General features: G+C 45.6%; 1 protein-coding gene across 3 annotated transcripts; it reads left to right on the top strand.

Annotated features, from left to right (window-relative positions):
* The first annotated feature begins 19639 nt into the window (after positions 1-19639).
* Positions 19640-51724, top strand: UPB1 (beta-ureidopropionase 1). 3 transcript variants are annotated; one of them, XM_075996738.1, is made up of 10 exons: positions 19640-19865; positions 26846-27017; positions 29492-29579; positions 38906-39000; positions 40670-40831; positions 42536-42705; positions 48197-48239; positions 49709-49863; positions 51401-51418; positions 51571-51724. In XM_075996738.1, exons 1-8 carry the CDS (start codon positions 19762-19764, stop codon positions 49841-49843), a joined length of 969 nt encoding a protein of 322 aa, XP_075852853.1. In that variant the 5' UTR covers positions 19640-19761; the 3' UTR covers positions 49844-49863; positions 51401-51418; positions 51571-51724. The 3 variants fall into 3 exon arrangements, with proteins under 3 accessions (XP_075852853.1, XP_075852852.1, XP_012604741.1); XM_012749287.3 differs by adding an exon at positions 47216-47297 and having other exon boundaries at positions 19641-19865; positions 51401-51724; XM_075996737.1 differs by having other exon boundaries at positions 51401-51724.
* The last annotated feature ends 464 nt before the right edge of the window (positions 51725-52188 follow it).

The following is a 52188-nucleotide window of genomic DNA, read 5'->3' as shown; positions in this document are numbered from 1 at the left end:
ATAAAATATTCACATAGATTTTCTATGATTTCCCAATCCCCCCTTTTTAATATACTTTTTTTTAGAGCATTTTAGGTTCATAGCAATATTGAATGGAAAGTACAGACATATCCCCTGGCGCCACACACACAAAGCCTCCCCTCATATCAACATCCCACACCAGAGGGGTGTATTCTTACAGTCGACGAGCCAGCACTGACGTATCATTATCACCCAAAGTCCATGGTTTACACTAGGGATGACATGTATCCATCGTTATAGTATCATATGGAATAGCTTCACTGCCCTAAAAATCCCACATACTCCACCTATTCATCCCTTCCTCCCCCAAAACCCCTGGCAAAAGGTGTGTCATGACCATCCTCTTTGTGTTATGATGATCTTCTTACTGTCTCCATAGTTTTGGCTTTTACAGAACGTCATTAGTTGGAATCATACAATCTGAAGCCTTTTCAGATTCTTTCACTTAATAACATGCATTTAAGTTTCTTTCATGTCTTTTCAAGGGTTGATAGTTCATTTCTTTTTAGCACTGAATAATATTCCATGGTATGGATGTGTCACAGTTTATTTACTCATTTACCTGTGGAAGGGCATCTTGATTGCTTCCACATTTTGGCAATTATGAATGAATAAAGTCACCATAAACATCCAGGTGCAGGTTTCTGTGTGGTCATAAGTTTTCAACTCCTTTGGGTGAATACCAAGGACCATGATTGCTGGATCATATGACAAGAATAGGTTTAATTTTATAAAAAACTGTGAAACATTCTCCCAAAGCAGCTGTACTGCTTTGCATTCCCACCAGCAATGAAGGGGAGTTCCTGTTGCTCCACACCCTCTTCAGCATTTGGTATTGTCAGTGTTTTGGATTTTAACCATTCTTTTTTATTTATTTATTTATTTATTTATTGGGACAGAGTCTCACTCTGTTGCCCTGATTAGAGTGCTGTGGCACCAGCCTAGCTCACAGCAACCTCAAACTCCTGGGCTCAAGTGATACTACTGCCTCAGCCTCCCAAGTAGCTGAGACTACAGGCATATGCCACCATGCCCGGCTAATTTCTCTATATATTTTTAGTTGGCTAATTAATTTCTTTCTATTTTTTTAGTAGAGACGGGGTCTTGTTCTTGCTCAGGCTGGTCTTGAACTCCTGAGCTCAAACAATCTACCTGCCTTGGCCTCCCAGAGTGCTAGGATTACAGGCGTGAGCCACAACGCCTGGCTGATTTTAGCCATTCTAATAGGCATGTAGTGGTATCTCAATGTTTCACTTTGCTATTCCCTGATGATATATAATATTGAACATTTTTTTCATATACCTATTTGCTATCTGTATATCTTCTTTGGTGAGAGATCTTCTTTTGTTCAGATCTTTTGCCCATTTTTTAATTGGGTTGTTCTCCACTCCTTTTCAGGGTCTTTTTTTTCTTAACTTGGCTCCTTCTTACCACTACATCCTTTTGTTTTTATAAGAAAGCTAAAGCAATTTCAGGTAGGATTTAAAAAATCATTTTAACCAATTTTACTAAAGTCTTTTTATTTTATTTATTTATTTTTACTAAAGTCTTTTTATTTTATTTATTTATTTTTACTAAAGTCTTTTTATTTTATTTATTTATTTTTTAGATACAAGGTCTCACTCTGTTACCCAGGCTGGAGTACAGGGCACAATCATAGCTCACTGTAGCCTTGAACTCCTGGCTCCAGCAATCCTCCAACTTCAACCTCCCAAGTAGGTGGGACGATAGGCACACACACCACCAAGCCCAGCTAATTATTAAGATTTTTGGAGATTATTAAGATTCTTGCTAGGTTGCCCAGGCTGGTCTTGAACTTCTGGCCTCAAGCAATCCTCCTATCTCAGTCTCCCAAAGTGCTGGGATTTACAGACATGAGCCACCATGCTGGGCCACCAAAGTCTCTCAAACATTGCTATTCAACCATGATTTCTAATAGTCAATCATCAAATAAATGTTTCCTGATCTCCTTCTGATACTCTTCTCCACCCATCCCTCTTAGGAGATGATCGGCTAAGGTTCCAGTGTGACCTCTCAGCTCCCAAGTTTCCATCTCCAAGCCTTACTGTGTGTAGTAGATTCTTCCCTATCTTCTACCTCCTGTCATGGGACAGTGTCCCTATTCCTTCCCAGTAGTCTGTTGACAGTGACCTTGACCCCACTAACCTTACCAACCACTCTATATATGGAACCACAAATTATCCCCTTTGTGATGGATTAGAAATAGGCAAAAGTTGGCTGGGCACAGTGGCTCACGCCTGTAATCCTAGCACTCTGGGAGGCTGAGGCGGGTGGATCGCTCAAGGTCAGGAGTTCGAAACTAGCCTGAGCAAGAGTGAGACCCCGTCTCTACTAAAAATAGAAGGAAATTAATTGGCCAACTAAAAGTATATAGGGGGCCAGGCGAGGTGGCTCACACCTGTAATCCTAGCACTCTGGGAGGCCGAGGTGGGCGGATTGCTCCAGGTCAGGAGTTCAAAACCAGCCTGAGCAAGAGCGAGACCCCGTCTCTACTATAAATAGAAATAAATTAATCGGCTAACTAATATATATAGAAAAAATTAGCCGGGCATGGTGGCCCATGCCTGTAGTCCCAGCTATTTGAGAGGCTGAGGCAGTAGGATTGCTTGAGCCCAGGAGTTTGAGGTTTCTGTGAGGTAGGCTGATGCCACAGAACTCACTCTAGCCTGGACAACAAAGTGAGACTCTGTCTCAAAAAAAAAAAAAAAAAAAAATATATATATATATATATATACAATTAGCTGAGCATGGTGGCGCATACTTGTAGTCCCAGCTACTCGAGAGGCTGAAGCAGAAGGATTATTTTAGCCCAGGAGTGTGAGGTTGCTGTGAGCTAGGCTGATGCCAAGGCACTCTAGCCCAGGCAACAGAGTGAGACTCTGTCTCAAAAAAAAAGAAAAGAAATAGGTAAAAGCCTGGAAACAGCCACATGTGGTAGAAAGAGTTTGGTCTTTGTAGTCAAATCTTGTCTCTGGCAAGTTAACTAACTTGCCTCACATCCAATAGATAACAGACCCCTGCTTACAAGGTGACTATGAAAATTAAATGTAAAATCCATAAAGGAGTTAGTTCATATCCTAGTACACAATAGACACTGCTTTCTCTCTCCTTTCTGGAGGCCCCCCCCCTTCCTTCTTTCCTTTTCCTTCCTCCCTCCCCCCTCTCTATTTATTTCTTTTTTTTTAACACAGGGTTGCCCGGCTGGTCTTGAATTCCTGGGCTCAAGTGATCCTCCTGCCTCAGCCTCCCAAGTAGCTGAGACTACAGGTGTGTGCAACCACACCTGGCTTTTCTTCCCTCCTCTTTTCACAAAAATATTCAAAGGAGCTTCATTTTTAAAAAGCCCTATCTCATCTTCAAACAATGAACTGTTCTTTCCCCTTCCTGTCATTCCAAGCTTATTGAAAGTTTATCCTTACTGTTGACCCTTCCTTGCCCCCAATTCGATTAATTTTGACCACTATTTATTGAGCTCCTACTAGGGACCACCATATCCCATTTGAATACCCTCTAACACTGAATTCAATACATAATTGCAAATTAGTCTCACTGCAGCATTTTAACTATGACCTGGGCCTCTGACCTTGGTTGCCTGCTTATTCCTGCATCTCATCTAACTTCTCTAAACATTTCTGTCCCAGGCACTGTCTACCTCTCTCATTTTTCCACATCCCGTCGCTGGGTGATCTCTTCTATTCTCACATATTTGACAACTACTATCTTCTAAAATTTCCAGATTTATTTCTCTCTAGTGCAAATTCTAATCCTTAGGCCCCAGAACTGGTTTCCACCTGTTCACAGGTATCTCTCTTTGGATGTCCGAGAGGCATATTAATATCCAAACATGATTTTTTTCCTCATGGCTCCTGTTTCCTAAATGGCCTCATTATTAAGTCAATACTCAAGCAAAAAGCCCAAATCCTTTTTTTTTTTTTTTTTTATATATGGTTACGCTCTGTTGCCTAGGCTGGAGTGCAGTGGCATCACCACAGCTCACTGCAACTTCAAACTCCAGGGCTCAAGTGCTCTTCCTGCCTCAGCCTCCTGAGTAGCTGGGACTACAGGTGCACACCACCACGCCCAGCTAATTTTTCTATGTTTTTGTAGAGACAGGGTCTTGCTGTGTTCCTCAGGCTGGTCTGTTATTGCCCAAGTGATCCACCCACTTTGGCCTCTCAAAAGTGCTAGGATTACAGGTGTGAGCCACTGCACCTGGCCCTGAGTCACTGAATGTCCTTTTCTTCTATATGCCATATTCTGTATTGGAGTAGTCACAACTCCTTTGATTTTTATTTCCACAGTGGCTCCTGAATCTATCCTCTCCATTTCTAGGGCTTTAGTTTGGCTTTTATCATGTCTCACTTCAGGTATTGCTGCAGACTCAGAGCCCTTACTATCAGTCACTAATTCTGCTCATCTTCTGCTCAGATCCCAGATTTATCTAGTTAGTGGATGAGTGTATTAATCATCTGCTATAAAGTCTTCCATAGCACTGACTACATGAAATTCTGAATATTGATCTCTCTAGCTCCTCATTAGAATGGAGGTACCTCAAGACTATTAAAGACTTTTTCTTATTAATTATTATATCCCATGGCCTATTATTGTACATTAAATATGCATTAAGAAATGTTTATTAAATGAATGAGTAAAAGCCCGGAACTATGCCATATACAGTAGAGAATATGAAAGAAATACAGTATGAAGGAAACACAGGATGGTCCCTGTCTTCTAGGAGCTTACATTCTTGTTGAAGCAACAAAATAAATACAAGAAATACATACCTGAACTGAGATGCAGATAGACTCTAAATGCCAGAGGAGCTCAGAAAAGAGAGAGGTAAGTGTAAGATGGACCTATTTGTGAAGACATCACAGAGGAAAAATGACTTAACCAGGATCTAAAAGGATGGGTGGAATTTGTGAGAGCAGAATATAAAAGTGCTCCATAATGGAAATGGCACAGTAAAAAATACAGTGTATTTGCAGGACAGAAAGGAGCCTGGCCTAACAGGAAAGTATTAATCTGAAAAGGCTCCACTGGAAGACAAACACACTGAAACAGGAGAAACTGGCTTCCTGGCTAACACAGCCTCCTGGCTAATACAATGATGCAGGCAAGACCAATGAGGAAGGTGATGATGGTGGCTGTAGTAACACTGAGGAAGAATTAAAATGCAAGACATACACACTTGAAGCTCTTACTCAAGGGGAGAGGGGGGCATGGGCAATATATGTAACCTTAACAATTGTACCCCCATAATACGCTAAAAAAAAATGTAAGACATTTCACAAGTAGGAATGATAGTAATAGGCTTAGTATAAGAATAAATAATCTGGCCGGGCGCGGTGGCTCACGCCTGTAATCCTAGCTCTCTAGGAGGCTGAGGCGGGTGGATCGTTTGAGCTCAGGAGTTCGAAACCAACCTGAGCAAGAGTGAGACCCTAGTCTCTACTATAAATAGAAAGAAATTAATATAACTAAAGAAACTAATATATATAGAAAAAATTAGCCGGGCAAGGTGGTGAATGCCTATAGTCCCAGCTACTCAGAAGGCTGAGGCAGTAGAATTGCTTGAGCCCAGGAAACTGAGGTTGCTGTGAGCTAGGCTGACACCATGGCACTCACTCTAGCCTGGGCAACAAAGTGAGACTCTGCCTCAAACAAAAAAAAGAATAAATAATCAGACATAAGGTTTTAAGTCTGGGAAACTAAAAGAAGGATATTACTAAGAGGAAGACAAATTTATTTCAAGATTCAGTGGACTGAGTTGAAGACAAACTGCTCTGCTTTGGGAAAATATAATAGGCTTTTAATACAGTAAGATTCAGAAATGAGAACATTTAAATTGTCAGCAACCAGGCTTGAGCTGTATATAAAGAAGAAATTTTAAAATAGTTTACTCAGGCCTGTGTGGTGGCTCATGCCCGTAATCCTAGCACTCTGGGAGGCTGAGGTGGGTGGATTGCTCAAGGTCAGGAGTTCGAAACCAGCCTAAGCAAGAACAAGATCCTGTCTCTACTAAAAAATAGAAAAGAAATTAATTGACCAACTAAAAATATATATAGAAAAAATTAGCTGGGCATGGTGGCGCATACCTGTAGTCCCAGCTACTCGGGAGGCTGAGGCAGGAGGATTGCTTGAGCCCAGGAGTTGGAGGTTGCTGTGAGCTAGGTTGACGCCACGGCACTCTAGTCCGGGCCACAGATTGAGACACTGACTCAAAAAAAAAAAAAAAAGTTTAATTAGGCTCTGTGTCAGTAGGACAACCTCTATATATTTTCTTGGTTTTATTTTCTCCTTGCTCTCTGCTAATCTCCATAATCAATTCTGTTTTGTACTATCCTTTCCATAGAAATGAGGTTTAATTATAAAGTAACAAGTCCAAATTTAAACATACAAGAAGTTTTCTATCCGAAGCTGATTCCAAAAATGCTGTTTTTGCTCAACACTTTTCTGGAACTTCTCTGTTGGAGTTGCTTTCAGAATCTATCTGCCATCCAAACAGGAAAACCAAAGATTTCATAGTCACATTTTATTTGTAAACATCTCCAACCTCATCACCCATTAACATAGTCCTGTTTGTTTTTTCAAAAGTAAAATCTACCCTCAAGAAAAAGAGAGAGACAGAGAGAGAGAGATTTCTTGAGTGCCAACACCAGGGTTATTCCAGAGGTTGTGCTCCTTAGGGCAACTTCAGGAGAGGCTTTCCAAATATTCTAAAGTGTAATAACAACACTGTAGGGAAGAAGTGGAGGAGAATTAATGTGTCTGAGCCCCTACTGAGAGCTGAGCATTGCCCTGTTAATTATTTCACAGAGCAGCTTTTCTTTTCTTTCTTTCTTTTTTTTTTTTTTGGCATATTATAGGGGTACAAATTTTAAGGTTTCAATAAATGCCCTTTCCCCTCCCACCCCCACAAGTCTGAGTCTCCAGCATGACCATCCCCCAGATGGTGCACATCTCACTCATTATGTATGTGTATACCCGCCCCCCTCCTCCCTCCCCCCTGCCCAATACCCTATTACTGTAGCACCTATGTGTCCACTTAGGTCAGAGCAGCTTTTCATTTAATCCTTGAAGCAACCATACAAGCAAGTACTATCATTTTATGCTAAAGAGATATTAAAAGGAAGTCCAAAAAAGTTCAGTAACTTGCTCGGGGTTATAAAACTAATACATAGAAAAGCTGGAACTTTAAAAACATGATTTTGCTACTGTACTCTGCCGCTTCTGATAAAATAAGAACACTTTTTACGATGGATGGAAAAGTTATTAAACAGTATCATTACTATATATTCCCATATTATATACCTTTAATACTCTTTTAATTTGTTTTACCACTTTATGTATTAACTCAAGAAACTATAGAAAGAAATATGAGCAACCAGCCATCAAAATTTGCCACAGATTTTAAGTCTACCTTAAAGAATAGAACATCAGAAATAGACATGTCTTTGCATCATCATGCTTGACTCCCTCTGATTATAACATGGTTTAAGTATGTTATAATCCAGGTCAATAAGCAAATAGTATTTCCTTCCCCTTATACAGTATCTTCAAATGAAGGTTATTGTGAATTTACCATCAGGGGCTTTATTCATGCACTCTTAGTTGAACACAGTAAGTTTATTCCTCCTTTGAATTCTACTCATTCACCACTGGAACACTACCCACATTTATATATAGCAGACTCTTATACCATCTTAAACTGGGTTGGAAGCCTGCAGGCTTGAATTATTTAAAAGAAAAACATTTCCACTTGTCCTGCCAAGTACATTGATCAATGCTCACTTAAGTGATGTAATCACCTCCTGTCATTTTGTAAGCTCTACTCTCTCTCTCCAGGTGACTAAGCAGTCTGAAATCTTCCTTCCTTTAATTGAATAATTTTCAGGCTTGTGTCTTATCCTTCCTGTTTTTACAAATTCACGCAATCATTTTCTCCTGTGAATCTGGTAAAGGGTTTTGCGGCTAGGGTCTTTTAGCACACATATCTCTAGAACTCTGTAGAGCTGCTTCCCATACACGGTTTCAGTGCAACCCTTTATCTACTCTTGTGTTCTAGACAGACTACTACTTTGCAATGGATGTCTTTTTTTCTGCATGCAGTCTTACTTTTCCTTCTTCTTGGATTGACCTTCCTGTGTCCTCTACACATCCTTTTGGCTCAGACGTTTATTCTCCCACCTCTGGACCTTAGTGGTGCTTTTGCTAATGTTATTACATAACATTGTAAACACAGCTACTGTTTATTAAGCACTAACCACGTGCTATGTTTGAAGCCTTATGTACGTAATACAAACTATCCAGCTTTTCCCCCATCCCCTCACAACACACCTCCCATCCCCTAAAAAGTCTGCCGCTTATAGGCCTTGGCACAATGTCTGGTACATACTTGAAATAGAAGCCATTATTATTATGATTATGAGAATAAGCCATATGACTTATTCATGTTTGATCCCAATATCTGGCATGATGTCTAGCTCACTCAATGTATGTTTATAAAACTAAGCAATGGGCTGGGAGTGGTGGCTCACACCTGTACTCTAGCACTTTGGAAGGCCAAGGCAGGAGGAAAGCTTGAGGCCAGAAGTTTGAAACTTGCCCGAACAACATTGAGATCCCATCTCTACAAAAAATAGAAAAATCAGCTAGGTGTGATGGCACACACCTGTAGTCTCAGGCATTTGGGAGGCTAAGGCAGGAGGATCATGTGAGCCCCGCAGGTGGAGGCTGCAGTGAGCTATGATGACGCCCCTGTACTCCAGCCTTGGGGACAGAGTCAGACTCTGTCTCCAAAAAGTAAATAAACAAAATTAAAAATTAAAACTAAGCAATGAAGAGAACAAATGTTGAATAGTTGTAAGACTCTGTAAGACAAACTATGCAGCTTCCAATGGACTGCTGCAACTAACTCTTCAGAGTTTGGACAAGAAAAGTATACAGTTAACAGAGATGGGGTTGGGTTGCCCAGAATCATGGCCTGCAAGTCCAAAAAGTTGTATAGAACTAGGATTTTGAAGGTCTTTTTGCCTAGTGACTGCAGAGGCTGGGTATGGAAGAGGGATTTCTCAGGACACAGGCCAGTATCTGCTCCCTAGGTGCAGAATGTATGGTTGGACCAACTCCCTTGGATCAGAGGGAAACATGGGACTATAAGAGAGGCTCCTGATGATGAACAGATGCCTGATTCTTGGAATTGAACCCTATAACTGCTGCACTCACAGAGACCCAAAGGTGAGGCTCTGGGGCCCTGGTATTTAGAAATGGTAGTCTAGGAAGCAGTCTATGCTAGAGTGTGGCAAGAGGTAGCAGGACATGCCAGGCACAGCGGTGCCCTCCTACAGTCTTAGCTACTTGGGAGGCTGAGGTGGGAGGATTGCTTGAGCCCGGGAGTTCAAGTCCAGCCTGGGCAACATAGTAAGACTCAATCTCTAAAAAAGAAAAAACCAAAAAAGAGGTAGCAGGACCCAAAAATCAAGATTCAAGCCTTTGGCAATGCTATGCTTAAAAGGGGGCTTGTGTACTGGGATTTCAGAAAGAGACTTGAAATTAAGGAAACAAAACAGAAATTCAATCACTGAACTGGAACACCAAAAGGTTTAATGCCCCAAACATGGAAGACTAGTTATTAGATTTGGGGCATTAATTCAGGAAGGGGTAGCAGCAAGGTTGAGATCTGAAGTAGGGCCCCGATTCTGGGACTAAGAGCAGGACTAGCCTAGTGCTTAAGGTGGAGGCTGAACTTGCCAGTGGTGAGGTTGATGGTGGGTCAGGGCAACTGGCACATTATAATATTACACTATGGCAAGCCCTCCACAATGGATCAGTAGTACACAGCATAGCCTCTCAGAGTACACCACCTACTTTGCTTTAGCATGAAGGATTTTGGGATGTCAGTTATTTACAAATGGTGAAGTACAGAATATAGGTCTATTTGGCTTACCTTAACAAATATCTAATTCTTTCTATGCACTTGTTTCACCTCTAAACTGTGTACTACTTGGCCTCTTAACCTCCATACAGTGTTTTAATCCTCTAACAGGTCCCCAGATACAACCACTTCCAGGTTGAAATTGTTCTTTGGAATTATGAGATAGTTGTTCCTGATTCTGGAACAAGAACTCCTGTCACCATTAGGTCCCAGAATATAAGGTCCATATACTCTTGCAATAAAGTGGTCCTTTTCCTTTAAACCCAACCAAACCCAACACACTAAAAAAAATTAGTAATAAAATCTTCCCATCACTTTGTTCTTCGGTAAGACCACACTTACTGATTTTACTTCTTCAAATACCAAACTATCTTGTATTGTTCTATGGCCTGTTTATGGTTCTTTGGATTTGATATCTGTAAGGTTTATTTGGTCCATGTTATAACAATACGCAGATATCATGGACTCTCTAGCTCAACTACTCATCTGATTATTGACTTTCTTCTACAATACTCCCACCAAGTGGTTATCTGGACCATACTTGAACACCATGAATGACGGAGAATTCATCGTCTGCAGAGACTGCCTATTTCATCTTTTGACATCATCTGTTGGAAATACTGTGTTGGGCTGAAATATGCCTGCCTTAGTTTCTATCCATTGACTCCATTTCCTCTCCTAAGAGACATGTGAAATAAACAGAAACTTCTTATACATGGCCCTCTTCAAAAATCCGAATAAAGTGACAATATCCTTCCTGAGTTTGTTTGCTTTGTTTTGCTAAATAAATGTTCCCAGTGCATTAACCTCTTTGATGCTGTTGTTGTTCTTTTGAGACAGAGTCTCACTCTTTGCCCCAGGGTAAAAGTGCTGTGGCATCAGCCTGGCTCACAGCAACCTAAAACTCCTGGGCTCAAGGAATCCTTCTGCCTCAGCCTCCTGAGTAGCTGGGATTACAAGCATGCGCCACCATGCCCGGCTCATTTTTTCTATATATTTTTAGTTGACTGATTAATTTCTTTCTATTTATAGTAGAGACAGGGTCTCGCTCAGGCTGGTTTTGAACTCCTGACCTCTAGTAATCCACCTGCCTTGGCCTCCCAGAGTGCTAGGATTACAGGCATGAGCCAACAGGCCCAACCCTGTTATTGCTAAATATTCTCACCAATATCATCTCTCTCTCTTTTCTGCATATTCGAGATGATCTGTATGCTGTATATCTAGCCCAGAGATAGACTAATTTCAGGTGTGCTCTGGTCAGTATAGAACAGAGTCACTTTTCTTGTATTCTGGACACTATATTCTCATAATTGCAACCTAAGACTGTATTAGCTTTTTTTGCAGCCACAACTCACTGTTGACTCATGCTGAGCTTATAGTCAATTCAATACCCCTAAATGCCACACATACTACTGCTAAGCCCATTGCATACTCATACAATTGTTTTAGGGGGAGAAGAAGATAGAATGAAAGGTTTATTTATCACACTGATACCTCATAAAATTTGGGGCCTGATGATTAAACCTGGGATTTTTGCATTCCTATGATACATAAACCTATGCTTAGTTTACTATACCAAATGATTAGCCAGGGGTCCTCAAACTTTTTAAACAGGAGGCCAGTTCACTGTCCCTCAGATCATTGGAGGGCCGGACTATAGTTAAAAAAAAACTATGAATAAATTTCTATGCACACTGCACATATCTTATTTTGAAGTAAAAAAAACAAACAGGCAAAAACACCCATATGTGGCCCGTGGGCTGTAGTTTGAGGACACCTGGATTAGACAAACTAGTGATGAGTCATGGACTAGGGTTCAGCTTAGGCTAGTCAGCTTTACTTTAATTCATGGTCTCAGACTGCAGCCTTCCTTAAAATTACCCATCTTTCAAATGCCAGAAGAACTGGTGGAAAGACTATAAATGATTCAATGCAAAGCCATTATCACCATTGGAAAAATAACTCAAAGATAAGCATCCAGTACATTTAAGGATGGTATATTTATAATTTCTCATTGAAGAATTATATCTAAACATCTTTTCCTAAATTAAAAATATGGAGATGATACTATATAGATTTTCTTCATATATATATATGTATATATATATTTATATATGTATATTTATTTACTTATTTTTTTTGAGACAGGATCTTGCTCTGTCACCCAGGCTGGAGTGCAGTGTCATGATTATAGCTCACAGTAACCTCAGGTTCTTGGGCTCAAATGATCCTCCCACTTCAGCCTCCCAAGTAGCTAGGACTACAGGGATGTGCCACCATGCCTGGATAATTTTTAAAAACATTTTGTAGAGGCAGGGTCTTGCTATGTTTCCCAGGCTGGTCTCGAATTCCTGGCCTCAAGTGATCCTCCTGCCTTGGCCTCCCAAAGTACTGATATTACAGGTATAAGCCACTATGCTTGGCCAGATTTTCAAAGTTTTTTCAACTTAGCTTATTTGATTCTTTCAAATCAAAGAAAATAGGGAAGGTATTAGTATCCGCATTTTAGATGAAGAAATTGAGATCAGAAAAGTTATAACTTGTCTATTGTTACAGAGCTAAAAAGAGGTAGAAAAAGGGCAAACCCTAAATCCTTGGATTCCTCATCCAGTTCAGTCCTTACTATATCATGGCATTCCAACACAGGTGATACCTAGTCCTTAGCCTTAATACCCAAGGTATTCTCCTTAAAGCACTAATATCCAAGGTATTAGGGCAGCATGTACTCTACTTGCCCTTGCCATCCAGATAATAAAAAGGGTCTCATAATTCAGTAATCATAAAATCATAGAATTTATGAGAATTAGTCCAATACCTTTAACTTTAGAGATTAGGAAGAGGTACCAAATAATTTACCTAAAGGTACAGTTACCTAATAGTAAAATCAGGGTTATTTAAATACCCAGTCCAATATTCTTTCTCTTTCTTTTTTTTTTTTTTTTGAGACAGAGTCTCACTTTGTTAACCAGGCTATAGTGAGTGTCATGGCGTCAGCCTAGCTTATAGCAAACTCAAACTCCTGGGCTCAAGCAATCCTTCTGCCTCAGCCTCCTGAGTAGCTGGGACTACAGGCATGCGCCACCATGCCTGGCTAATTTTCTCTCTCTCTCTCTCTCTCTCTATATATATATATATATTTTTTTTTTTTTTTTTTTGAGACAGAGTCTCGCTTTGTTGCCCAGGCTAGAGTGAGTGCCGTGGCGTCAGCCTAACTCACAGCAACCTCTAACTCCTGGGCTCAAGCAATCCTTCTGCCTCAGCCTCCCGAGTAGCTGGGACTACAGGCATGCACCACCATGCCTGGCCAATTTTTTCTATATATTTTTAGTTGGCCAATTAATTTCTTTCTATTTATAGTAGAGATGGGGTCTTGCTCTTGCTCAGGCTGGTTTCGAACTCTTGACCTCAAGCAATCCACCCGCCTCGGCCTCCCAGAGTGCTAGGATTACAGGCGTGAGCCACCGTGCCCGGCCTAATATTCTTTCTCTTACACTACTGTTGATCAAAATACAAGTAGGCAGCCATCTGTTACCTACAGCTAGAACATTTCTGAAAATGGTGTCTGATATATATTCTCTGTAAGAATGTCATGGTTAAGGATCCCACCAAATTCCTAATCCAAAGGAATATGGGCCAGGAAGCTAATCAGAGAGGGATGAACCATGAGATATTGAACCAGCAACTTCCCAGTAAATAGAATTGTATTAATACTATATGAAGCAGTCCAAAAGGGACAGACCCCTCCACCTCAATATCAGCTGTTATTGGATCTGCTGAAGGACTTAGACTACTTGTGTCCTTGATAACCAGAACACAAAGACACCTAAAAGTCTTGTTGAAAAGAAAGGATTATAGGCTGGGCGCGGTGGCTCACGCCTGTAATCCTAGCACTCTGGGAGGCCGAGGCTGGCGGATTGCTTGAGGTCAGGAGTTCGAAACCAGCCTGAGCAAGAGCGAGACCCCGTCTCTACTAAACACAGAAAGAAATTAATTGACCAACTAAAAATATATATACAAAAAATTAGCCAGGCATGGTGGCGCATACCTATAGTCCCATCTACTAGGGAGGCTGAGGCAGTAGGATCGCTTGAGCCCAGGAGTTTTGAGGTTGCTGTGAGCTAGGCTGATGCCACGGCACTCACTCTAGCCTGGGCAACAAAGTGAGACTCTGTCTCAAAAAAAAAAAAAAAATCATGTATTGAATACCAGTTATATGCAAAGCACTACAAATTCAAATACATGCCACTCAAGAAACTTAACAGATTCAATATTACTTGCACATAGTGCTATGGTACCACAGAAGTGGTAACTTAAGCAAACCTGAAGGAGCCAGGCAGGCTTTATTGAACAGAAGACATTTGAATTGAATCTTAAGGTTAGAGCAGGAATTATCTAGGTGAAAATGAGCTAAACAAAGAGAGGCATGAAATGGTGTGCAGTGTTTGTGCAACTAGAAGTAGTTTGACAATGCTGGAGCCCAATGCTGGGTAGGGAAGAGGCATAGCATGAGATGAGACTAAATCAGAGGGCCATGCCATCTTAGACTTCAGCCTAAACTCATGGATCACCCTGGAAACTAAGGTCAGAGGGAATTTGAAGTTGGGAAGAAGGAAGACTGATTATGAGTTGGTTGAAGTAATCTAGGAGATGGTAAGAGCCTATACAAGGAGAGTAGCAATAGGAATGTATAAGATGCATCAGATAGGGCATATTCCAGAAAAAACTAGGCTATTAAACAATGTTATCTGATGGGTGAAGACTCTTTTTTTTTTTTTTTTTTTTTTTGAGACAGAGTCTCGCTTTGTTGCCCAGGCTAGAGTGAGTGCCGTGGCGTCAGCCTAGCTCACAGCAACCTCAAACTCCTGGGCTCGAGTGATCCTTCTGCCTCAGCCTCCCGAGTAGCTGGGACTACAGGCATGAGCCACCATGCCCGGCTAATTTTTTTTTTATATATATATATATTAGTTGGCCAATTAATTTCTTTCTATTTATAGTAGAGACGGGGTCTCACTCTTGCTCAGGCTGGTTTTGAACTCCTGACCTTGAGCAATCCGCCCGCCTCGGCCTCCCAAGAGCTAGGATTACAGGCGTGAGCCACAGCGCCCGGCCTAGGGTGAAGACTCTTGATCTAAATATTTCTCTCAGGGCTTCTCATTTCCATATCAGAGACATTTGCGCCATCAGATGTTCTTTCTGTAGGATCTTTAAGAGTTCCCTACTAAAATGGAGTTGATCAGTGCATTTTAGTGTAGATCAACTAACACTAAAATGGATTGTGGGCCAGTTGTGGTGGCTCATGCCTGTAATCCTGTAATCCTAGCACTCTGGGAAGCCGAGGTGGGAGGATCACTTGAGGGCAGGAGTTTGAGACCAGCCTGACCAAGAGTGAGACTCCATCTCTACTAAAAATAGAAAAAATTAGTCGGCCAACTAAAAATAGAAACAAAAAAGAAAATTAGGTGGGTGTGGTGGTACGCACCTATAGTCTCAGCTATTTGGGAGGCTGAGGCAGAAGGATCACTTAAGCTCAGGAGTTTGAGGATGCCATGAGCTAGGCTGATGCCACGGCACTCTAGCCGGGGCAACAGAGTGAGACTCTGTCTCAAAAAAGACTTTTCTACTTCATTTCCAGTAAATATCATATTTAACTTGGAAATCTGAAAAATACCAAGGACCCTATCCCCTTAATTCACAGTATTATTGGGAGGATCAAATGGGACAAGAAGATGCAAAAGCCTTTCTGTGCCATAAAGTGCTGAATGAGGGCATAAGCTGCCCCTCTGGCTCACAGGAGAAAAGGGAACAGGTAGGATATCCATGTCGTGGCCCTTGTAAGTACTACTCACCCACAATCATCATAAAATTTTAGTCTTCAAATGTTAATGAGCAAACCCCACAGTTCCTTAAATAACTTCCCCAAGGATTAAAATCAAGGCACACTGTGAATTTAAAAGTAATACTTAAAAACAGATATGCATTTTTAACAAATGAGAAGCACATTCCATAGAATCAGCTTCTATAATGAAACTTTTTTGTCATAAATAAGCATATAGAGGAATTTATATATGACTAGATTATTAGAATTAAATCATCTGTATAGATTGTCTTCCCAATTCTTTCTCCTCTCTGCCCTTGTTTTTTTTTTTTTTTTTTTTTTTTCCAGAGTCTTACTCTCTTGCCTAGGCTAGAGTGCCGTGGCATCAGCCTAGCTCACAGCAACCTCAAACTCCTGGACTCAAGCGATCTCCTGCCTCAGCCTCCCGAGTAGCTGGGACTACAGGCATGCGCCACCGTGCCTGGCTAATTTTTTCTCTATATATTTTTAGTTGGCCAATTAATTTCTTTCTATTTTTAGTAGAGACGGGGTCTTGTTCTTGCTCGGGCTGGTTTCGAACTCCTGACCTTGAGTGATCCTCCTGCCTTGGCCTCCAGAGTGCTAGGATTACAGGTGTGAGCCACTAGCGTTAGGCCTCTCCTGCCCTTCTTACAATAGGAAAACTGAGGTCATGGTGGGAACCCAGACTAAACTGTAGGTTTCCTGACTCCTGGTTTAAAGCTCTTTTTTCCTATTAAATAATTTTTTAAAAATATTTCAAACATAAAGAAAAGCATAGGTTTAAAAATACATAGATAATAACACTCAGATTTTTAAAATGTTAATATTGTCATATACTTCAGATCTCTTTAAAAAGAATTTAAACACTATATATCAACAGATAATTCCCATTTCTTTATCCCATTTCCCTACCTCCCTCTGTAGGGGTAACCACTATATTGAGGTCATATGTTTTCTATCCTTCCAGTGTTTTTATACACTTACTTTATGGATTATATTTAATATATCCATAAATTACACCATGTTGTCAGAGAAAGAGTTGTTCTTCAAAACAAGGTAGAATCCCTCATTCTGGTATGCTTGTATGCAGTTATAATCTTTGGGTTTAGCTGGATGTTGCAGAAACAACCTAGGGCAGAGTCTAGTCTTTTTATTTTTATTTATTTATTTATTTTTTAAATTTTAATTTAAATGAAATATAATAAACTATTTAATTTTTTTCTTTTATTATTAAAGACATTAGAGATTTTACCAAGAAATAAAGTCTTTTTAAATGATTACCACAGAAGGATCCAGTGAAGTATTTTGGTATCAGAATAAAAAATAAAGCAGGCAAATATAAAAATTTTAATACAACTTTTTAAAATGCTTTTCAAGTTAATGTTTCATATTTGTGAAACACTGGTTTATAATGACCTAGTGTGAATGACCTGTCACTGAACAATTGGGAAAGATGGATTAAGCAATTTAACTAGTAACAGTAGTTTCTAAGGCTGGGAACAGTGGCTCATGCCTGTAATTGTAATACTTTGGGAGGCCAAGGCAGGAGGATTGTTTGAGCCCAGGAATTCAAGACCAGCCTGAGCAATGTCGTGAAACCCCTTCTCTACCAAACACAATTAAAAAATTAGCCAAGCATGGTGGCATGCCCCCATAGTCCAAGTTACTCAAGAGGCTGAGGCAAGAGGATAGGTCCCAGGCACTGGAGGTTGCAGTGAGCTATGACGGTGCTACTGTACTCTAGCCTGGGCAAAAGAGTGAGATCCTCTCTCAAAACCAAGGAAATGTAAAAAATAATAGTTTCTATTCCTGCTTCAAGTTCCAGCTCAATGTCACCTCCTTAATGAATTTGTCCATGATCTCAGAGTTAATTCCTTCAACAATCATTTATTGAGTGCCAGAGCCCTACAGATACAAAAGTGGGTCAGATCCAGTTCCTGACCAGAGTTCAGAAATAATTAAACAATAGTGTTTGACAAATGTGCTAAGAGAGATATCTATGAAGGGCTGGCGGAGCCTAACTTTTTCTGGGGCAACTGGAGAAGACTTTATAGGGGAGTTAATGTTTCAACTACATCTTGGAAGATGAGTAGGAGGTCATAAAATGGGAGGATAGAAGGTGATTCCAGGTACAGAATCATTGAATGAGAAGGTACAAAGGATGTTATTAGTTTTAGAAAGACAATTAAGGATAGAAGTCGGAGGTGGAGAGACAAGTAAGAAGAGTGGCAACAATTCAAGCAAAAGATGACATGATTGCAGGCATGAGGAGGGAGGGGGAAGGATTAGAACAAAATCTAGGAGATAAATTTAGCAGAACTCGATGCCTGATTGTATGGGGGAAAGAAAGAACATGGAGGAGTTGTTGATGACTCCCCAAAACTTCTCATATGAGTGGGTGGAGAGGCCATGATGGACATAGGGAATACAGTACATAAGAGTAGGCCTGAGAAAGGGTGTTCAAGTTTAGTTTGAGGTGGAGTTGAAACCTCTTCCATGAGGCCTTCAATGATTTCCATTTCTAGGCCAGACATCACTCCTTCGTTTGCACTCTGTTGCACATTGTATACCTTTTTCATGCCAAATTATTTAAATCTCCTGTATTTACAAGTATATATATGTTTGCCTCTACTTTAAATCATGGGGAAAAGGGACTAGGTGTTATCCATCTCTGTATTGCTCTTATGACAGTGCCTTACACAGAAATTCCTCAGAATTTGTGTTCTTGAAAAGGCAGCTCTATCGGATACTAGAACTTGTCAGCTAACATTTATCAAAACAGTGAACAAAACTTGTGAATTGGTGGATCTAAAGTATTTGGCCCTCCAGCACCTACTTTTAATGTCGTAGGCAATTCTGGATATAAATTAGTTCCCTTTGTGCTTATCTTACAAGGTAATCTTTGTATTCCTATTTTACGGATAAAGCAACCGAAGCCCCAAGTTAAGTGACTGATGAAGTTTCCCGTGGACACAAGGTTTGCAAGTGGCTAAACAGGATTAGGGCAGACCGGTCCCTTCACCGTGCTGCCTGCCCTAATTCTCAGTCTCTTCTTTGGCTCCTGAAGGAGAGGCACCTGTGGGTCAGTGGGCGCAGCCAGCAGGGCTCTCACTCCTGCCATCTCAGCAACAGACCCAAGCGCCCCCCACTCCAGGAAAGTGCCTGAGGGGCACCCCACTGCGGACGCCAGAGCCCTAGGGCCCGCCCCCCGGGACCCGCACTTTCAGTATCAACTCCACACAGGCGCAGGGGATCGCATTCTTCCGTCGCCTCATCACCTCCCCTTCGGCTCAAACGAAGTCGCGCCAAGTACCATCCTGGACTCCGAGCCTGGCACCTCGGGGTTCAGAACTCCTCAGACATGAAGGGCCCCCGGCAGATAGAAGTCCTGCGTCCTGCCCGCGGGACGCCAAAACCCGCCCCGTGCCCTCCTGGGCAGTCCCCCACGGCTGGCTGGCCCGGCACGCTGCCCCTGTTCCGCGGACCCGAGACCGGGGTCGCGGCGGGAATGCACCCGGGAGGGACTGAGGGGACCCGCTGGTCGCCCTTTACCTCAGACCCGCGCCCAGCCTCCCTCACCCTCCCTCTCCAGGACCCGGCCCGGACACCTCGGCGCAGGTGAGGCGTGGAACCTTCAGGCAAGGCAGAGCGACAGGGCCGGAGACACCCAGGGAACCCGGGCCCGGGGCGGCCCGCCCGGCTGGGGGGGGCGTGTCCTGCCGCGTGCTGAGGGAGCGCTAAGGGCAGGGGGTGGGGCCACCCGCGAAGCCCTGGAGCGCTGATTGGCGGCGCGCAGACACGAGGCGAGGGCGTGTCCGCACGTGAGCTCTCCCCGCGGAGGCTGCGCAGGCGGGGGAGGGCGCGTGCCCAGCCCGGCCTTCTGCGCCCGCTGGGGGCAAAGGGCAGCAGTGTGCGTCTGAAAGCGGGGCGCTCGCGGACTCTGGCCATGGCGGGAGCTGAGTGGGAGTCGCTGGAGCAGTGCTTGGAGAAGCACATTCCGCCCGCAGAGTTGCGAGAAGTGAAGCGCATTCTCTATGGAAAGGAGACCAGGTCTGGGGCCCAGAGGCTGAGTTGGGAGGTCTTGGGGCCGCCGAGTGCGGGTCTGGGGGAACAGGGCGGAGGCCTTCGGGGTCTGAAGGGCTCTGACGAGGCGGTGACGAAGCCCTGAGTTGGTAGGCAGAGACCATACTGGGTTTTGACGTGTCGGCCCCCAGGATTCCAGGGTGACCTTTATATATCACATCTCCCTTAAGTGGCCCGGAACTGGATACCTGGAACAGGAAGGAAAGGGACTGATTTTTGCTTTGCAGGGCTTTCTCTGGCCACCCCAACACTCCTTCCCCTTTTGAATGGTCGGCTTCCTCCCCAGAGCTGGGCTTGTCCTCCAGCCAGACACCTCTAGCAGAGGTACTGATTGTCCAGCCCCAGACCCTCCTTCCTGCAGTGACGGGACCTCTGGCCACTCTTGGAGGTAGAGGCTGGCTGAATCTAGTTTGTGAGGGAACCTTTCCCACTTAACAAGCCGTAGGAGTTAGTTACCACACTCAGTGCAAATGTTTGTTTTTTTTCCCCACTGCCAGCAAGTTGTGTGCATCGCTAGGACTTTCTGAAGGCTGAGCAAAGCTGGAAAAGACACTTCCCTTCCACTCTTATTTCTCTTCAGTCCAGTCTTCCCTGTAGCAACCGGAAGGATCCCTTTAAAATGTAAATCATATCCTATTGCTCCTTTGCTTAAAACTCTTTAAGGGATTTCCTGAGCTCTTAGAATGCCATCCAAACTCTGACCCCGTGCAGCTCCTGACTAAATTACCTTCCACTTCCTTGCTCATTTGGTGGAGGCCCCTAGCCTCCCCCAATCCAGGCAGACTGCATGTTCCATGACCTTGCAGCAGGAATTTGAACAGCTCACCTGTAACTGAATTGTGAACTAAAAATAAAATCTTAAGGCTTCTCCTCCACCAGCTGACTGAATGGACCCCTTCCTGGCCAGGGGAATACCCTAAAACTATATTGCCTGCCATGGGGAGGGAGGTCGCACGAACCTCATCATGCCCCTCTCCTTCTTGGTGACATCCTTTGTAACTCATTAGCAGGCCTAATGCTGTTCAAGACAAATACAGGTCCTCAATTTACACAACAAATATATGTCTGGTTGCTTGTCTCTCATTAGCAGACTTCTTTATCTAAAAACTTTCCAAGCCTTTAAACAAAGCTTCATTTTTTAACCAATTACAAGTCAAAGAGTCTTTAAACCCACCTGTAACCTGTAAATCCCCCACTTTGAGATGTCCCACCTATTCAGGCCAAACCAATGTATGCCTTCCATGTATTATTGATTTATGACTTTACCTGTAATCCCTGTCTCCCTGAAATGTATAAAACCAAACTATAACCCAGCCACAGCGAGTCTACTTGTTCAAGGTGTCTTGGGCATGGCTCTGAGTTTTGGTCCTCAAATTTGGCTCAGAATAAACCTCTTTATGTTATTTTACAGAGTTTGGCTTCTTTTCTGTTGACAGAAGAGTGTTAACTGGATTAGTGGTTCCCGTGGCTGCTGTGGAGTTACTGCAGGGAGGTTAGACCTCAGATCCAAAGGTCTTTTCACAGGTAGTGGATGGGTAAAGTTAGCACAGCTGCCTTTTGGGGTGAGGTGGTACAGAACTTTGTCAGAAAGGGCTCTTCATTCCCAAAGAAGGGCTAGATGAAAGCCCTTCCCAATGTGCTCATGCTGCACTCTACTTCCCACTGCACCTGGAAAGACTAATAACTGGAAGTATCTTAGAGCTGGGCTCCCAAAGAAGGTATCTTACTTAAATAAAGCAAATGAAGGCTCAGGCTTCTAGGGATGAGAATTTGTTTTAAGGGTGAGGTGGGCATGTTCTCTTGGAAAAAAGATGGAGCGAACTCATGGGTGTCAGAGGTAAAACAGAAGGGTCTTAGGAAAAGAAAAATGAGTTTCCCACAGAGGTGACTGGTTGGAGCACATTCTGGAGCAGGGCTGAGGTCAGGCCGAAGACTACCATGCAAGAGGTGTTTTACCTGAGGGCTTGCATCACTCCACAGTGGGGAGATGATGATGGGTGGTAAAATGGGAGCCAGCATCTATTGACTAGTGACTGCCAGGCCTCTTCCTGGGTTTGGCTCACAAGAACTGAGTAAGTGGGCCCCACTTTCCTCTCCTCTTTTTGTACTCGATTTTCTTCTGTTCCACTCAGCATTTACCCTTCCAGATTTTATTCCAAAAGGTATAAACCTTTATACTTGCTCAGTCCTTGGAATTGTGTGGGATTTGGCTATGAATGAGATTTCAAACTGAAAATAGAAATTTATCACTCATGTAAAAACTCTTCTCCTACTTAAACTCCTGTTCACTCCTTAAAGCACGACTTGATTGGGGCCACTTGTGTCCCCCACCCCACTTGTCCTCAGCCCTTCCTCCAGACTGCCACTGTGCTCCACACAAGACCGCCTTTCCTCCCAGTTACTACGCTTCGTAAATGTTTGCTAAGTGAATGGGCTAAATGGGTCTTTGTCTGTGCCAGACAGATGAAATCCCCAGAGAACACAGACTCTCAATTTTAAGACAGCCAGAACCAAAAAGCATTCATTCACTTGACTAACATTTGTTGAGTGCTTATTTTAGTTTCCTGCACTAGGGAGTAAGCCTCGGTTCCTGCCCTTGGGCGCTTTCCATCTGTTGATGGTTGCCTTACATTGTAAGAGAAGGATGCAGGGAGAGCTTGAGAGAATTTACAAGTTTGGGGTTGGAGGAGGTCAGTAAGGCTTCCTGTGGGTGCCATGCTTGAGTTACATCCCGACAGACAGGAGTTTGTTAGAAGACAGGAAAGTCACATGTCCCCAGACATGCCCATTTGGGGACTGCACATATGAGAGCAGTGGTCATGGAGGAAAACTCAGGAGAGTAGGCGGGAGTAGCCGGGGTGGATCCTGGGGGCTCTGAGGCAATAAAATTGTGTCCTGGTAATTGTGACAGACTTCAAACAATTTGCCCTGGTGGCTGTATCAAGAATGTACTGGAAAAGAGCAGGTAAAAGATGCTAGGTCCAACGCAAACAGAGTGCCTAGGGTGGAAAAGCAGAAGACTCCTAAAAGTCTGAGCAAGGCCGGTGTACGGTGTGGACTGCAGGCATGTTAAGAGAGGTGACGACCTGCTGGCTTCTGGGACTGGTGGACTCAGGAGCAGTTTTGGAAAAGGATGATCAGTTAAGCTTTGGATGAGTTGAGTTAGAGGTGCTATTTAATTCCTAGGGTGGCTGTCACAAACTACCACAAACTGGGTGGCTTAAACAACAAAAATATATTCTCATAGTTCTAAAGAACAGAAGTATAAGACCAAGGTCTCAGCAGCGTTATACTCCCTTCAAAACGTCTTGGGGAGAATGCCTTCTTGCTTTTTCTAGCCTCTGGTGACTTCTGGCATTCCAGTCTCTGTCTCTATATGGCCTTCTCCTGCTATTGTCTCTGTGTCTTCCTCTGGGTGTCTTATAAGAATACTTGTTATTGTGGTTACAGCTTACCCAGGTAATCCAGGATGATCTTACCTTGAGATCCTGACTTTGACTTTATCTGTGAAGACCCTTTTTCCCAATAACATCTCAATCACATGTTCTAGGTGTTGGGATAGGGACACAGTTCGGCCCACTACAGGTATCTTTGGGGTCTCTAGGTAGAGATGTCTGGGGTGGTTTGCTGTGCTGAGGTAGGCCTTGTGGGGAGATGCTGGGTTGTGAGCTCTCCTGGAAATAGTCATTCCAGGTGGAGAAGGAGCAGGTGTAGAATGGGAGAGGCCCAGTGATTATGGAGAACACAGATTTTTTTTTTTTTGAGACAGAGTCTCACTATGTTGCCCCTGCTAGAGTGTCATGGCATCAGCCTAGCTCATAGCAACCTCAAATTCCTGGGCTCAAGCAATCTTCCTGCCTTAGCCTCCCAAGTAGCTGGGACTACAGGCATGTGCCACCATGCCTTGCTAATTTTTTCTATATGTAGTAGTTGGCCAATTAATTTCTTTCTATTTATAGTAGAGACAGGGTCTCAATCTTGCTCAGGCTTGTTTCGAACTCCTGACCATGAGTGATCCGCCCACTTCAGCCTCCCAGAGTGCTAGGATTACAGGCATGAGCCACCGCGCCTGACCGAGAACCCATATATTAAAGGGATTAGAGGAACTGAGACTTTGTGGGAGACTCAAGGTGAGGATGCAGCGGTGGGAGGACTCCAGGGCAGGACAGGGAAAGAAGAATCAGATGGTGCAGAGATGTCTAGTAGGTGAAGACAGCAGGAAATCCACTGGCTTTAGCAATGGCTGGTGGCAGTTCTTAAGGTGGGGAGTTGGAGGTGGGGTCTGAGCTGAGGGGAAGTGTGTGCAGAAGCTCCCTGTGTGGGAGAACAGAAAGTGAGGGAACAAGAAGGATGTGTGTGAATCGCACTCACGTGCCTGCATGCTCACCAGGCTCCTCATTCTTTCACTGCCCCCCAGCCTCCCACTGTTGCTAACAGCTTAAATGGTGGGTATGGTGAGTCTGTAGGTGCTAACAGGGAGAGATGTCCAAGCTGTGTATATTGTGCAGTGGAAAAGGCAAGTTGAAAAGCAGAAAATACAGAATGATGCCATCGTGTTTATAGTACACACACATACATAGAAAAATATTGGAAAGATGCATAAAACATTGCTAAGAGGGGTTGTCCCTGAGGTTTGGGACTGGGACTTAGGGGTGGGGTGAAGAGAGGAGTTTATTTTTCATTTTATACCCTTTCCCACTATTTGATTTTCCCCTCATGAGCATATGTTTCTTTTATAACAAAGCTGTAGTTTAGATTATTTAAAACGCTGATGGTGAAGAGCCATTAGAGGGGGAAAGATGAAGTTGTTGAGGAGGCAGGAGCTGGCATCTTCCCGAGAGGTCTGCCTTGACCCTGGGTGGGAGAGACGGGAGTGGGAGGGTGGGCCAGGGCCAGGGCCAGGCCCAGGATGGGAAGTGAAGGGCTTTTCTCCTTGAAGTTGGAGGAAAGGCACTGAGGGCTGGGGGATCTAAAAGCCAACTTATAGGGCCCAAGGTGTGCAGCTGGGGACATGCAGCCTCCCTGAGATTGTGGCTCATTTGCTGGTCTCTGCCCTCCTGAGCTGTGGCTGATTACTGCCTGTCTTAGTCCTTTCAGGCTGCTATAACAAAATACCATAGACCAGGAGGCTTATAAACCACAGAAATTTATTCTTCACAGTTATAGAGGCTGGAAAGTCCAAAATCAAGGCAGTGGCAGATTTGATATACTGTGAGGGCCCACTTCCTGGTTCACAGATGGCGCCTTCTCACTGTGTCCACACACGGTTCAAGGGGCAAGCAAGCTCCTTCAGGCCTCTTTCATAAGGGCACTAATCCCATTCGTGATGGCTCCACCCTCATGACCTAATCCCCTCCCAGAGGGCCCCATCACATTACAGGTTAGGATTTCAACCTATAAATTTTGAGTGGACATAAACGAATGAGTGTGCACAGGGAGCTGGGAGATGAGGAAGTGGGGAGCCTTGGCCAGCCAGGGTGGAGGCAGCACGCAGCTTAGGTGGAGGGGAAGTTGTTCATCATGGAAAGATGGGCAGGGAGGACCGCTGCGGCCATGGATAGAGGTGGTGGTCACAGCCAGGTTTGCACACCCTGGGGAAGAGCTCTTCCATCTGGTGGCTTCCTGGTGTGAGACCATAGGCTGAGGGCAGGACCCGCCAGGACACTCCCATAGAGTGGTCCGGCTCCCAGGCCCACAGGTCGTAGACACACATAGCTTTTATCCTTTTTCTCCCTGTGACTTCCCACGTCTACTAGAATTGTAGCTACTGGAAAGTTTTGTGATTGTGTCCATCACAGTGAACTTGCCCTGGGGCTGAGGCCTATGAGAGGGGCCCTTCCGCCTGAGGGTGGGAGGACTGTCTGAGGCAGTCACAGCAAGGGGAGGCGCAGTGTGGGCACTGCTGCTATTTCTAACCTGCCAGAGTGAAGGGAAACTTGACTATTTGAAAAGCAGGCTGATTGTCAAGGGCGGAACCGAACTCAGAGCTGTCAGGGCCATCACATGGAAAGTGCCTGGCAGGGGGCGGCGACAGGGGGCTTGGGCTGACAGGGCTGTGATTTTGAAAGAAACGTCTTTAAGAAAGTGATTTAAAGTAGGAGAGAAATATTATTATTAGATAATGGCTGTCAAGTTATTTTTTGATGTGTTCTCTGGGTATTTCATAACCACCTCACGCTTAGATGGTAAGCTTCCTGGCTGGGGGCCATGTCCCATGCCTCTGTGGGTTTCACCCCAGCTCCAGGCATGCAACAGGCATCTGGAGGTATTTGCTTTTTGGCCAATGGTCACTTCAGTGGGAGGTTTTATACATAATCCTCTAGCCCTTATCAGCAAACCACAAACCTGGATGAGCACTTGGGCCTTCAGTCTGAGCACCCAGACCCCACCAAGCCCACCCAGCACCGGGCATGGAACTGGCCCCCCAGTGGGAGCGGCAGCAGGGACAGGGAAGTGGGGATCCTTATTGGCCATAATGGTCACAGCTCATGGCCTCCCCCATCCAGCCTGTCTCCTGAGCCTCATTCTCCAAGTCCCTCTCTGTGAACACAGCCTACCCCAGCCCCTAGGCTCCATTTAGCAGTCCGATTTTAGTTCAGAATCATTTTGGGGAATCTGCTCGATCCTTTCTGTGCTGACTGCTGGAACTTTAATCCCTGCCCTGATTTCGGCAACTGTAAAGCACCAACCTCTTGACTGGTCGCCCCTTTGCCAGCCCTAAGCAGGCTGCTTCCCCGCTGAGGTCTCCCCACTAACTAGGAGTCACATCCAGGTCCATTGTAATGTCCGGTTGTGGCTGGTCCCTCTTGCTCCCCAGCCCCTTTGGGCCCTGGCACTGGGTGCCCTCTAGCCAAGACGCCCTCACTGTTTCTTTGCCTGGGGTGGGAGGGGCTTTTCAGTGCAGCAGACTGCATTAAAATCATCTTCCTCTTTTCTTGCCCATCCAGGAAGCTTGATCTGCCCAGCAGAGCTTTCGAAGCTGCTTCCAGGGAAGAGTTTGAACTGCAGGGATATGCTTTTGAGGCAGCCGAGGAGCAGCTGAGACCACCCCGCATTGTGCGTGTGGGGCTAGTTCAGAACAGAACACCCCTCCCCACGGATGCCCCAGTGGCAGAACAGGTGCGGCCACTTTTGACTGTAAATACCTAAACAGGGCTGTGGCATCCTTTGCACACTCCTCTGTCCCTGGCTGGCCACTCACTTGGGCCTATAGGCTCAGACACCTTGAATGGCAGCAGAGACGTTCTTTCCCTGGCGTTCTTGCTTCTCCCCAGCCTGCATCTCTTTCTTTTCTCTCTCTTCTGGTTCTTATCCTTCCCCGCCCCCTTTTTTTTGAGAGTCTCACTCTGTTACCCTGGGTAGAGTGCCGTGGCAAACTCCTGGGCTCAGGCGATCCTTCTGCCTCAGCCTCCTGAATAGCTGGGACTACAGTAGAGCGCCACAATGCCCAGCTAATTTTTCTATTTTCAGTAGAGACAGGGTCTCGCTCTTGCTCAGGCTAGTCTCGAACTCCTGACCTCAAGTGATCCTCCCACCTTGGCCTCCCAGAGTGCTAGGATTATAGGTGTGAGCCACTACACCAGGCCATTGGTTCTTACCCTTTCTATCCTTCCTCCTCACTGTTGTTCCACTTATTCTCCAACTATTGATCTGAAGTTCCATTTATCAACTGGGAGGGTACCCTTTTGGGTGGCTCATCTGCTCTCTCAATGGGACGCTGCCTCTCAGTCACCTGCCAGGCGGCTGCCAGCCAGCACACACTAGTCAAGACTGTCCTCTGCCTTAATCCTAAGGGCAGGGACTCACTATGCCCAGAAGTCTGTCAGCTGATGGTGCCTGCAGGCTTACAGGAATAGATAGATATTTGCTTCTGACCTTAGAGTTAGTAAATAAACGTGACAGCATCTTGTATTTCCCTAAAGAAACATGCTGTCACAGATACTGGTAGTTTGTTTTATATACTTCTCCACAGCATTCCTCCAGCTGCTCAAACTTTGAGGGCTTTCTCTGCAGAGGCTTCCTCAGGATATAGCGTGCTTGAAAATTCTTAGGGATTCTTGAGAAAACTGAGGTCACTCGGATTTCAGGTCAGAATCTGCATCATCTTTCACATTAGTCCTCCCTTTGCTTTTGTTGCATTAACAGAGGTCTGGTTCTTGGTTTGCTTTTTGTCTCTGGACTCGTTTGTGGAGGTTTCCCCATACTGTCAAGTTGCAGAGCCAGTGATGTTCTCTTCACCCCTACAGCACATAGAAGTATGCCCTGCATATTGCCAATGCCATCAAGTGTGTGTTCACATGGCTGGCACCATCACCAGATATCCATGGAGCCCTGGCATGCACAGCCTTTCAGGGGAGGACACTAAGGGCATTTGCAAAGAGCTGTGCTTCTGGATTTTTAGCCTGGTTCCTTTCATCTTTCTTTGAACAAACACTTCTTAGTGTCCCTTGGGAGCCAGGCATCCTGCTGAGGATAAGAAAACAATGAGGATGCTTTCTTCCTGCCCCTAAGTAGCCTGTGAGGTCCTGGGAGTGATAGACAGTGGAAGAATAGCGTAACACAATGGGAACAGCCCTGCCGCGGGGACTACCAAAAGCCAGGGCTACCTCGACACTTGGCCCACAGCTGGGAGAGTCTACAGAGGCTTACAGGTGACAAGTGACACTGATAACACCTCCAGAAGACTGGGTAGAGGGGGAGGGAAGCACATTCCTGGCTGAGGGCACAGCATACACCAAAGAATGGGGATTTAGAAGAGCTGGAAAGGTGAGGTGTCCCATGATAAGAGGCACACAATAGTCAAGTATAGTGTCTCACGCCTGTAATACTAGGCATTTGGGAGGCTGAGGCAGGAAGATCCCTTGAGCCCAGGAGTTTGAGGCCAGCCTGGGCAACATAGCAAAACCTCATCTCTCCAAAAAAATAGAAAAGAATTAGCCGGTGTGGTGGCTTGCACCTGTAATCCTAGCTAGTTGAGAGGCTGAGGCAGAAGGATGGCTTCTTCCCAGGAGTTTGAGGCTACAATGAGCTGCTATCATTGTGCTCCTACACTCCAACCTGGGTGACAGAGTGAGACACTACCTCTAAAAAAAACAAAAAATAGATGGACACAGAAGAAGTAGCAGGACAAGGCTCATCTAGTGCCTTGGTGGCAGGACTGTCCCAGGCTGAAAGAGCAGCTGATCCAGGAGTTGTTTGTGTGTGGGGGCCCTGCCTATGGTAAGCAAGCACTGTTCTCACTCATGCCTCTCAGCAACCCTGCAGAGCAAGTGGTGGTCTCCCCAGGACCAGGTGAGGAAACTGAGGCAGTGTCCAAGTGTCTGTGAGTCTCTGCACTTCCACCTTCTCCTGCAGGTATAGGACCTGAGGGAAATATTAGAACCTGCCTACCCTACTCATCTCCTACCTGGCCAGGTGGGGGTTTGTTCTTCCATGTACATTGTGATGAGATCATAAAAATTATATTACTGATAGAACTAAATGGATTCTAATCCTTGATTTAAAACATTTTTAAATTTTTAACATTTTTAAACATTCTTTAATTTTTCATGTTGAATTAAGCAGAATTTAATCCTTGCTTTCTAAATTGTCAGGTCACTGCCCTTCACAAATGCATAGAGGCCATTGTAGAGGTGGCAGCAGTGTGCGGAGTCAACATCATCTGTTTCCAGGAAGCATGGAGTAAGTCTCTTTTGTGGCCCTTTCTTTGCCGCTTTCATACAATCGTGTATTATCTCCATGTTACCAAGAGTGTCTGCTATCAGATTGTCTAAAAAAATCTCCTTTGTTTTCTCATCTATAGAAAGATTCTCTGTCAACATCACCAGGAAACCAGGGCCCGCGGCCTCCCAGTCTGTTGTCGGGTCCTGTCAATTCTCCTTCCCAAATTGTTCTGAATCCACCCAGCTACCAGCGTCTCTCTCCTGACTTTTGTAATTCCTTGCAGCTGATGTCCTGTGGCCCCCCTCCCACTCTGGCGCTTTTTCACCACCAGACCTCAGCCCAGAACTGGCCTCCCTATCAGAATATTCCTGGTACCATGTACCTTTTTTTGTTTAATTTTTCTACTTATTTTTTATTTAGAGACAGGGTCTCAGTCTGCCACCCAGGCTGGAGTGCAGTGGTGTGATCACTGCTCACTATAACCTCAAACTCCTGGCCTCAAGCCATTCTTCTGCCTCAGCCTCCCAAAGTTCTGGGATTACAGGTGTGAGCCAGCACACACAGCCCATGTACCTTTGCTCTGCATTACTTTTATTTAATTAATTAATTAATTAATTAATTTATTTAGAGACAGAGTCTCGCTTGTTGTCCAGGCTAGAGTGAGTGCCGTGGCGTCATCCTAGCTCACAGCAACCTCAATCTCCTGGGCTCAAGCAATCCTTCTGCCTCAGCCTCCCGAGTAGCTGGGACTACAGGCATGCGCCACCATGCCCAGCTAATTTTATATATATATATTAGTTGGCCAATTAATTTCTTTCTATTTATAGTAGAGACAGGGTCTCACTCTTGCTCAGGCTGGTTTCAAACTCCTGACCTCGAGCAATCTGCCCGCCTCAGCCTCCCAGAGTGTACTTTTATTTTTTATTTTTATTTATTTTTTTTGAGACAGAGTCTCACTTTGTTGCCCAGGCTAGAGTGCTGTGGCATCAGCCTAGCTCACAGCAACCTCAAACTCCTGGGCTCAAGCAATCCTACTGCCTCAGCCTCCTGAGTAGCTGGGACTACAGGCATGCGCCACTATGGCCAGGTAATTTTTTATATATATATTAGTTGGCCAATTAATTTGTTTCTATTTATAGTAGAGATAGGGTCTTGCTCTTGCTCAGGCTGGTTTTGAACTCCTGACCTCGAGCAATCTGCCTGCCTCGGCCTCCCAGAGTGCTAGGATTACAGGCATGAGCCACCGCGCCTGGCCTGCATTACTTTTTATTTTTATTAGAGTTATACATGCTGGTGGTTTAGAGTTAGATAGGATCTACAAGGTCTGTTACCAAAAACACAGCTATTCTCCCCAGTGTCAGCTACTTTCAACACTTAGCTGGTTCCTTTTGAATTTACCTTTGTTAGTGTTGCTGCTTCCTAATTTTTCAGTTTCTTTTTTTTTTTGAGACAGAGTCTTGCTTGTTGACCAGGCTAGAGTGAGTGCCATGGCATCAGCCTAGCTCACAGCAACCTCAAACTCCTGGGCTCAAGCAGTCCTTCTACCTCAGCCTCCCGAGTAGCTGGGACTACAGGCATGCGCCACCATGCCCGGCTAATTTTATATATATATTAGTTGGCCAATTAATTTGTTTCTATTTATAGTAGAGACGGGGTCTTGCTCTTGCTCAGGCTGGTTTCGAACTCCTGACCTCAAGCAATCCGCCCGCCTCAGCCTCCCAGAGTGCTAGGATTGCAGGCGTGAGCCACCGCGCCCGGCTTCAGTTTCTCTTCACCTGTCAACATCCCCCTGATGAAGAAGTCAGTATGGTCCTTTGCCCCTCTTGGCCCTCTACATCCACGTGCCCTTCCTGTTCCATCCGCCCTCTGTTCTCTACCAGGTTGTTTTGTCAACTTCGATCTCTTTTCCTGAATAATTTTCTGTTTTCTCTGGAGTCTGCTTTGTTTTCTACATACTTGCCACAAGTTCAGCCCCAGACATTCTACCAGTTCCTGAACCCCTGTCATGTGTTCTTTAGACACAGTCTATCAGTTTCACCTCTTTGCAGGTGTCTGCCCCAGAGCCTCCTGACTGCTTTGGACTGGATTAGGTGCCCCCTCTACTGGTCACACGGTTGTCGTCCTGGCATCTCCCCTTGCCGTCATCCTGGGGCGTCCCTCAGGAGTCCCTTTGCCTTGCTCTTGCATTTCTCCATTCCCACATCTTCCTCTTTCTTGGTTTACACCCTTATTTGGGTCAAGTAGTGTAGTGGATTATTATCATTTTATGTCACCTAGGCATCTGTGTTGAATACAAGTTTCACTTTCTCATCCCAGACTCGGGGCTTGGTTACCCTTGATACAGTGTCCAGTTCTACATCACCCTCAAATGGCTCTAGCTGGTGGCCAGAGATTTGAACTGAGAAGCATCTCTCCTGTCTAGCAGACTGGGCTCCCCACTTTCCTGCCACTTCCTTTAAATGGACAACCTAGGCATTTGCCTGTAAACTTAAAGTGACCACACTCTGTTCCCTTATATATACTGCTAGTTGCCATGCATTTTTCTCTCTCTGCTAAATTCTTCATTTTTGCCTTATGTGACCAAGGGACAGAGGATTTCTCTCCGAACTCATCGTGCCCTCCCTACCCAAGATCTGTAAATAAAAATCTTTGAACTTACTTCCTATTCTGGTGGTATATTGAATTTGTACCTTTCATCAGAAGAACCAGGGGCTGCCTGAGTCTATGTTTCCCCAGGATACCAGGCAGAACACAGGTTGGGCTCACAGCTCCAGAGTAATGGTCAGTCAGGCATAAACTGGACACGGGTCAGACAAGAGCCAAAAGGGCATCTGTGAGGATAAATAAGTTTCCCATGTGAGGGACCCTGGTCACGGGTCGGACAACTAGGCATAAGGCCATCCTCCAGGTACAAGAAGAATCCCATGAAAGGCACACTTTGAACACAAGTCCAGCTCCCCTTCATTTCCCTTGAGAGCAGGGTTTCCAGCTGCTCTGATGCTGGAGCCCCCATTTAGGTGGAGGCTCTCAGAACAAGTAGTTTCCTGAGAAAGAATACATAGGAGATGGCCAGGCTTGGTGGCTCATGCCTGTAATCCTAGCACTCTGGGAGGCCAAAGCTGGAGGATCACTTGAGCTCAGGAGTTCAAGACCAGCCTGAGCAAGAGTGAGACCCTATCTTTACCAAAAATAGAAAAATTAGCTGGGAGTCATGGTGTGCGTCTGTAGTCCCAGCTACTCAGGAGGCTGAGATAGGAGGATTGCTTGAGTCCAGGAGTTTCAGGTTGTAGTGAGCGATGATGACACCATGGCACTCTATCTGGGCAACAGAATGAGCCTCTATCTAAAAAAAATAAAAAATAAATAAAAAATAAAATATATATATATGTATATATATATATGACAAACTTTGAGACCTTGCCTATCTGAAAATACATTTCTTCAACCTCAGCATTGACTTTAGAAAAATAAATAAATAAATAAATAAAAAATGAAAATACATTTCTTCTACAATTTGTTTGATAGCTTGGGTATCAAATTTTAGGTTAGAAATCACTTTCTGGCCGGGCGCAGTGGCTCATGCCTGTAATCCTAGCACTCTGGGAGGCCGAGGTGGCCGGATTGCTCAAGGTCAGGAGTTCAAAACCAGCCTGAGCAAGAGCGAGACCCTGTCTCTACTATAAATAGAAAGAAATTAATTGGCCAACTAATATATAGAGAAAAAAAATTAGCCGGGCATGGTGGCACATGCCTGTAGTCCCAGCTACTTGGGAGGCTGAGGCAGCAGGATTGCTTGAGCCCAGGAGTTTGAGGTTGCTGTGAGCTAGTCTGACGCCATGGCACTCACTCTAGGCTGGGCAACAAAGAGAGACTCTGTCTCAAAAAAAAAAAAAAATCACTTTCCTTCGGAAGTTTGAACACATTGTTCCATTGTCTTCTAGCTTTGGATATCATTGACTAGTCAAAGCCATTTTGATTTATAACCCATTATCTGTGACTTGTTTATTTTTATCTGGAAGATTATAGGGTCTTCTCTTTTTCACTAATACTCCGCAGTTTCACAATGATGTGCCATTGTGTGTATCTATTTAAATCCATTATTCAAGGTACTCATTGTGTTCTTTCAGTCTAGAAACTTGTGTCCTGCAGATCTAGAAAATTTTCTTGTATTATTTCACTAGTTTTTTTTTTTCTTCTTTTTTCTCCTTTCTCTTCCTAATAGTCCTACTATTAGGCTGTTGGAACCCTGGACTCTAGTTACTTAATTTTCTTATTTATTTCCTCCTAGATTTTATCTCTTGGTCTTTTTGCTCAATTTACTAGTAGATTTGATTTAATGTGTCATTCAGCCCTTCTATTTGATCTTTCATTTCTGCTATCACATTTTGAATTTACAAGAGTTCTTTTGGTCTGAAAGTTTCTGTTTTATTACATCTTGTTGTTGCATCATGGTTGCAGTATCTTCTGTTATTTCTAAGGATATTAATATTAAGTCATTTTTATTCTCCCTACATGGTCACTACTTACTCCACATTGGTCTCCCTTTTTTTTTGTCCCTCTCCGATTGTATGTTTATGTTTTAGGAATTAGGGATTAAAAAGCTGATTGGAAGCTCTGAGTTTGTGGGAGAGACTCACCCCCTGAGCTCCATTATAGGATAATCTGGGGTTCAGGGGTAATTCCCAGGTAATCCCAATGTTAGTATCTCTGGGTCTTTTCGGACTGGTCAGATTCCCCAGAGAAGATTCTTCTGTTCTCTTGCCAAGAAGGGAAAGAGGACAAGGTCCACCATGCTGATGTTTACTCAGTCTCTCTGTTCTGACGCTTCACTTACTTTCATCTGTCTTGGCTTCCCCAAGACCAGAGAGCTTCTGCTGACCTGTATCTGTACAATGAGCCTCTAGCCTTCTGCTGGGATAGAAGGGTCAGGTCCTGGCCTCTTGGAATGGAGGAAGGACCTGGGCTTCTAACTGCTTCTTGTTTTTTTTGTTGTTGCTGTTCTGTTTTTGAGACAGAGTCTCGCGTCATTGCCCAGGCTAGAGTGAGTGCCGTGGTGTCAGCCTAGCTCACAGCAACCTGAAACTCCTGGGCTCAAGCAATCCTTCTGCCTCAGCCTCCTGAGTAGCTGGGACTATAGGCATGCGCCACCATGCCTGGCTAATTTTTTCTATATATATTAGTTGGCCAATTAATTTCTTTCTATTTATAGTAAAGATAGGGTCTCGCTCTTGCGCAGGCTGGTTTCAAACTCCTGAGCAATCCGCCCACCTTGGCCTCCCATAGTGCTAGGATTACAGGCGTGAGCCACCACGCCCGGCCCTGACTGTTTCTTAAGCAGACTTGTATCCAGCCTTTGTTTATCACTCCTCACCACTTCCCAGCTTCAGAGGTGCCCTGTGCCTCTGGTTCTGAGCTCCTGAGAGGTCCACAATGGAGAGTGGGGTGCTTCCTGGCGTTCTTGGTGCTGTTGGGACTCACTTTTCTCTGATCTGCTAAGATATGTATCTGCATCCCTCTGCTTTCCAGCCCCTCCTGTTCTGGTGTCATTGATTGGCCCATTTCTTGGTGCCCCATCTTTGTAGGATTATACCTTTGAACATCCCTTAACCTACCATGCTGGCGAGGTTCCAGGAAAAAGCATGTGTCTGTGTCCGGCCTGTATTTCTACCCAGAAGTCCATGTCATTTTCCTATTTTTGTTACACTTGCACTTTCACTCTTGTTTGTGTGACTCTTGATTTGTCTGCCACCTCCATTAGACCATAAGCTCCATGAGGCCAGTGCCTATATTTGTTGGTTTGTTTTTCTCATCCCCACCCGTATGTTATCTTTAGTGGCAAGAGCAATCCTTGGTGCTTGACAGGTACTAAAAAGTATGTACTGGATGGTTTAACTATCTTCTTCCCTTTATTGGATCTGGAACTTCCTCTCATCCATCAAGGCCTAACACAGACAACCCCTCCTTTGTGGGGCCCTGGGGACTCCCCCATGCAGAGCTGAGCACTCTGTCCTCTCCTGCTGTGTGGCTATACCAGGGTGTAATTCACTTCCTTTGGTCTAGTCTGGCAGTTCCTGAGGGCAGAGTGGTCAGTGAGTGCAGAATCCCCTTCCCCTCTGGTTTGAGAACTATAGTTGGGGCTTTGCAGCCAGCCTCACCCCACCTCCCTTCCATATCCTTCTTTTGAAAGTTTGTTTACATGAGCATACTTGTGTGAACAGGAAAAACAGCCATTTATTCTCTGGGGTCACTTGACTCATTCCTAATGGTCTGAAAGCTGAGAATTAATGGTCATTAAGGAACATTTTTGTTTTCAATAGCTTTTCTGTTGACTTCCTTAAAATAGTTCATCTCTCTTCATGGAAGGCAAGCCTGGGGAGCCTTGAGCCTGGCACCAAGGCCCCTGAGACTGTTGCTGGCAGTGCCTGCTGCCCACATGGGCAGCCAACGTGGTGATGGTGCCATTGGTGGTATATTCACTCTGGCATAATCTTAGGACTGGGCTTCCTGGTACTAGAAGGAATTGAGAGACTGAGGCTTCTTTTCTGTGGAATAAAGAGGGTCACACCTGCTTCACAGGGTGTACAGGATGAGCTGCCTATTACCACAGCTGGCAGTGAGCTCAGCATGTGAGTGGCATCTGGGAGATGTTGGCTACTGTTGTTATTCCTAAACAAGCCACAAACTCCTTGCCGAGGCCAGTTAAACACTGCCCAGTCACATCATGCAGCTTCCTGCAAACCCTTCTCGAAAGTCACTTCAGAGCCTGCGGAACAGTAGCACACATCTGCTAACTTCCACTAATCTAATCCCTCCAAAAGAAGTGGACTTGGGTTATTGTAAGGCAGGAGATCTAAAGAGTATACTGAATTGGTCCAGATAAGGACTTTAGTACTCCACACCATGAGGAAGAAGCAACAGCCAAGTTGGAATCAGCCCAGTAGGAAATGGGCAAAGGGTATGAACAAGAAAGTGTAGAGGATGATTCCAGAATGGCCAGTGAACATGCAGCAGGGTGTTCAACCTCCCTGGTGAACAGGGAAACCTTTAATCGTGTGAGATACCAGTTCACACCAGCAGACTGGCAGATACTAAAGATAACTCCAGGGAGTGCAGATATCCCAAGTGTAGCTGCAGCTGAGCTGTAGAGCACCATTACATACATCACCAGACACACGCAGCCAGAGGTTCCAATGCCCACCCCCAGTGCATTCCTCTCAGTCCCCTGCACAGGACAATGCCATTTTGAACCTCGTGTGCATGAAGGTGACCAACATCTTTGAGCTGTTACTACATGTGTTATTACCACTGTTTGGGGAAAAAAAGACCAAACAAAAACCAATGAGTTTAATGAAATTTGCTTTTTTGAAATCAGCTTTCTCAGGTTAAATTAAGAATACCCTTATTTTATTTCATTTCATTTTTGGAGGCGAGGTCTTACTGTGTTGCCAAGGCTGTTCTCTAACTCCTGGGCTCAAGCCATCTTCCCACCTCAGCTTCCCAAGGCTTACACCACCATGCCTGGCTAATGAAATTTCCTATTAGCCCCCTGGTGGTGTCTAGCCAGAGATCTCAAGAATAATGGCATTTATCCTTGAAGGTAAATCCTGTCCAGTGGTTCCCGAACTTCTTGTGGGGTCATTAAGTGGGTGGCTTTTCTTATTTCTATAGAAGCTTCCCTGTCCCTGGGAGGAGGAAGGTGTCTGGTGACACACTGAAGGTTCCAGCACCATCCTTAGTGGCCCTCTGGTAGTTTCCCCAGTCACAGGAGCTCCATCAACCTGAAGATTGGCCAACAGCGTAAGATCTGCTAGTTGGAAACTTTTAAAATTTTATTATGGTAAAATATACATAACATAAAAACATTTTCACTATTTCTAAATGTACAGTCTGTGGCATCCAGTATGTTCACATTGTTGTACAATCATCACCACCATCCATCTCTAGAACTTACCATTCCAGATTGGACCTCTTTTTTTTTTTTTTTGAGATGAAGTTTTGCTCTGTCACCTGGGCTGGAGTGCTATGGTGTCACAGCAACCTCAAACTCCTAAGCTCAAGCAATTTTCCTGCCTCAGCTTCCTGAGTAGCTGTATTATAGGCGCAAGCCACCACACCCAGCTACTTTTTCTATTTTTAGTAGAGATGGGGTCTCTTGCTCAAGCTGGTCTCGAACTCCTGACCTCAAGCGATCCTCCTGCCTCAGCCTCCCAGAGTGCTAGGATTACAGGCGTGAGCCACCGCGCCCAGCCAGATTGGACCTCTCTCTCTACCCATTAAACAGTTACTCCCCTTTCTGTCCTGCCCCAGCCCCTGGCAACCATCATTCTACTTTCTGCCTCTACAAATTTAACTACTCTAAGAACCTCATATAATTGGAATCCTATACTATTTGTTGTTTAATGTCTGTCTTTTTTCACTTAGCATGTTCTCCAGGGTTTATCCATGTAAGCATGTGTCAGAATTTCCTTCATTTTTAAGGGGGCTGAATATACATATACATACCACATTTTGTCTATGCATTCATTTGTTGATGAGACATTTGGACTGCTTCTACCTTAGGGTACCCCAGAGGGTAGAGTCTGCCCAACACCCACAGCCTAGGAGCAAGACTCAGAAACCAGGCTATGGCACTTCTGGGGCCATATTCTCTTTTTATCTATTTTATTTTTATTTTTTATTTTTTTAGAAATGGGGTCTTTGGCTGGGTCGGTGGCTCATGCGTGTAATCCTAGCACTCTGGGAGGCCCAGGCAGGTGGGTCACTCAAGGTCAGGAGTTCGAGACCAGCCTGAGCAAGAGCAAGACCCCGTCTCTACTAAAAGTAGAAAAAATTAATTGGCCAACTAAAAATATATAGAAAAAATTATCTGAGCATGGTGGTGCATGCCTGTAGTCCCAGCTACTTGCAAGGCTGAGGCAGAAGGATCGCTTGAGCCCAGGAGTTTGAGGTTGCTGTGAGCTAGGCTGACAACACGGCACTCTAGCCCAGGCAACGGAGTGAGACTCTGTCAAAAAAAGAGAACGAAATGGGGTCTTGCTGACTCACCCAGGCTGGAATGCAGTGACATGATCATAGCTCACTCAGCCTAAACTGGGCTTAAGCTTTCCTCCTGCCTCAGCCTCCAGAGTAACTGTGACTACAGACACCATCACCTACCCAGTTATTTTTTTTCCTTTTTTTTTTTTGGGTTTTACTATGTTGTCCAGGCTGGTCTCGAACTCCTGCCCTCAAGTGATCCTCCCGCCTTAGCATATTCTCTTGCAGTGATTTCCAGCTGTAGGCTGTGGAGCCCCTCTCAGAGGCTTGGATGTTGGATATGATTCTGACCTTTCTCCTTTATACAGCTATGCCCTTTGCCTTCTGTACGAGAGAGAAGCTTCCTTGGACAGAATTTGCCGAGTCAGCAGAGGACGGGCCCACCACCAGATTCTGTCAGAAGGTAGGTAGGACATTAACTGCTCCTCTGGCAGCAGCTGCCAAATATGTGCACAGATCACTGAGCACAGCCACAGCTGTCAGGTGTGGCCTTTCACCATGGAAAATGCACCCATTTGGTGCTTGTTTTACCAGATAAGATTAGATAAGAATATTTGCCCCTTTTTTAAAGTGTACTTTCACTTACAATTTTAAAGTTTCAGAGCCAGTGGGGCCTTTAGTGGCTTTTTCAGGTGAGGAAGCTGCAGCCTACCAAGGGTGGTTTGGAGGTGCCTTCTATGGGAAGTTCCCCAGCTAGTGAGTGTCAGAGCTGGCACGCGTGGACTCCTCGTCCAGAACTCTGCCTACTCTCTTGCAGCTTGCTTGGCTCACAGAAGCTTCAATGCATGGCCTGTCTCATCAATGTAGAAATTAATTTTGATTTTTTTCATTAAAACCTCATAATACATGTTATATGATTGCATTTATATGAACTGTCCAGAACAGGCAAATCCATAGAGACAGAAAGCAGATTAGTGGTTGCCAGGGGCTGGGGGTGAGGGGAGAAGGGAAGTGACTGCTAATGGGTACAAGGTTTCCCTTTAGGGTGATGAAAATGTTCTAAAATTAGATTGTGGTGATGGTTGCACAACTCTGAGAATATACTAAAACCTACTGAAGTGCATGATTTAAAAGAGTGAGTCCTTGTTCTACCCTTTACCCCTTCTCACTACTGCACTTGACTTGTTTTTGTTTTAAAACGGTGAATTTTATGCTATGGGAATTACATGTTAATAAAGCTGTTATCAGAAAAACCCATAAAAGGCCAGGTGTGGTGGCTCACGCCTGTAAACCTAAGCACTCTGGAAGGCCATGGCGGGAGGATCGTTTGAGCTCAGGAGTTCAAGACCAGCCTGAACAAGAGTGAGACCCCGTCTCTACTAAAAAAATTAGAAATTAGCTGGACAACTAAAATATATATAAGATTTAGCTGGATATGGTGGCACACACCTGTAGTCCCGGGAGGCTGAGGCAGGAGGAAGCGATCCTCGTGCCTCAGCCTCCCAGAGTGTTAGGATAACAGGCGTGAGCCACCACACCTGATCAGAATCATACAGTTTCTGTCTTTTTGTGACTGGTTCATTTCATTTATTAATAGCTTCATGTCCCCCAAGATCCATCTATGTTGTAGCAGGTGCCAGGATTTCCTTCCTTTTTAAGACTGAATAATATTCCATTGTATGTATATACCACATTTTGTTTATCCATTCATCTGTCAGTGGACATTTGGGTTGCTTCCATCTCTTGGCTGTTGTGAAGAATGCTGTTATGATATGTGGGTACAAAGATCTTTTGAAATTGTGTTTTCAGTTGTTTTGGATATATACCCAGAATTGGGATTGCCAGATCATATAGTAATTCTGTGTTTAACTTTTTGAGGAACCTCCATAAGCTTTTCTAGAGCAGGTGAACCATTTTATAATCATACCAACTGTGCACAAAGACAGTGAATATACTTATTTAGCTGATTGAGCTTGAGCATCAGGGCAACAAGGCATTTAATATTCCAAACAACAAATGCAAGTGATAGCTCTGCCCCAAGCCTATTTAGTAGGATCATTGAATTCTTTTCCAATAAAAAACCTACAACAATTAGTTGAAAGTGAGACTTGCTATATTCATCGTTTCTCCAGCTGGCAAAGAAGCATGACATGGTGGTGGTGTCCCCCATCCTAGAACGAGATGGAGAGCATGGGGACATTCTATGGAACACAGCTGTGGTGATCTCCAATTCTGGAGCAGTCCTAGGAAAGACCAGGAAGAACCATATTCCCAGAGTGGGAGACTTCAACGAGGTGAGCCACCCATCAGATGGCCAGTCTGCCTCACTCAGTCCTCTGTGTATAGATCTCTGCGGGCCTATCTGTGGGTGAAGCAGGATCTATATGGGATCGTGCTCCATGTCACGCATGCTCACTGGAGCGCAGCATGGCCATGGTGCTCAGAGGGTCTCCAGACTGCCCTACATCACATGGGCAGACAGGATTCAGGTGGGACTCTTGGGTGAGTCCCAAGCACCTTTAACACTGTGTGTATAACCTAATTTGACTTCCTGAAATCTCTTTGAAGTAAGCATTATATAAATTAAAACCTAATAAATAGTGCTCAAGCATGAAATGGTTCTTGCTGCCCCTTTCACGGTCTGAGCTCCTAGCTGCCACGGTCTAGTGTTTGGAGCATACCTTGTCTGTAGTTCACATGGCGTTTGAGTGGGCCTGTGTCCGTGTGTCAGGTGACAGTGGGTGAATGTGCATGATGTACATGTCCATGTATGAGTGCATTACGGGGGGCTTCTTGTGCCCATCATCAGGGTGTAAGTCAGAGGGGCTGTTCTGATTGGTTAATGCCAATCCATGGTTGGGTAAGATGGGGGGTGGATGTTTGAGAGGGAAATGAACTTCACCTAATGCCTAAGATATTAAATCAACTTGATTTACAATTAATGCAGTTGTTCAGGATATGGTATCCCTAGTCCTTGGACCTGTGTCCTCAATTGTGGGCATCCTGACCACTCTCAGGCTGGTCAGGTAGACAAGAAATAGTCTGCAGGGCTAAGTGAGGTTCCCCAGGGAGAAAGAACCTAGCGTTTCTCAGTAACAGCCGGAGGTGGGGGCAGGAAGATGTACCCCCCACCTGTTTACCCTGGGATTAATCTTTAGCTCCCTAAAGATAGCGCAGGGCTTGTCTCAATGCAGCAGGATCTGCTCTGGTGTCCATCCTGTGTGCACATCCTGGTTGCTGCTTGACCCAGGACAATTTTGAAATTAATGGGAGGAGGTGAAAGGCTCTAGGAGCAGATCTCTTTGGGACGCTGGCTCACTCTCTAGCCTCCCTCAGTTCTGTCCCAAAGCTGGCACCCCACCATGAGGGTGTAGGCAGAGAGGCAGGGGTGAGAATTCAGGGTCCAGTATGCCTGCCCTACAAGGATGTCCTAACCCCAGGTGGGATGCCCAAGGTGCTTTGTGGGAAAAGAGCACTTTCAGGGGGTGGGTTCCTCTTGCAGACTTGGCCTTAAGCAGCTGGGCAATTCACACGCCCACTCGGGAGGCAGTTTTCTCTTCTGAGCAAAAAGAGGGTTGTTCTAGATGAGTTCCAGGTCCCTTCAGCGCCAACATTCTAGATAAGCATGTGTGGCTTGGTGAGGACATTGACCAATGATCGACCAAGCCTGCGCCTTGTAATTGTACCATGCTTGAAACCTCACCAGAGTTTGTCCTTGAAATAGTGTGGAAGGTTGCTTTGGGGTTTTTTTTGATATGTCACAAAGGAGATTGTGGATAAGTGCTTAAGCCATGGTGATTTCCCCTTGGGGTTGACTTGTTATTGTGTCTGGGTTTTTTTTTTGTTTTTAACACATTGAAAGTCTTGAACTTAAAGTAGAGTCACACTCAAGAGTGTTACTATTGGACTACTGGTGATATTTCATTTTTTCTGCCAAGTTTAAGGAAAGGGAAATTTTATAGGTCAGAAGCATGACTGTGTGGTCCTTTCCTTTTCAGTCAACTTACTACATGGAGGGGAACCTGGGCCACCCTGTGTTCCAGACGCCATTCGGAAGGATTGCTGTGAACATTTGCTACGGGCGGCACCACCCCCTCAACTGGCTCATGTACAGCATCAATGGGGCTGAGATCATCTTCAACCCCTCGGCCACCATCGGAGCACTCAGGTCACTTGGCGGGCAGGGTCGAGGGAGCTCCCTGGGGCCCAGCCATTTCAGGCTCAAGGCCAGGCAGCAGGGCTCAGAGGTAGTTTTGATAAACTGCAGCCAGCAGGCACAGCCACCAGGATATCTAACAGAGCTGAGCGTTGGGGTTGTGTATTATACATTTGACCAGGTTTTCAGTGAAAAGGATTCTCAAGATGACAATTAACAACTTCATGCCTCCTGGAAGAGCCACTCTACTGTAAAACACCAACCTTAGCTGTGATTCTGAACTCTGAGATGAAAATATATAACAGCCTCCACCCTCCCCTGTAGTGGTCAGGATTCAGAAAGACTCGCATCTAAGGGCCTGGAACATACTAGGTGGGTGGCCAGCATTAGCTCCTGGATGAGGAACTGCAGGTTCCTAGTCCTTAAGTCCTGCATGAGGAGGGCAGACGTTTGGGCGAGAGAAAGAGCAAATGACAAGTCGGAGCCAAGAGGATCCTTAAGATATCAGTTAAGTAGGCCGGGCGCGGTGGCTCACGCCTGTAATCCTAGCTCTCTGGGAGGCCGAGGCGGGCGGATTGCTCGAGGTCAGGAGTTCGAAACCAGCCTGAGCAAGAGTGAGACCCCGTTTCCACTATAAATAGAAAGAAATTAATTGGCCAACTAATATATACAAAAAATTAGCCGGGCATGGTGGCGAATGCCTGTAGTCCCAGCTACTTGGGAGGCTGAGGCAGGAGGATTGCTTGAGCCAGGAGTTTGAGGTTGCTGTGAGCTAGGCTGACGCCACGGCACTCACTCTAGCCTGGGCAACAAAGCGAGACTCTGTCTCAAAAAAAAAAAAAAAAAAAAAAGATATCAGTTAAGGAAACTTCTTTTTAACCAGCAAAGTGTTTTCTGTTTAAACACCTAACATCAGCAAGTCTTTCAGTGTTAGCCTCACTCCTAAATAGATAGAACTACTCTGGTCAAGGTAGAGCTGGGGAGGGGGTGCATTGGCAGCCTACAAGCTCCTGGGCAGGACCCCCAGGGCCCCTTTAAAAAGTGTGGCAGGCAAGCTAAGCTGGCCTGTGTGACTGTGCTGCTGCTGCTTCTCGCTTCCCCAGCAGCTGAGCCTTTGGGTGCTTTCCAGTTTTGCATCATTATAAGTAATAGCTCTAGGAATTTATGTGCAGATATTTTTCTCCCAACTCACTTCCTCCAAAGCAGGATTCCTGGAGCAGGAGATGCTGGCTTTCCCTTTCTGTGGTCTCAATTGCCAGTGTCCCAGCAGGGCAAGGGTGTGAGGGGAAGTTCTGGTGGGCAGCTCTGCCAACCCCCACCCCTCTCTTGTCCTCATTCCCGACTAAATTTCAGTCAGGTTTCTTCTAAAGTCAGAATGGGACATTCACTTTACCTTTTCTTTTTAGCACGGTGCCCCCTTCTCAAGAGTGACACCTCTGCATTCAGAGTTTGCACAACCAGGTTCCTTACCCAGCCAAAATGCAAACCCCAGGCTCTTACCTCAGGTCCACTGCCCTGTCCGTTCACTTGGAGGTCTGGGCCGTGATTAGGAAGGGTGCTTTGGGGTAGAAGAGGAAAATCAGGCCTTGATCTCCCCTCAGAGAACATACTGGAGACACATGGTGGCTTGGTCATCTGTGACAGCATCCATTGGCAGTTGTGGGTGGGATAATTACTGATCATTCAGTCACCTAGCCTGGGCACAACCTTGGGGCCACCCCATGGAGCAGCCCCCTCCTGCCAGCTATGTTTAAGACATTTGGTAAGTCCTGTCTCCCCTCAGGGGTCCCTAGAAGAACCTGAAGCCCATCCCTTGGTCACCACAAGCAAAGCTGTGGCCTGAGACTCAGCTACCTGCTCCATGCATTCAGAGTAGAGTCCCTCTCTGTCTCGACTGTCTTGGGTTTTTTTTTTGTTAGCCCCAATTAGGCAAACAGAAGCATCCCAGTGCAATATGCGCATAACTGCTTATGGCCTCAGCAGCCTATTAGGCTTATTAAAAATGATTGATTTTCCTTCCTCAGCCAGGGCGAGGAAGGAAACACAAACCTTGGCTTTCCATAGTGTAGTGAGGCTGGCAGTAAAAACTGACAGCATTTGTAAAGCAGTGTGTTTCCCAAGCTCCTAAAATGCTCACACCCTTTGACTAGATCGTGATACTCCTAAAACTGTAGCCTGAGGAAGAGATCAAAAAGAGGAGGGAAAGCTGGTGGACGTTCATGGAAAGGTGTTTGTGGCAACGTTGTTCATGATAGGAGAAAAGCTGGCAGCGGGGGCCATGTTCTGGCTGAGTACATTGCGGCCCATCTCTTCCAGGGTTTATTGTACAGTCACTAAAAAGAGTCATTGTAGGCCGGATACAGTGGCTCACACCTATAGTCCCAGCTACTAAGGAGACTGAGGCAGAAGGATCACTTGAGCCCAGGAGTTTGAGGCTGCAATAAGCTATGATGATGCCACTGTACTCTAGCCTGGGTGACAGAGCAAGACCCTGTCTCCAAAAATAAATAAATAAATAAAGCGATTATGGAGGTAATGCAGCATCATGACAAAAGTCTGTAAGCAAGAAAAAGATGTATCCAGGCTATGGTCAGAACTCTAAAGATTTTTTGCCTGTGGACAAGAATGATTATGGAGTGTGAGAAAATGGCAACAGGTGGTTTATTAAAATGGTAGGATTCTGGGTGACTTTCTTAAAATGATAAATGATTATTTGTGGAATCGGTAAGTGTTTTGAAGCACAATGATGGGCAAATCCTACCAGCTGCACGAAAGCATCAGATCACAACTTCCAGAATCATCTTCTGCCCCCTGTATCAGAGACAGACACACACATGTACACGCATGCTATGGGGCAGCAGGGTGTCCTTGTTCATTTTTATGTCCCACAGTTCTAAGCACATGATAGAATTCAAGTGTTTTGGGGCTGATTGTGTCATCCTGACAATCCCAGGATGCGTCCCTTGCAGCCTGAGTGGCCAGAGATCTCTGCCACGTATGTGCATTAATGGGAAAGTCGCTGTCCGGTCCCCTCACTGCATTTTGCCTTTCCACTGTGATCATGTTTAGGGGTTTGTGTACTCTAAACTGGGAATATGGCATATGTCCTTATTCCCCCATCAGACTCTCCACAATTCTTGCACACAGTAGGCTCTCACGAACCCCGACTTCCTTTCTCTTGGTGGTTTTGAGAGCATAAATTTTATTGCCAGCTGTGGGTTTGAGTCCTACTCAGAACACTTCCCTGGAGAATTGCAAGAAAGATGTTTTATGGCAATCGTCCTAAAACAATTTAGTCTATTTAATTCCTGAAAATGTCATTTACTGGTGTGTTTCTGTAAAAATCCTTTCTGAAAAGTTTTGTCAGCCTGGCTTAGCAGCTGGGGGAAAAAAGCAGCAAAATGAGTCCCCTCAATCAAGCCTGTGATTTTTTTTCCCAGATGCGTGAATCCTCCTGAGAATTAGGCTTGTGACAAGCACCCACCACCTCCACCTACTCCCTGGTTTAAACCAGGTGCACACTGACAGGAAGGAAGATTCTGGAGCATTTTGCTCCCAGTCACTCAGCGTTTCTAAGTGGGCATTATTACCCTGTAGATCTAGAGTCTTAGTGATGTTTCTCAGACAAGAGATAGTTAGTGACAAGTTCCAGCATTCCATGGCACGTCTTAGGCTGAAGAAGGGCCGGGTCTCCTACCACACTGTCCCTTTTTGGGAGCTGGACTGAGGGGGGCCCACCGTTCAGCTGAGTCTGTGGGGTGCCTCTGCCTTGCCAGTGAGAGAACCAGGGAGCCTCTGCTTAGAGACTAGGGGTTCAGAAGAGGAAAATGGGAAGGCACAGGGAAATGGACAGGCTCAGAGGAGGTGACCGTGCTGCAGAATCTGACCCTCCATCCCATTAACCTAAGTTCTCTGTTTACTCAGCCTGAAATTTTCCCCTTTGGAGTCTGATTTGCAAGGCAGCACAGCAGGATAGGAAAGTTGGGGTGGGGAGATAGAGCCCATGCTCAGCCCTCACAGACCTTGTACAAGCCTGCTGAACCCTTGGCTCCTTTCTGCCATTTACCAGGACAGGATCTGCCCAGCCTGAAAGGTGGGTTCCCAGGAGAAGGAAAGGAGGTGGGAAGTAGCAGTTGTGGAACTTCTGCCACATGGAGCTTCAGCTTCATCAAGCCATTGAGTCTTCGCAGTCTACCTCTGAGGACGTGTCAGAAAAGGAAACTGAGGCTCAGGGCGAGGACTTGATCCAGGGCTGTCCCACTCTTCCAGCAGACCAAAAATAGACACGTGGCTTCTACCTACAGCAGGTCCTCCCCAGTAGGCTTCTTGGGCTCAGGCAAGGTGCTGAGGACAAGCCAGCCAACTTGCAGGTTTGGGGTGACCCACAGATGCAGTGAGTCTCCCTGGCTGTCCCCACCACATGCCCAGGAAAGCCACCAGTCAGGTTGCAGCTCAGGGCTGAACATCTACCAGGTCTGGCAGGGAAGTCAGCGACCTAGTTGCTCTTGCTGCTCTCTTACAGTGAGTCCCTGTGGCCCATTGAGGCCAGAAATGCAGCCATTGCCAATCACTGCTTCACCTGTGCTATCAACCGTGTGGGCGTGGTAAGTCCCTGAGGTCTGGCTGAGGAGAGGAGCCGCTGTCTGGTGGTCCTGTGGGGACAGGTTACACCTCTTCTCCCTGTTCTCTGTGGGCACATGCCACAAATCCTGGGGACCCCAAAAGGGGGGAAACTGGCTTGGTCTCTTATTTTTAAAGATATTATGTCCTCCTATTTATTTTTTTCTTATTTTTGCTTTTAGCTGAAATCATTTTGAAAGGCTCTTTGATGTGGTGGTGGTTTCTTATTTTTCCCCTTGACCCCAAACACTGAACAACTGTGACTTCCACACACAATGCATTTGTTACATAATAATCCTCTTCCTCATTCTTGTTAATCAGATGTCAAACTCTAATCAGAGCTTCTGGTCAGTCTGAGATAACCAAGGTTTCCATGCTAAGTTGATGTGATTTGTGGCAACATAAAGAAACTTGATATGTTAATTAGCCTGTGGAAGCCCCTCGCAGTTTGATATAGGTTCCCATTAGGCTTTGGGGAAGATACTAAAAGCAGTGTGTAGACCTACCACCCACTCACTGCCTTCGCAGACCCCCAGGCTGGGGTTTTGTTACTGCAGGTAGGCCAGCCTCAGATGCCTTCCACAGCCTGGAGCCAGTCTGTGCCCAATGTCTTTCTCTTCTTCCAGGTTATAAACTCCCCAAACGCAAAGTGTGGGTGTTTATTTTGCTTGTCAAATTCCCCACCTGCCTCCCAATGCTGGGTGGACATTTAATAAGCACTTGTTGATTGCTGAGTGAGTACAGACCATTCCATCTCATTGTAACCGTTTCTGAGCTAACTCCACCTCAGCTGATGGCTGTGGAGAGTCTGGCCAAGTGATCTGGAATGACTGTAGTGGTAGTGCCACCTATAGGTTCTTTTTATCTTGGTCTTATTTCACAGGAGCACTTCCCGAATGAGTTTACATCTGGAGACAGGAAGAAAGGTATGTTTTATGAATTTCTGTGGTGGTTGAAACTGAGGAGTGGGCTTTAGTCTCCCTTCTCTGTCTGCTTCTTTGAGACGGGTATGCCCCACAGATCATGCCACGCGCCTGGCACCTGGGAGGTGGGCTGACTCATCTCTGCTTCATTGCCTGGGGCGTGGGGTTCTGACTGGCTGGGGTGTGGAGAGGCAGTCCTAGGCTTGGGGATCAGATTGAACTTCATCCCTCCCCTGGAACTGGTGTGGAGATGGACCAGGAAGATGTGGAGGACCCTTCATGAGCTCTCTGAAAGAGGGAGGGGCTGTCATCTAGCCTATATACTTCTATTCCTCCTTTCCTTTGTCCTTGTCCCACCCCCACCCCAAAGAAATGCCCAGAACATTGGCATGGATTGCCTTGAGTTTTCTAGAGTCCATAGCCTGTTTTGATCAGGGGCACACACCACCTCACCTCTGCTGGGAGTCCCACACCCCCAGGTCCCATATCTCTGGCCAAAGATGTGGGAGGGAGGGTTACTCCCCTCAGCAAAGAGGTATCTGGACTAACCCAGGGGTGTCCCCTGGGAAGCCAGAAGGGGCTGTGTGGGTCTTTTCCAAGAAAACACTTCCTGAAAAGGTCCCAGAAGCCCCCACTTGATGCCTCAGACTTCTAGGGTCTCCATCCCCAGTTAGCTGCCTGCAGACAGAGGTGCAGAAGAGGCAGGGAAATGAGCATCCACTGGGTGCCTACTGTGTTCACGGCTGAGCTAGGCCCTGCCTCACCAGCTCCTTACACACCTGTGGGGATCTGTTAGCCCTCCCTGACTGGTGAGGGCACCGAGGCGTGGAGGGAGGGTGAGGATGACAAGGCTAGCAAGGCGAGTGAGAGCAGAGCCTCCAGCTCACCATGTGGGGGCACACAGGAAGCCCCCCAGAGTCATGTGACTCCCTAGGGCGGTGAGCGGCTGATGTTGGGAGCAAAGGGCCAACACCTCTACAAGGGTGACATTTAGAAATTTTTTCAGGGGCAGAGGGGAACAAGTTGAGGAGGGGACCTTTGGAGGAACTTGCTGGGTTGAGCCTTCAGGCCTGAGGAGCAGGACAGGCCTTTAGGCCTAGGCATCTTGCAGATACTGGGGAGAGTGGCGAGGATGCCTTGTCCTGGGTGTGCCCTGCTATGCCTGTCCTTCTGCAAAGCCCACAGTGCATCTATACAAGCACACGAATGTGACCAGCCTAGGCAACATAGTGAGACCCCGTCTCTCCAAAAAATTTAAAAATTAGCCAGGTGTGGTGGTGCGCACCTGTAGTCCCAGCCACTTGGAAGGCTGAGGCAGGAGGATCACTTGAGCCCAGGAGTTCGAGACTGCAGTGAGCCATTACTGCATCACCACACTCCAGCCTGGGTGACACAAGACCCTGTTACTAAAAAAATAAATAATAAATTTTGTTTTAAAAAGCTCACAAATGCTTTACTTTGCTCCTTTAAAGCACACCGTGACTTTGGCTACTTTTATGGCTCAAGCTACGTGGCCGCCCCTGATGGTAGCCGGACCCCAGGGCTGTCCCGTAGCCGGAATGGGCTACTGGTTGCCGAGCTCAACCTCAACCTCTGCCGGCAGATGAATGATATCTGGAACTTCAAGGTGGGTCGCCAGGTCCCCTGCTGTTCCCCTGCTCCTCTGCTTTGGCCCCCATCCTGCTTTATGGGCTGGGGACCACCGTGGCAGGAGCTGCTAGTTCCCCACCCAAGGGCCCTTTTGTTGAGTAGGGGCCAGGCCTCTGCCTCCCTGCTGGCTCCTGGGGAGGAACCATTGAGTCAAGTGATGCCCAGGCAGTAGGCCGCAGTAAATCCTCCTTTCATCTGATTTAGATTCTGGGTGCCTTCAAACAAATTAATCTCAATTTCATTTGTCCAGAGAATAGAGTGGATTGGCTTCTTTAATCCTTTTTCCTTTCCAGGCATCTACACTTATCACAAGATAAATGTGCATGTCTGGTTCTGCCTACAGTCAGGCTCCATAGTCCAGGCCTTGACAATAGTGGGAAATGGGCCATACAGAGAAATGGAATCTAGGCCTGGATGTGCCACTGCTTTTCTTAGTCAGGAAGCAAGCCCCTTCTGTTCCCAGGCCCTAGTGTTCCCCTCGAAGGGGCCATGCTGCCTTTGAGACCTAGTGCCCTGTGACCTCAGAAGTCTAAGAAGAGTGTAGGTACCTGTCTTCCTGGCCTTGGACCCCCCAGAAGGGGGCTCATGGCTTCGGGGTTTCCTATATTAGTGTCCAGCAATATTTCAATCAACTTGGCACCCATTTATAAGCAAATCATATATACAAATGTTGCATTGTTATAACTTAATGACTTCCTGTGGTGACTGGGAGACCCCAGGACTTCCAGTCCAGCCAGACATGGGGTCTAGGCCTTGCCAATCTGTTTTCCTGAGTGTAGGTCCTTGGACATGTCCCACAGTGTCAGATCCTTGCCAGACAAATGAGGTGTTGCCCATTAGAAAGTCTCCTGACCTGTCTGTCTTCCTGAGCAGCTCAGATGAATACAGGATTCCATCCAAACCAGAAGTCGGAGCCAAGAGCACCAGCCAACTTTTAAAACAAGTATCACCAGGGGCAGTGAACAGAGTTTTCTCATTAGACACTTCTTAGAAGCAGAAGCCTTCCCAGCTGTGGTAATGGATAGGCATGAGCTCATGTCAAGGCTTTTGGAAGGAAGGAGGGAAGGTGTACCCCCCGCCCAGCCTCCATCTGTGTCCACGATGAGATGCCACATGGGGTAGACAGACCTCCAGACCCAGCCAGGGGACCCTCCCCTCCTGGCTGGTGACCCTGTCTGGGTCATAGGCTGCTCTTCTGGGGATCTGCAGGACCATGGGGAACATCCCTCCTCCCTGCTTCAGGACAGACCACACCTGGGTAGACAGGTCACAGAGGTCATAGCAGGTGAGGCTGGGCTTTGTGAGTCATCTGTGAACTCTGCCACAGCACCAGACTCAGTGCTGAGAGGTCACAGGGGTTCCTTTATTATTACAGTCTGAACTCTTCCTGTCAACCAGCCTTCTTGACACATTCCTGTCCCGAGGCTGCCCTCCAGTGGCAAGATATGGTGGCATATGGTAAGGGACATTTATAAAATGAGAACTTCAAAAGTACGTCTGTGTTTTGCTTTCAGATGACGGGCAGGTATGAGATGTACGCACAGGAGCTTGCTGAAGCTGTCAAACCCAACTACAGCCCAACCATCCTGAAAGAGTAGCTGTCTTCAGCTCCCACCTGCCTTGGGGTAGAGGATACCTCTGCCCCCAGTGGATTAGGAAGCATGGCAGGTTTACCATGTCCAAGTTGTAACTGATAAGTCATTGTCCAGATTGGTTTGAAAATGCCCTGTGCATGGGGAAGGTGGAGTAGGGGGTGACTGCTTAATGGGTACAAGGTGTCCTTCAAGGATATTGGAAATGTTTGGGACTACATAAAAATGATAAACATTTTGAATGTACTAACTGCCACTGATTTGTATCATTTAAATGTTTCATTTTATATTATGTGAATTTTACCTCTTTCTTTAAAAGATGTCCACGCATTGCTTGTGCAAGTAGATTTGAAGTTAGATGGGACACAGATTTGAAGTTAGACAGATGGGACAGTCTTGGGAATGGAGTCTTTGCACCAGTGGAGAGAGGGTGAAAGCTGATCCCGAGTGCCTGAGCCTACGGTGTGGCCATGCCAGGTGGGGCGTCTTTGGTTGTGTCAACTTGGCTAGGCTCCAGTCCCCAGTTATTCAGTCAGACACTAATCTAGATGTTGGGCGAAGGCATTTTATAGATGTGACTAAAGCCCATACTCGGTTGACTGAGTAAGATTATCCCAGATAATCTGGGTGGACCCAACGTGATCAGTCAGAAGGCCTAAAGAGCAGAGTGAAGGCTTCTCCGCCAAGTAGGAATTCTGCCTGTGCATAGC

This window comes from Microcebus murinus, chromosome 22, assembly GCF_040939455.1.
Source record: "Microcebus murinus isolate Inina chromosome 22, M.murinus_Inina_mat1.0, whole genome shotgun sequence".
Lineage (NCBI taxonomy): Eukaryota > Metazoa > Chordata > Mammalia > Primates > Cheirogaleidae > Microcebus > Microcebus murinus.
The sequence above is the reverse complement of the archived record's forward strand: the minus strand, read 5'-3'. Positions and strand labels throughout refer to the sequence as shown.

Bases quoted from the DNA above. Each gene is read 5' to 3' on its own strand.
- UPB1 (XM_012749287.3), top strand. From the start codon at position 19,762: ATGGCGGGAGCTGAGTGGGAGTCGCTGGAGCAGTGCTTGGAGAAGCAC. The intron at 27,018-29,491 runs GTGCGGCCACTT...CTAAATTGTCAG, and splicing joins ATGCCCCAGTGGCAGAACAG to GTCACTGCCCTTCACAAATG. The intron at 42,706-47,215 runs GTCACTTGGCGG...GCTCTCTTACAG, and splicing joins GCCACCATCGGAGCACTCAG to TGAGTCCCTGTGGCCCATTG.